The sequence below is a fragment of the Cupressus sempervirens genome, chromosome 7 (assembly GCF_028749045.1).
Source record: "Cupressus sempervirens isolate cs-2001-9-10 chromosome 7, ASM2874904v1, whole genome shotgun sequence".
Classification (NCBI taxonomy): Eukaryota; Viridiplantae; Streptophyta; class Pinopsida; order Cupressales; family Cupressaceae; genus Cupressus; species Cupressus sempervirens.
This window is the reverse complement of record NC_143124.1, coordinates 629566159-629638247: the sequence shown is the minus strand read 5'-3', so window position 1 is coordinate 629638247 and position 72089 is coordinate 629566159. Positions and strand designations below refer to the sequence as shown.

Sequence of the window (72089 nt, the reverse complement as noted above, 5' to 3'; positions counted from 1 at the left end):
CAAATCAACTTGGTGTTTGAAGGTAGGGATTTTCAAATCTCTTTGCAATTTATGTTGGAAATATTGTATTCTCTATATTTTCTTGATTATGAATAAATGTGTTTGCAATTACTTATGCGTCAGTTTGAGGGTTTGAAACATGTGATTTTGCTATAGCTTTTACTTGATATATTTTATAAAAAATGAAAAGATACTTTTAGACACCCATTTGGATTTTATTTAACACATAAAAATCATATATGATTGTTTTGTACAAATGTGGTCAAAATTTGACTATCATGCTAAAACTAGGCCTATTTGAGCTTGATTTTTCAAATAGAGACACACGAACAGTCACCTATAAATTTTGAAAAATATATAGTTAGGAAAATATATTATTTTTGATTGTAAATAAGTCTATTATGAATACCTTTCTTAATTTTCATGAAGATCCAACAATTCAAACAAAAGTTATGCTCTTTCCTCTAAACTAGTAACCTTCAAATTTGAATAGTGTTGCTAGGAAGATTCATATTTTACTCCATTCAAATTAACTTTTCTCTATGACTAGTAATAATGATAAATGTGTAAAATTAAATTATCTTTCCATCGATATAGGTTGCAGATTTGTATCATTCCATATGAGACTATAACATTTAAATTACCAGTTGATTTACGTAGAGAAAATGCATAAAAACTCAATGTTATGAACTTTAGAAATATTTTATCTTTATTTTAAATATAATTGATTTAACATATAATAATTAATTCTAAACTTATTAGATAATTAAGATACTAAATTTATCTACACTTTTATAACCTTTATATAATCAAACAAAACTTCTGAAAACAATGTAATCCAAATCATTTGATGGAACCTTATATTATTTGATGTGTGTTTATTTGAGGTTTTGCGGTATTTGATTTGTGGTGGGTTTTAAAAAATTTAATGTGATGTTTTATTTTGTGATGGCTTTTATGTGAACCATTTAGCTAGTCAAACTAGGATGTGCGTCGGAGGTGTCTTTTAATATTTCTTTTATGATGGTTATTTGACTAGATGTCAAGATTGTTAAAATTGATGTTTATATTGATGCGGTTTATTTGGTGAGCATATATGATGAATTGGGGTTTGATAACCAAATTATTTTTGGGTTTCCTATTAAGGAACCGATTTCTATCTTTATGGGTGTTGTGGTATGGGATACAATTGTGGCTTATGTGCTTAGGGGAGGTTGTCTAGGTACATGTCTTTGGGAGTGGCTTGCAATAGGGGTTTGGGACCCAAATTGATCAGTACTAGGGTAACCTATTGTTAAGTGATAACATATTAATTAAGATATCTTGCCTAACCTTTTTCTTGAGATACATTAAAATGATAAGTTAGAAATGTGCCTCGCCCATGTCTTGAGTGCTTGTACAAGCTAAGGATGGGAATAGGATGATACCTAGTGAGAGGTATGACTAGTTTTCCTCATTTTTGTGAGAGGTTATTCTAGTTCCGCATGTGTCACATTGAGGGTCCGAGGTCCAGAGTGACCAATCCAAGGCAACTCAACACTTGAGGGTTTGGGGTCTAATGAGATACTAGTCCAGGGTAACTCAAGTAGGTTGACCATGTGATGACACTCCCTAGTATGTAGCCTGATTCTCCTCTGTAGAATTTATATTTGACTCTAGTGGTGCAGTTATTGGTGTTGTAATTATTGTTGGATGTATTTATTGTTGGTGTTTACTATCATTAATGGTGATTGTACTTTTGACATGTATCTTTTGACTTGAGGTAGATATCTTTTGTGGACTTTATCTCATGATTTTGGTACTCAATATATACTTGGTATATGTACGTTGACTTGGTATGTGATGTTGGTATTATATGAGTGTTCTTTCAACTTTGGTTATCTTTTCTTCTTGAGTAGTTTGTGTTACCCTTGAGGTAGATTTGGCTATTAAGATTCCTTGCCTAGGAATGTTTTATGGTTTGATTTTTTCATATGTGGATCATTCATTATCTTCCCTACATGGTGGGAGTGGAAGCCTGACTAAGTAATCACACGGTCGAGAGGTAGTGAATTCTTACCATTTGGGTCCCCCTCATATCTACAAATGTTGGAAGGTCGATGATGTAGTTGTACCTTTATCATTCTTATACCTGTCTTAGAGATGTCTATTTAATTGATGTATTTATATGTTATCATGTATCTTATATTTTGATGTAATTGTATCTATTCTCACATACCCTGTGACGTGTGCAATGGATGCTATTTATTAGATATATTTTATTGTATCAATTGTATTCGTGCATTTACTTATGAGATTAATATGTTATATTTTTATGATCATGAGACATTGTACTTTAAACTTAAACTAATTAATATAACTTCTTAATGTAACTCGATGTGAAGGGACCCTTGAGGAATTTAAATTGTATTTGTGATTGCTTATGTGTATTTGATGTGTATGTTTATATTGCTTCTGCATTAATGCTATCTTAATGTTGTTTAAACTTATAAAAAAATAGTTCAGTAAATATTATAACATAATAGGTTTATTTCTCTTGGGTTCCTAAGCATGGCCGTTACACAAATTAGAGACAAAGTTGACAAGGAAGACTTATCAAGGAATTAACACATGAACCAAAAATAGATCTAAAATTGTAGAGCGATTCATAATCATACAAATCAAACCCTATTGTTTTCTCTCTAATCATTGTAAACAAATTGTATTGAAATCATTTTAATCAAAGGTTGAACTAACAATCATTGAAGGACTTAACAATCTGTGTAAATCCTTTAGAAAGGTGACATTCTAAATGGAATGATCAAAGTCCTCTGACAAAGCCACTCCTAACAGGGTGATTAAATCCTCTAATTAGGTCACATTTAACAGTATGTATTGTAGCCTTTAACAGGTTTGGTTCCTAACAGAGCTCACATCAAAAGAGTGAATAAGTGGTGACACATTGGTGGTGGTTTCCACGGTAAATCCTAGTGTCAGACTTTTGTTGAATGTTTTATGGTGTTTTTTATTTACATGTTTATATTCAAAAAAGTCTATTATAATAGGATAGCAAACAACTAGTAATTTTATTTATCATTACACAGTAGAGACCAAGCTACAACAAGATTAATAGAGCATATGATGTTTAATGGTTTGATTTTTCAAATGGTACTTATGGACCTTGAGTAACTGATTCACCCCCCAGTTATTCTAAACATTCTAAAAGACCTCCTAGGAGATTTTATCATCCACCTACTGAACATAGTGTCCCAAACTATAAACCTTTGTTTTAGTGGTCAAAATCCTTCTATCCACTAGCTCAAGGGGTCACCCATGCCTATGAAGACATCTCACACTTCCACAACCCTTAGTAGAGACAACACTCCCTTGGGAAGTGGATCTTGGTATACCCGAGAAGTGAGTGCACTGTAAGGGAGAGCATGTGTTACCAAGATTCTAGGTTGTCCGTTTTGGATATGCACGACTGAACTTTGGTTCAAGTGAGAATTAGTGGATATTGTCTGTTTAGCTAGATTGTGGTGTGTTTTTTCACTTTAACAACAACCATTATGTTTATTGTGTCTTGTGTGAGTTCTTCACATTAATCAAGATAATTTCCAACTTGTTAAACTTGCAAATAGTTGTCAAAATACTTTCAAAATATTTTACAAACACACAATTGTCAAACTTGTCCAAAACATTGCAAAAACATGGAAACTTGTTGCCTTAGGATATTATGGCATGTCCCTTAGAAATCATTTTTCATATCATATCCTTATCATAGTCCTTGCATAATTGTTATTTTTCATTTAGGATCCTTTTTGCATATTGCCTAATCCTCATTTTGATAGATTCTAACAGCTAGAATACAATTTCTCAAGTTGTTTCTTAGAATAAGTGAACTCTCTTTTCACAATGGCATTTCACTTCTCAAGTTCTACATACTGCAACTTAGTAGACTCAAGCTCATATGTCACTTTAGTAAGATTATATCTTAGATCTACATTCTCAAATTTTAAATTTGATTTAATTTTACTATCATCATCCTCCAGGATCAATTTTGGATTAGTAATCTTCAAGTCATGCTTTAGGATCTCATTTTCTTTCTTCCATCTTGAAACTTCATCACTTTCCTTGATCTAATCTTTAGGCTCTTTCTTGGACTTGAGATGATCTATCTTATCTTTCAACTTCCAAAGTAATATTTTGCATCTTCATATCTTTCTTTCAAAGTATCTCTTTCTTCAGTAAGGATATCAATTTTCTCAACAGTTTCTTCTAGGTTCTTTTGTAGCTATTCCATATCTATGGGAATATTACTCAAGTTATTAAGCCTCCTCTAAGTAATTATGCTCTAATGCCAATTGTTAGAAATAGGAAATACTAAGAGGGTCATATAATAAAGTAACTCATAACACCATATTTTGTTAACTAGGTAAACCATGGCCAAGGGAAAACCCCAGTGGGGGTGGTACCCACAAAATGATCCACTAATCAAAAGTATCCAATGAAAGATATTAATCTTGTTAGGAGTATATTACATCTATATAGTGTCTTAGTCCTTATTAGAGGACTAGATCTTGTTAGAAGCCTCAACCCTATTAGGAGTTGTTATATACAAATTACAAATGTGTACAATATGAGCCCACTACCCAAACATGCAACGTACAATAAAGTTCTTCAATACAAAAAGATATATACACAATATTGCTAATATCTTCAATATTTGATGGTGCCTTTGTTGCTCATCACAAATTATCAAAATCACATTCCTTTGATCATACATAAGAATTTGCATCACATACAAAACTTTCATATCACATTCTATCACATAATGCTTCACATAACTTCACATTTACAATTTTTCCTTTATACCTTTCTATATAACAAATATCTTCTCAGTGGGTCTTCATACCTTTATACACTTTACCAATATGCAAAATCAACTCTTTCCCTCTTAGGTTTAACATCTAGGATGTCATCCCTAATTAGTTAACTAATTATTCTAGTAAACAAAATAATTCCTTAGCCCAAAATAATTATTTCCCTATCATGCTTAGTTATGTCTGTACAATATCGTAATTGGTAAAATCAATAACTTTTTCTATATTGACCATACTATCCAAGGAACTTGTACACATCATTTTCATAATCTTTGGTAGCCATACCTAACTCTATATGTCCAAAATATTCCTATGAAGCTCACCAATAAAAACTCTAATTGTTATGCCAGATAAACTGCATAACACTTAGACAATTTTCTAACTATCATAACTTCCTCTTCATGCTTTGCTCACTTCACATGGATAATATGTTGCCATGAATGATAAAATACAAAAGTATGACCTAGCCAAGTTTTCAACACATAACTACCAATAATAACAAGGTCATCAACATAGACATCAACAATTAGAATATCATCACTATTATTTCTGGCATACAAATTAGAATCAATTGGACCCTTTTGAAAATCATTATCCAAAAGGTACATGTCAAATATTATGTACCAAGCTCGAGGAGCCTATTTCAATCCATATACTACTTTAATTAATCTACACACTTGATGTTCTTCTCTAGCAATATTGAAACTAGGAGATTAAATTACGTAAACTTCTTCTGGCAACTCACTGTTAAGGAAAGCACTCTTAACATCCATCTGATAGAATTTCCATCCAAATTGAGTTGATAATGTAAGGATGAGTCATATGGTACTCATTTTGGTTGAAGGAGAAAAATTATTATCATAATCCATGCCTACTTTATGTGACAGGCCCCTAGCAATGATATGAGTTTTGTAGTACTTGTCAAGAGTTTTGTCAACTTTTTACTTAGCTTTAGAGACTTCTTATAGCTAATGGGATTCTTCCCTTGAAGAAGATTTGAAAGGACCCAAGTATAATCCAGTACTCAAATTCCATAGTTGTTTTCCACTCAAGAATCCCTTTAGCTTTATTAAATGTTTAATACTCAAAAATATTATGAATGCAAGAGACCAAAGTCAACATATCACACCACTTGATCTTATCTCTAGATGATATACTCTCGATGAGCTCATTTGGACATAGATTATTGATAGCATTGTCCCACCATTTTGGACAAGGATTAGAGTAATCAACATCAAAGGAAAGGTGTATAACTGGAATAGGTTTAATAGGAGGAACAACATCTGGAAAAAATTCAAATAGTGAATTGTCAAAGTTGGAGTTTACATCATCTCTCCCATTAGGTGAGCTAAATAGAAGTCAATCATCCAAATCAAAAGCCTTTAAAAGCTAATACTCATAATTTTGTGTGGATTAAGAGATTTGAAAATACACTTTTTCTTCACCAAAGACAAAATCACAAATGAAGATAAGACAATTAGTGTTTATATCAATTGGTCGACAAGCCTTATGGTTGCCACTATACCATGTGAACATAAGTTTCTAGCTATTGGAATCCAACTTCAAGCATTGGGAATTTTGAATCAATACATATGCTAAAAAGTCAAAGACTTTCAAATGACTGATCCTAGGCTTCTGACCAATCCAAGCTTCCTCAAGAGTATTCCCCTTAACCACCTAGGTGTTGAGATTATGTGTGTTGCACACATTGCATAATATTATTATATTGTATTATTTTATTAACCTAGGATCACCTAGATGGACATGCAATATGCAAAGATTCCCATGGGATAGACTTGATGAGTTATATTGTAACAATATGATATTATTGGATGTAATTATTAAATATTAGGGAAAATAATTAAATGTCCAATATTAAATGTTGGGTCAATGGGCTAGGCAACACATGATATGTAATACCACTTGGTGGTTTTGCAAGACTTGCTACTATATAAGCAACTACATGGGTAGTTGTAGATACAAGACAAGAAAGGCAAAGGCAAAAAGGCAAGAGTTGAGCAGGACAAGGCTTGACAAGTTAGCCAAGGGAGCATTTGCAAAGGTTGGAAGGATGACATGGGATGCGTAGGTTCATGTTTGTTCAGATGGACTACTTGGTTATGGCTATGGCTTTGAAGGCTTCCATGGTTGCATTGTAATAGTGTTTTTGTTGAATAATACATGGTGATGGATGATTTTGGAGGTTGGGTTTTTCCCTCAACGAGGGTTTCCCAACATCTTGTGTCACATTTTTTGTGGGTTTGTTGTCTATTCTCTTGCATGTGGATTTCAATTGCATATTTATTTCAGATCTAATATGGGTTATGTGGAAACAATTATAATTTTTGGTTGCAAGTTTCCTTACAAGTGGTATCAGAGCTATGGCTTTATTGTTGTAACCCTAGATTGACTCTATAGGAATGCATGAGAGGATAAAAGAAAGTACAAGATGTATGGGTTTTGTAGGTTGTTTATTGCAAATCTAAGGGTTTTGGATTTGTTTTTATGATGGCTGATGTTTGTAGATTTTGGGCATGTGAATATGTTGGTCAAATGGATTTTTTAGATTTTTCATTTAAATGAGGGTTTTAGGGGGGAGCTTGCAAAAATGACCTCTTGGGAAAAAAGACCTTGCCATTGGATCTAGGTTGACATTTTCGTAAATTTTGATATGTAATATGTCCTAGTTTGGTCATGTTAATAAAAAAATGCAAAAGGTTTTTAGTTTCAACTCATGATGACTGTCAAATTTAATCCTCTCAATATTTTTGTCAAAAACAAAATTTGCAACAAAAATGGTAAAAAGGTTATCTTGGTAAAACATACATAGCTTTCTCTCAGGATATTAGATTTTGGACTTCTTATAGTCGTTGGAAAGAAAATTTAGAGACCTACAACTTGGTTTAGGTTTGATTATGTGAATTTTTTCCATTCTATCAAATTTTAAGAGCCCAAAAGTTAAATTTTTTTAATTTTGAGCATAGATTAGGGCATAACTTGGGCATGCGAAGTTAGATTTTGGACTTTAAATAGTCAACAAAAAGCTCTTGGAGAGCTCTAAACATTAATTCATATTTGGTGTAGGTTTGACATGATTTATTTAGTGATACATTAATCTGAATTATTTATGATATATATTAACAATGGTAACATCATGAGTTTATGACGTTGTATATTTTGGAGATTTAAGATTTGATGTCATTGTATACTCGACTTATATTTTAGATTGGTCTTGTGATGATATGGTTATTGGTGTTTGATTTAGATATATATGACAACTTGTTGGGTCTACAAACATTGTAGTACTGTAAGTAGTCTATACTTATAGGTTGCATTTATAGCTTGGATATGGGTTGTCTTTGCCCATTGATCTTTCACTTTCGATGCATATTCAGATTGATGGTTTAGATTTGGGTTGCCTATACCCTTAGTCACATGATTTTATAATTTGTCTTCATGTAGAAAGGATGGGATGTTGTTACTAGGTACAATCATGGTGGAGGATTGTAGTTGACTATTTTATGCTAATAGGTTGGACACATTGAGAGTTAGTTGCTCAGTTCATAGATGTGATCACGATGCCATGGATTTTGGCATGACATGATTGTATATACAAGTACATTCTTGATGTTCATTAGTTTTCATTTCTTATTTGGTTATGGTGGTATATATCTTCTTTAGTTAAAGGATCATGGTTATTTGATTTCTTTTGAGAAGCTTATGATGTGCACTTTGAGTTATTTGATAGTTTGGTGCCTTGACTAATTCTCATGGTGAAAAGATGGTTTTTCATCATGATGTCATGGATAGCTTGTATGCACGGTTTAGTAGAAGATTGTGATAGTGATGAGGTGGTTGTGCAGGGTTAGTTCCTAGTTTGATTTGTATCTTCTTGGTTTCACTTGGTACTGACACCTTGGTTGTGCATGTGTAGACCTGGAGGATCTTCATGTAGGAGATGGATTTTGTGATGTCATGGGTGACTTGGTGTCACAATTGAGTGGGAGTTGTCAGCATTGATATATTTATTGAGTGTTTGCATATGTTGGAGGTTTGTCTTAGATCCTATTGCTACAGAAGCATCTTTGACATTTGCATGGTACACTTGTTATCTTCATGGTGTGTGGATATAGCTATGCATGGTGTATGGAGATGGTTCTTTTTGGTATGTGGAGATGGTTTAGTTAGAGTGTGGTTATTTTTGCACCAAAAGACTAATCTATCAATACCTGATACAACCACTCAACTTATAGTATACAGGAGGTGGTTAATCCCTTGACACAAATCTCAAGGGAGCGCTGAATAAATTTTCAACGATCTCTACCTCAGCATTACCCAAGGGTCTTAGGATTTGAACCTATGAAAAAGCTCCCATATCACTTGTTGGAGTGGAGTTATTGGTGCACCAAAATACTGATCTATCAATGCCTGATACAACCACTCAACTTATGGTACACAAGGGGTGGTTAATCCCTTATCACGAATCTTGAGGGGAGGGCTGAACAAATTTCCAATAGGTTTTCTTCACAGTGTGTGGAGATGGTTGCATCTCTAGGACTTATGGGGTTCTTGGTAAAGCTGTGGGTTATGCTTTCATTTTACATGTTATCCTTGGTGTTAGGATGGTTTCATTATTAAGTCATGGTATAGTCTTGATACATGTTTAGATTTTTGACATGTTATGGTGTGTTCATATGGAGCATGTTATCTCTTTGGTTGAGATGGTTTAGATCATGTTGTCATTTTTTTCTTTCCTAAGGCCATGGTTGGAACTTTGACATTGATCTTCATTTAGTTTCTTGGTATTGGGTATATTGATCATTTGTTGGATACTTCATGATATTTTCATGTTGCATTTGGATTTGGCATGGATTGATCATTTACAGGTGCTCATGGATAGTTAGAGATGGTGGTGATGCTAATTTCTCTTATGATTAGAGCAGTATTTGTTAGGATGATTGATGGTTTTAACATGAAGTCTGAGGGACATTCACCTAATATGACTTGAGAGGAGATTGTTCTTAGATGAGTCTTGGTTGGAGACTTGGATATCTTGATGAGCATTCTCATTCCCCATGCTTAGTCTAGTCGGTGGTTTACTACTTGAGAGGCATAGCCTATTGTTTCTCTCGTGTGCATAAATATTTATGCTTATCTTTTATGGACATGAACCTTCAGCTATGCTACACGAGTTAGTTTTGGAGGGTTCATTTGATAGATGGTTTAACATTACTTATCTCCATGTGCTTGTGTTTTTTGTTATGTTGGTTGAGCTTGGGAGATGGTTTTATATAAGGGATATTCCTTGGATTAGGAATGATTATTCCTTGATTTAGGAATGGTTTACAAGTTTGATCTTTTGGTGAGAGGCTTGCATCTATGATTAGTTATGTGGTATGGTTTGGGTGTTCTTGGGGCTTCTTGGTTGGGGCTATATCAAGGAGATCATACTTGCACAATTTACATCTAAAGGTGTATGTAGAAGGACATGATACAAGTTATGATTTGCATGGTTTCTCTTTGGACTTGATTATCTTCCTGGATGTTCAATTTCACTTATATTGGATTTGATTGGTTGGAGATTGTGATCACTGGTTTGTATTCATGTATGTCATGTGAGATATGACATGGTTATTAATTTATCTCTTTCCTTTGTTGGTTGTGGAGAACATGGGAGAGCATTGGAGACTTGTTTTGAGAGTTAATCTTGCAAGTTATTAGATTATGCACTGTGGATGTCCTTGATACTATATAGATTCACTTCTATGAGATGTTGTGAGTGGATTGGTTATAGATTTGATATTATCCTTTGTAGTGGGAGCTTCTTGGTATATATGTGGTAGGTATTGCTCTTGAGTCTTGTGATTGCAAGTTTTAGATTAGATTTGTTGATGATGTGAGATTCACTTGGTATACCATTTTTTTAGGTATAGATAGTTGGATGGTTTGGTATTTTTTGTGGGTGTTATTTTAGCTATGGATATTTGACAACTATGGATACATGTGAATGCCTTTGGATCAAGTGTTTGCGCTTAACATTTTAGTTGGTACGTGATTTTATGATCTTGTAATGTGACAAATTTGGTGGCTTTCTCTTTTGATGATTTGTATGTATGTCCAGTGGCAATGGCATAATAAGAGGTGGGATCATTCATGTTTGAGATCCTGGATACTTTGATTTTGTTACGGGTGTATGCACCCAAAAATGGTCGCCTAGACTATGGGCCCCATTATTCAATTTATCAATTTATCAAATTTTCTGAATCAATAGTTTGTAATATTTTATTAAATCAATTCAAATCAATTTCCTTGATCAAATTCGATTTATTTCATTTCTAAGATTGATCATCTTATTCCAAGTCTTATTTAATTAAAAGAAAATCTTCTCTTTTAATTAAATAAAATAAAATCCCCATTTAATTAAAAGAAAACCTCTCTTTTAATTAAACAGTTCATCCACATTTAATTAATTAAGAGAAAAACCTCTCTTTTAATTTAATTAAATATCTTCTATTTAATTAAAAAGAACTTGCTCCCTTTTAATTAAATAAAAATCCCACTTAAATATCTCTTTTGATGAAAAAAGGAAATAAAATAAATTCTTTTTATTTAATTTCTCTACACTTAAAAATGTGATCTAAGTGAGATTTATCTTTTCACTTTCTCCTCAACCACTCCTCTTTTCTAATTGGTGGAATCTTGTCTCACATGGATCACCACTTTCTTCTCAACTACTCCTCTTTTCTCATTGGTGGAATTTTGTCTCACATGGATCAAGCTCTATTATCCCATATTGGTTGTGAGAAGCCTCTCACCTCCATAATTTTCTTTATAAGGGAGAGCCCTCTCCTCATGTTAGAGACTGATGATTATGCTATTGTTATGCTGCAGGTTTGAAGACACCCATGATTATGCTATCGTTATGCTGCAGGTTTGAAGACCAATTTTTGAAGGAGTTTGAATACAAAAGCTTTTTGTGGAGAACTTCTATTTTCTTGTCTTTTTCTCTCTTGCACCCATCATGGGCTTTTAGCTTAGATCTTGCATTTATAGAATAAATTTTGATTTCATAGATTGGATCTTATTTTCATGCATATTTGAAGATCATGGAGACTAGCATTCTTGCTTTTCCTCTTTGAATCTCTCATCTCATGGTGTACTTGCATGGGCACAAAAATAGGTCAAACTGAGGGCCTTCATTGCAAACCCTTGCACTCTATGAGTAGAGAGCTATGGATCGATTTGTGAGGGCTCATTCTTGAGTTTTCTTACATGTAATGATTCATAGAAGTGTGACAACATTTTAGCACACAACGGGCACCAAGATGGATCACTTGGTGTACTTTGATCCATGATGGTGGACATGCTAGGAGGAATTATTTCCTTGTTCATTTATGTAGCTATGATTTGACCTTATGCAATGTATACAACAACTGGGAGATTGTTGAGATTATGTGTGTTGCACACATTGCATAATATTGTTATATTGTATTGTATTATTTTATTATATAATATTTCACCTAGGATCACCTAGATGGACATGAAACATGTAAATATTCCCATGGGATAGACTTGATGAATTGTACTATAACATCGTGATAATATTTGATGTAATTATTTAATATTGGGGAAAATAACTAAATGTCCAATATTAAATGCGTGGTCAATGGGTTAGGCAGCGCATGGTTAATGTAATATCACTTGGTGGTTTTGTGGGACTTTCTTCTATATAAGCATCCGCAAGGGTAGTTGTAGATCCAAGACAAGAAGGGCAAAGGCAAAAAGGCAAGAGTTGAGCAAGACAAGGCTTGACAGGTTAGCCAAGGGAGCATTTGCAAAGGTTGGAACCATGGTATGGGATGTGTGGATTCATGTTTGTTCACATAGATTGCTTGGTTGTGGCTATGGATTGAAGGCTTCCATGGTTGTATTGCAATGTTGTGTTTGTTGAATAATACATGGTAATGGATGCTTTTGAAGGTTAGGTTTTTCCCTCAATGAGGGTTTCCTAGGGTATATCTTGTGTCACATTTTTTGTGGGTATGTTTCTATTCTATTGCATGTAGATTTCAATTGTATATTTATTTCAGATCTAATTAGGGTTATGTGCAACCGATAGTATTTTTCTTACAAGTTTCCTTACACTAAGTGGGAGACCAATTAAGAAGATAGACTAAAATGAAAATAGTCGTTACCCAAAAATATTTAGGAAGACTCTTATGTTCTTTCATATACCTGGTAATTTTAGTGATAGGACAATTTTGGCATTCAACAATGTCATCTTGTTGTAGAGTGTGCAAGGTTTGTTAAATGATATTTGATGTCATGTGTATCACCGAAGGTGGATAATGAAATAAAACAAAACTCCCCTATTATTTTACCTAAGGGTGATAATAGGATAATAAACACTCTTTTACAACTAAGGAATAAAATTAATGGAATACAATAAATACATTTGATGTCTACCTAAGAGAGTGCACCTATTTTTATGGGTAAAATTGTTGATAAAATAAAGAGATACCTAGCACCAATAATATAAGAACTATTCATTGGACCACATACATCATCATGAACCAACTATAATATCTTTGAGGCTCCCCATGAGTCACAATTATTGAATTTTGTCTTGTGCAACTTCTAAGTCCAACAAGCTCCTCGAGCATAGTGATTCTAAGTCTATGTTTCAGGCAAAAAAAGAACAAGATCCTCCTAAAGAAGCAAAGAAAGATAGTGGATGTTTAGGTGACCATATTGTTAATGGAAAATAATATTGATGAATTATGATTTAGCTATAGAGGAATGCTCAAGAGATTCGTCTGAGTCCATAAGTGTGTATATATTACATGATCCTTGATGCCAAAAGCCACAATAGTGTGTTATCACATAATCAACAATCAAACACTTGTGTAGAGTGGAAACCAAATCAAGCTAAGGAGAATATAACATGATTTGGCTCCCTGATAGAAGATTGACTTCCATACTAGGAACTTAGTACACATTAAGGAAAATGAGATTTCTCCCACTAGATTGTATATGAATGTTTCTATTTTAGACAATTGTATCTTCTTCTTCTCCACACAAAATGACTAGGTCTATAAAAGGTGAAAAGTTTATGAACCAATCACACCAATGAGTAGGTTACCAAGAAGCACTAGAGTGTATACATTAAGCATAAGATTGCATGTGATTTGAAAGTTACTTTTTAATGAAAGCATAAAATGCAAATTCTACTCTAAGTGCTTTGCGATATTGACCTTAAGTTAAGATCCTTCCTACTTTCATTGTTGAGAAGCAATATGACTCTAATAATCTCATTTCAAGTGATTATATTTGTGGCATTTGTTATACCAAAATTTCTATAAGATCTAGGTTAATAAAACTAGGAGCCTAAAACCCATTACCTTTCAACTTATGTAAAATGAAAACCTTTGTGTAGGATGTTAGTGGTTACATGAGCTAGCCGAGCTAGTAGAGGTGGTCGATGGGGTAGGGCTCCTAGAGCTCCCCATGTGACCAATGTTGAAGTAGAGAAGGAGGTTGAGGTTTCCATAGGGGGTTGTGTATCCCCACTTGAACCACCTCCAAATCTCAACCAAGAGATTTTAGATGATATTCATAATCTGATTATAGTAGTTCGGTAGAGACTGCCACATGTACCTCCATAGTCAGAGAAAAGGATTTTAGGTAGTTGTAGGACAATGATCATGGAAAGGAGTAGGATTCCTCAACCTTGTCATGTTGAGGGATTGGATGATCATTAGGTTGAGTCAGTTCATCAAATATTGCCATGTCTTGACCCAATTGCATGTATAGTGGAGATAGCTCCTAGAGACACAAGAGATGAGATTGGGAGGTCAACTAAACTCTAGCCTCCCATATTTAAGGGATATATAGATGGTGTAGGAGCATAGGCACAGTTACAAAGTTTATAGTGATGTTTTGCATTATGCCCTTATAGGAGCATTATGAAGGCATGACTTGCAATCCATCTTCTTCGAGACTCAACCTCTATTTGGTGGAAATAGGAGAAGGATTTAGGTGAGGTTAATGTTGACACACTCATGTGGGAATCATTTATGAGCACATTTAGGGACATGTACATCTTAGAGTATTTTAGGCAAGGACAGTTAGAGACTTTCCATGATCTTCACCAGAGAGGTCTTATAGTAGCATAGTATGAGTGTAGGTTTCTCAACCTCCTTCCCTATGATGGGTACATAATGGATGAGAAGTTGTGTATTCATAATTTTTATAAAGGTCTTAATGAACCTCTTCAAGATTTAGTCTGTTCAGCTTGCCCTAAGTTACTTTCAAAGAGGCAATTAAGACAACCCTATTTGCAGAGGATATCCATAAGAGAGTACATAATCGGTTTTAGAACTGGAACACCTCAAGTCAGTCTTCAAGACAATAGAAGCCCCCTTGGAAATGAAATAAGAATATGTCAGGAGGATCCTTTAGAGGCCCACAACCTCCATCAATATACTAGAAAGAGGCCATCGTAGGATTATAATGGCACTAAGCCCAAGCAACAATGACAATCATAGGGTCCTAGATAGGATCAGAGGACACATACCCCTTATACAGAGCTAGGTAGGACTCAACAGTCCAACAGGGGTGGTTTTAGTGGATCCAATAGGGCTAGAGGTACTTGTTAAACTAGATTTCAGGGTGTACAGATTCAAGCTAGAGGACCATGCTATACTTGTGGTGGCATGGGTCGCATTATGAGAGATTTTTTGTAGGGTCTAGCACCAAGTTTTCAGAGACAGTTTGCTTCTAAGACCACAATAGGTGACATAGGTAGATCTCATACAATATTTATAGTGGTTGACAACCACCAAGCCACAGCCATTGAGGTTGTAGGTATGATATGAGGTGGTATAGTTTCTATTTTGTTTAATTTTGGAGCTATTGACTCTTTTATATCTCCTTTTGCGGTGGAGCGTTGTAGGCTAGTGATTGTTAGACAGGATGTCAGTTGGGAGGTAGAGTTAGCCTTAGGAGCTAGAGTGTTGGTTAATTCCTTGGTCCACAGTTGTGAGATTCAAATTGGAGACATGAATACCATGATTGATTTACCTTACCTCTTTAGATACATATGGTGTAGTTTTTGGCATGGATTGACTATATGCCCACAACACAAAGATGGATTGCTGACAAAAGAGGGTAGAGAGTGTGGATAGTCATGACACTCCCATAGTAATTTAAGGAGTACATAGACCTATATCTCTTTGTGTGCTATCCACTATGTAGCTTAAATGGTGCATACAAAAGGGATGTCAGTTATTTGTCATCACTATTAATGATAAAGATGAGGATTCTAAGAAAGACACTTCTCTAGATGATTTTCCTGTATTGAAGGAGTTTGTGGATATGTTTCCCTCTGAGCTTCCTAGTATGCCACAACCTAGGGCAGTTAATTTTTGCATAGATATTGTGCTAAGAGTTGACCCTATATCTATAACACCATATAAAATGACCACACATGAGCCTAATGAGCTCAAGATTTGGTTGAAGAGCTCTTGGAGAAAGGACATATTCATCTTAAAGTGTCACCTTGGGGTGCACCAGTCACTTTTGTGAAGAAGAAGGATATATCACTTAGGTTCTGTATTGATTATCAACATCTTAACAAAGTAACTATTAATAATTGATACCCAATTCCTAGGATTGATATCCTATTTGATTAGCTAAAGGGTGCCCATGTTTTCTCAAAGATTGATATTAAGTCAGGTTATCATTAGTTGAGGATTATGGAGAGTGATATCCACAAGATCATTTTTTGCACGAGGTATGGTCACTACAAGTTCATTGTAGTACCATTTGGACTCACGAATGCTCCTACTTTATTTGTGAGTCTTATTAATGGGGTGTTCCATGCATTTCTAGATAAGTTTGTCACGATGTTCCTAGATGATATTTTGCCTTTATTCTTGTGATGAGAAGAAGCATGAGGAGAACTTGAAGCGGGTGTTACAGTTGTTGAGGGAGAACTAGTTGTATGGTAGTTTGAAGAAGTGTGATTTCTACAAATTTGAGATTCACTATTGAGGTCACATTATCATAGATGATGGAATCTTAGTGGAACCATCAAAGATTAGAGACATTATGGGTAGGCCTTCACCTACTAATTTCATTGAGGTGAGGAGTTTTATGGGATTAGCAAGTTACTACAAAAGCTTTGTTGCAGGATTTTCTAGATTGGCTCATCCCATCACATCTGTCCAGAGGAAGGGAAAGAAGTTTAAGTGGATAGAAAAATGTGAGACAGTTTTTTAAGAGCTCAAGAGAGAACTTACTAGTGCACCAATTCTAGTAGTGTTTGATCCATTTGGAGATTCTTTTGTGTGGACAGATGCTTCTTGGGATGGCATACAAGCAGTTCTTATGTAGAATGGTTGAGTTATTGCATATGAGTCTAGGAAACTTAAGACTCACGAGCATAGTTATCCTACTCGTGACCTAAAGCTCACAACAATGGTTCATTCTTTGGTGAGAAAAAGAAATTTCCTTTTAGGTCACCATTTTGAGCCTCATTCAGACCATTAGATTTTACATTATATCTTCTCCTAGCCAAACCCTTATGATAGATAGAGAAGATGGATGTAGTTCTTATGCGAGTATGATTTTGATGTTCATTACATCAAGGAGAAAGAGAATGTAGTTGTAGATGCTTCAAGTAGAAGATGACATGAGATATCATCCATGACTACTAACACATATTTGAGAGAGTGTATTTTGCACCATTTGCATGAGGATGAGTTATATGCAGAGGTTTGTAGATAGTTCGTTCTTGTAGATCCCTAGAAGGGAACTATGGAGATTATTCTTTGGAGTTTGATGGACTGTTACGTCATAGAAGACACATCTATGCACCTTATACCAATGGTTTGTGCAAGTCCATTATTTTGGATGCTCATCAAGAACCTTATGCAACACATCCTAGTGTTAAGAAGATGCATGCGAATTTGAGGCAGTTGTACCATTGGCCAGGCATGAGATCACAAATTGCTAGTATTATAACTAAATGCCTAGAGTGCCAAAGAGTGAAGGCAAAACATAGTCATTTAGGTGGACTCTTGTAGTCACATGAGATACTTGAGTGGAAGTGGGATGTGATTTATATGGATTTTGTTGTTGGTTTTTTGATGTCTTCTCATAATCATGATGCTATCTTGGTGACAATTGATGCATTGACCAAAGTTTCCCACTTTTCACCAATTTGTACTACTTTTATAGCACCAACAATTGCATAGGTGTTCTTATGAGATATTGTAAAACTTCATAGCATTCCTTATAAGATCATTTATGATAGAAACTCCTTGTTCACATCTTAATTTTGAAGTGAGTTTTAGACAACTTTGGGTACTAGTCTTAATTTTAGTACAACATATCACCCTTAGACAGATGGACATATAAAGAGGGTTAATCAGGTGTTAGAGGATATGTTGTAACTGTATATTATGGATCACTAGGTTAAGTTGGAAGAGTATGTTCATCTTGTGGAGTTTTCCTATAATAATGAGCATCATTCATCCATAAGTATGCCATCCTATCAAATATTATATGGTAGACCTTGCAAGACTCCGTTGATTTGGGATAGGATTGAGGAAAGAGTGTATATTAGACCATAGTTGGTCAGGGATATGGAGCATTAGTTAGATTTGATTAGACATCATCTTAAAGTGGCTCATGATGGGCATAAGAAGTATACTAATACAAAAAGGGTTGACATGAAGTACATGGTCAGAGATAAATTTTTCTTAAGAGTGCGTTTGCACAAGAGTTTGATCCATTTTGGAAAGGGTTTTAAGTTGGCACCTCGATTTATTAGACCATTTGAGATATTGAAGAGGATATGACCAGTTGCCTACCATTTAGCCTATCACGCATCCATGAAGTGTTTCATGTTTCAGTATTGAGGAAGTATGTTTATGATGAGTCTCATATTATAGATTGGAATGCTTTGTAGGTGGAGTTAGATGGGCAACTAGCACTGGAGCCCATTCACATTTTGGGTTGACAAACCCTTGCACTCTGAGGTAGAGAGTTGGACCAAGTTAGAGTCTAGTGAGATTGTTATGATGAGGTCATGGCTTCATAGGAGGATGTAGCTCATATGAGATCACAATACTCGCACCTCTTTGATGAACTCCATGAGGATGTTCATGCCTAGGGGGAGGATGTGAGGCCTCACCTTGACCCATCATAGCATAGGTGTTTATTGCATTATGGATACCTTTTGTTTTAAGACCTAGTTATACTTTAGACATGTTTGAAGAGTTATTCAAACTATTGGATGATTACTTTTTGATACTTATTTATGATGATTAGGACTTATTATGATGATTGATGATTATTTATATTCATGCACTTGTTTTCTTATTCTATTTATGGGTACGAAATCATGATTTAAATACAGATGTTAAATGGATTATATCATGTATGGTTTAATTATGCACATTATTTTAGACATAGAAAATGTTATTCGAAAATTAAAGTTGAGAAATGGTTAATATTGTGATTCAGTTATGAATATATGCATGTGATTTTATCTTGGACTACTGATATGTGATTTGAGTGTGCAAGAAAATAACTACGGTAAATTTAGAGAACCAAGACTAAACCTTTGTGTCAACTAAGAATGCCAAGGCTAGATGTAATGAAGAGATCTTAACCTCATTGTTTAGTATTTTACTTTGCGATGTAAATGAGTGATAGAATACATGTTGTTTAAAGTTTAGTAAACGGTAGATTCACATAAGCATATAAAGTAGATTGTGTAAGAATGAAAATAGGGTGTTTAAAAGATAGAATTTATCTTATTTCAATATGTTTCTTTTTAAGTTAAAAATCATTTTTTACATCATTTTCAAATCAAATATTTAAATACAATAAATATGTTGAAAATTAAATTAAGTGGTGCATTAGAAAATTTCTTGTCTTAGTTTCAAAACCCACTAAATAGAATTTTAAATAATTTAGAAACTTAGACTCTATCCATATGAAAAAGACAAAAAAAATCTATGCATGTGGAAACTTTCTTTAGAGACCTACAGGTCTCTATTTTTTGTATGCAAAAAAGAAGTAACCCACTATCAAAGAAAATTAAAGAGTAATTAAATAATTTCATAATTTAACTCCTAGATTTATCCAAATAAAAAGGTTGAGTTATATAGTCCAAATTCAAATACTAGTTTTGAATTGGAGTTCTAAGTTAGAATTTCAAATAAAATTCTTGTGCATATTAAAAGAACTATATTTAGAAAGAATTTGTAGCTTTTAATTTATCCCTACTTGCATGTCTAAGAATGTGGTATAATTAATCTATTAATTGAAACAAAATCCAAAAGAGCTATCTTAAAACCTATTATTAAGAAACTACAATTTAAATATATTTTATCTTAAAGAATGTTCTAGGGGAGGGGGTACCCAAGTGGGCTCCACCACCCCCAATTACCTTTCCTTTGAAGCGCTCATGCACAAGTTTCTTGGAGGAAGCATATATATATATATATATATATATATATATATATATATATATATATATATATATATATATATATATTTTGGAGGGGTGGGGGGACCTGATTGGGCCCCACCTCAACCCATTTTCCTTAAAACCCTCAAGTGTGTTTTTGAACAAAAGTAAGTAATTGATTTTAATCAAATAAAGGGGGGAAGGGGGGTGTTGTGGGCAATCGTGCACCCCTCTCTCCTTGTGAAATACTCTTCCCTAATTTAACAGGCCATTCAACACATGGTGGTAGCACCACCCTCCCGATTATGTGTAGGGTGAAATAATTAGGCGTTGAATGAGACAATACTGCAGGGGATAAGACAAGTGTCCCTGGCCACGACATCATCGTACGCCTTCTTTGTTTATGGGAGTGCGCGTGACCTAAGGTAAGGACATAGGTTAGTAGGTTTTAAATTAGTTTGTTTAGTTTTGTTATTTATTTTAGTTTATATGTAACTTGTTAAATATTTATTGTATGTATATATCATTTTATATATACATAAAATGATATATAAATATACTCTAATGGGCACAAGTTTTCTTGATATATATATATAAATATATATAGATTTTGAATTTTATGTATTTGAAATATATATATATATATATATATATATATATATATATATAACTATTTCAAATACATAAAATTTAAAATCTAAAGGGTAATAATCATATCAATAAATTTGATTTTAATCTTATATATAAAAATATTATTTTGTATGAGTTGTTAGTTAATAATAATTTAATTTAACTATTAAATGTGAAGCTCATATAATATGGATATTATGTACAATATGAACGTAAATTGAAGTCACTCTAAGCAATGTTTAAATACATGAGCTATATGACAAAATATTTTATCATGTAATTATAAGTTCAATTGAGATCTTGTTAAAATTTGAAAACTATGGTTGAACTAATAAATATAGATTTTGCAAAAGCATTTAAATATGGATACGATTTGAGTTAACTATAATTTGAAAGCAAAATTGGGAACTTAGATTGACAAATGAAACAAATGATCTATAGAACTTCTATAGTAACTTTTGATGAAACAAACTTTAAACATGATATTTGACACTTAAGAAACAATTTGATAGCCTTGAGTATAACTAAAAAAATTAGATGGTGAACTTAGAAAAAGGAAAATTGAAACCTAAGGTAGTATCTTTTATACATTCAACTTGAACACTCATCTTGCATGATGCAACATACAAATCATTTTTCAATATAGTTACATTTCAACTTAGCTATGAAATTGTTTAACCTAGTAGTTTAACCTTGTTTAAAAATAAATAAATAAAATGTCGGTGTGTTTTGTCCATAAGTTTTGGGCATGACAAGCTCATCTTCTTTGAGCTATCATGTGGTTTAGTAGAGCCTTTATGTTGAGAGAATTGAGATTTATCTTTATCATTGTGAAAACATTTGGTTGCGAAGGCTTGTTTAGAAGGATGAAGTTGCATTGAAACCAAACTATTGTTTCTAATGATATTGCTACAAAATTTTGGTGGATAAGTAAAAAAAGTTTAAGTCAGAATTAGTTGTAGTAATGTTGAGTGTTTCTATGAAATGCTCATAGAATTTTGGTAAACTTTCTAACATTATGATCACCCTATCCTCTTCTTCCATTTTTTGACCAATGGACTCAAGTTGTTATTTGATGTCCTTAATCTTTATCAAATGCTCTTACAAGGACATACAATCATCCATAATGATAGAAAATAATTATTTCTTCAAGAAGAACACATGACTCTTATTTTATGTCTCATGGAAACCTTTCAACGAATTCTAGATCTTTACAACAATCTTGTTGGATGACACTTGTGGCAAGTGATATTTGGTAATTAATAGTTTGATAATCATGACTAATTCTTAGTTGCACTTGTTTAACTTATTGTAATATTGTCTGGGGATGGTAAGACAAGGATCTTTACCCAAAAGAAGTCCATCAACATGACGATATTCAAAGTTTTTCATCAACCTCTACTTCTATGTATCATAAATTTTTTTCATAATTGATTTCTTTCCAACATTATGTTGGTTAAAGATGTCATCTACATGCTTTTTGAGGCAGACAAATAGAACTTCTAAAAGAAAAAAATTTATTACAAAACATAATCCATGAATCCCAATGTAGGAACATAAGAAATATCATGTAAAAAATTCAAAAATATTAAGTACAATTGCACCAAATCCAAATGTGAAAAATTTGATAGACCCAATTTTTTTTTATGAAGACCTAAAAACCTCCTTCAAAACCCCTCAAAGAAATGTCTAGATGAAATGTGAATCCAACCGAAACAAATAGAGGTTTTTGCAAAAACCTAACTATTAGTGAGAGAAAAAATTAGCAAACACCTTTGATAAGAAAAATGACTAGAAAAAATTGTGCCCTGGACAAAATACAAGAAGCACAACCCATTAAGAAGGTTTCTTGTAGAAAATAACCCAAGTAGAAATAGAGACAAAGTAGACATGATGTAGGTCACATAGGTTTCATAGATCACAAGTCAAAAAAACCTTAGAGCAAGGGTCATGCAAAAAAATATGAGTCGTAGTGTTTGAAAAGAGAGAGAAAAATGAATAGAAATCACATTTGCAGAGAAACTCGTGTGTTTGTAAAAAATACAAAAATGTAGTAATATTCATGCAAACCAAACATGAGCTTCAATCAACCATAAACATACACAAAAAAAGTGAAAACACATCTACAGGTGATCACTTTTTCAGATAGAATGACCTTCAAGCAAAGAAAAAAATTACCATGAAAATTGAATAAAAACATAAACTTGTGTTTATTTTCCAAGGTCAAAATTTCCTAGAGAAAATTATGGATTGCAAAGGAACGAGAAAAATATTTTTGTCGAGGAAAAGAAAAATGAAAAAAAAAAAAAGTTTTTTTCCAAGATTTTTTTTTTGAAAATTCTTAGAAAAACAAATTTGAATTTCAGCTATGATACCATATTATGAAGGTAATTGGTAAAATATTTAATGTATTAATGAATGAACAAACATTCATTTATAGTTGTACAAAGATACTGTTTCTATTATGAAACAATTGCAGAATTAAAAACTATCTAATAATTATAGAAACTAAAATATTGAACATTAAATAAGGAACAACATGGAATAATAAATATATGGTTCTAATAAAATTTTATGCATGATCACCAACCAAATTAATTGCTCCTCGTAGATATGCCCAACCCAAAGCGATGTTGAAGTAGGAAGAGATTCCTCAACCATAGAATAATGACTAAGAGATGGGTAGTATCCTTTTAATAACTTGCATGTGTTAGTGTAGATGAAGAATAATCCTTAAAATTATATGTGTGCCTCATAAGGGGAGAATTTCAATAAGTTTAAATTTTATGACTACGAATAAGGGAATACAATGTGAATGAAAGACTATTATTTAATGAAAGACTAGGAGATGCGCCTTAAGTTTAAATTATACTTTATGAGTACACTATAAGTGTTAGTATGTGTGAGCTGACAATTATTGACACCATCCAAGTAACCCATGAATGTGCAAGGCTTAATTTTTAGTTTCAAGGCTAGACATTCTTGTGATAGAATGTGGTCCCAAAACCTTTGAAATAGTTTTCTATAGGTTTTTCATTGCAATTTAAATATGTTCTTTTTTTCAAATAAAACTTCATAAAATGTTGGTTCAAGGGCTCTCGAGTGCATCATACCTTTTAATGTGTTATTCTTACATAATATTGGAAATTGCTCATTTACCAATTCTAACTTTTATTTTTGTACCAATTCTTGTGAAACACCATCTAGACCTACTTTAAGAGACATACTCATATTTTAAGCCTAAATTAATCATTGGTATATTTTATGTTAGATTTTAAATATATTTATATGTCTATAATAATTTGTAGTCTTCATGAAAATTAAATATATAGTTGAAATGCATTTGGATGCCAGAGAGAACAAAATGCACCAAGATGTACGAGGGAATCAAATGTCGCTAGTTGCTAAAACTAAGATTAGTTATAACAAATTCTAACTTTTGAGTCCTAATAACAACAATCTAGTGTTCTCATAATTTTATCTCAAATGACCATTTTGAATTGAGAGTAAGATACAAATATAATATTCCTAATTTTGAATCATTAATAAACATCCTTGCATAATAACTTTTTATTTCCAAGCACTCCAATATTTTTTTAACATTTCCTTTGTTGACACATTGTCCTCCATTGTTGAATTGAATCACTAATTATTAGGAGATATCAACTAATATTCCTTTTAATAAACAAGTTATGTTGTTTTGTTTATGTACATTTTTATATAAAAATTATAATCTCATTTCTTTAGCACAAGTGATTTCATATTTTTTTTGCTCTATATATCTATTTTTGAAGGTTAGATCCATATTTTATTCATTGGGTATATTACATTGTTCATCTTCTATGAAATATTTCATTATTTATATGCTAATGTATCATATTGCCTACAATCATCTTCTTGATAAGTAATCCTTTAAACATCTAGTCTTTCTCCTTTATGTGCCTATACACTTATCTATGTTGATTGATTATTCATATATGTTTAATGCACTTTTTATGATGTTATTGTGGTTGTGTCATTGATGTCATCAACAATGCTTATCTAGCATTTGTGGTTTTCTTAACTTCACCATTTGTACATATTAGGGAAACCTTTCATAAATGCCTTGATGCCTATCTCTAATTTGTGGGCTTACATCCTTGTCATATGATGATGACCTTTCCCTATATTACAAACTATCACGTTTATTTTATTTTCCCCTTTTCCTCAATTCCTTGAAACTTATTCACATGCAACCAATTGGAGGTGCACTTATTATCGCTGACATTCCTTATGAGTTTGATGGAAGTGACATTCATTTTAAATTGGCACCCTATGGAGCTTCAATAATGTAGACAAATGGACACCTTTTATAATGTGTTACTTGTAGAGTTAGATATCTTCCATGTACATAAGAAACTATTTTTTACATTTGTTTGCTTCTAAACATGGTCTTTCTATTGAGTAATTACTAGAGTTAGATGTTGATTTACATAGTCGTAGTTTTTTCTCTTTCCATAATAGGTGGAATCTCTCACCCTACTTTTTAGTATTTTTTTCCTCATAAAATTTAGTAAGTTACAATTGTGTTCATTTTAATGTTTGATAGATGATACAATTTTGATAGATGCTAAACTAATCATTGGTATATTTTATGTTAGATTGTAAATATATTTATATGCCTATAATCATTTGTAGTCTTTGTGAAAATTAAATATATAGTTGAAATGCATTTGGATGCTAGAGAGAACAAAATGCACCAAGATGTACGCGGGAATCAAATGTCGTTAGATGCAAAAACTAAGATCAGTTATAACCAATTCTAACTTTTGAGTCCTAATAACTACAATCTAGTGTTCTCATAATTTCATCTCAAATGACCATTTTGAACTGAGAGTAAGATACAAATATAATATTCCTAATTTTGAATCATTAATAAACATCCTTGCATAATAATTTTTTATTTCCAAGCACTCCAATGTTTTTTTAACATTTCCCTTGTTGACGCACTGTCCTCCATTGCTGAATTGAATCACTAATTATTAGGAGATATCAACTAATATTCGTATTAATAAACAAGTTATGTTGTTTTGGTTATGTACATTTTTATATAAAAATTATGATCTCATTTCTTTAGCACAAGGGATTTCTTTTTTTTTGCTCTATATCTCTATTTTTAAAGGCTAGATCCATATTTTATTCACCGAGTATATTACATTGTTCATCTTCTATGAAATATTTCATTATTTATATGCCAATGTATCGTTATTGCCTATAATCATCTTCTTGCTAGGTAATCCTTTAAACATTTAGTCTTTCTCATTTATGTGCCTATACATTTATCTACGTTAATTGATTATTCATACATGTTTAATGCACTTTTTATGTTGTTATTGTGGTTGTGTTATTGATGTTATCGACAATGCTTATCTAGCATTTGTGATTTTCTTAATTTCACCATTTGTACATATTAGGGCAACCTTTCATAAATACCTTGATGCATGTCTCTAATTTGTGGGCTTACATCCTTGTCAAATGATGATGACCTTTTCCTATATTACAAACTATCGTGTTTATTTTATTTTTCCCTTTTCCTCAATTCCTTGAAACTCATTCACATGCAACCAATTGGAGGTGCACTTATTATCGCTAACATTCCTTATGAGTTTGATGGAAGTGACATACATTTTAAATTGGCACCCCATGGAGCTTCAATAATGTAGACAAATGGACACTTTTTATAATGTGTTACTTGTAGAGTTAGATATCTTCCATGTACATAAGAAACTATTTTTTACATTTGTTTGCTTCTAAACATGGTCCTTCTATTGAGTAATTGCTAGAGTTAGATGTTGATTTACATAGTCATAGTTTTTTTCTCTTTCTGTAATAGGTGGAATCTCTCACCCTACTTTTTAGTATTTTTTTTTCCACATAAAATTTAGTAAGTTACAATTTTGTTCATTTTAATGTTTGATGGGTGATACAGTTTTGATAGATGCTAAACTAATCATTGGTATATTTGATGTTAGATTGTAAACATATTTATATGCCTATAATCATTTGTAGTCTTCGTGAAAATTAAATATATAGTTGAAATGCATTTGGATGCTAGAGAGAACAAAATGCAACAATATGTATGAGGGAATCAAATGTTGTTAGACGCGAAAACTAAGATTAGTTATAACCAATTATAACTTTTGAGTCCTAATAACTACAATCTAGTGTTCTCATAATTTCATCTCAAATGACCATTTTGAATTGGGAGTAAGATACAAATATAATATTCCTAATTTTGAATCATTAATAAACATCCTTGCATAATAACTTTTTATTTCCAAGCACTCCAATATTTTTTTAACATTTCCTTTGTTGATGCATTGTCCTCCATTGTTGAATTGAATCACTAATTATTAGGAGATATTAACTAATATTCTCATTAATAAACAAGTTATGTTGTTTTGGTTATGTACATTTTTATATAAAAATTATGATCTCATTTATTTGGCACAAGGGATTTCATATATTTTTTGCTCTATATCTCTATTTTTTAAGGTTAGATCCATATTTTATTCATTGGGTATATTACATTGTTCATCTTCTATGGAATATTTCATTATTTATATGCCAATGTATCATTATTGCCTACAATCATCTTCTTGCTAGGTAATCCTTTAAACATTTAGTCTTTCTCCTTTATGTGCCTATACATTTATCTACATTTATTGATTATTTATATATGTTTAATGTACTTTTTATGATGTTATTGTGGTTGTGTCATTGATGTTATCGACAATGCTTATCTAGCATTTGTGGTTTTCTTAATTTCACCATTTGCACATATTAGGGTGACCCTTCATAATGCCTTGATACCTATCTCTAATTTGTGGGCTTACATCCTTGTCATATGATGATGACCTTTTCTCATATTACAAACTATCGCGTTTATTTTATTTTCCCCTTTTCCTCAATTTCTTGAAACTTATTCACGTGCAACCAATTGGAGGTGCACTTATTATCACTAATATTCCTTATGAGTTTGATGGAAGTGACATTCATTTTAAATTGGCACCCTATGGAGCTTCAATAATGTAGACAAATGGAAACCTTTTATAATGTGTTACTTGTAGAGTTAGATATTTTCCATGTACACAAGATACCATTTTTAACATTTGTTTGCTTCTAAACATGGTCATTCTATTGAGTTATTGCTAGAGTTAGATGTTGATTTATATAGTCATATTTTTTGCTCTTTCCATAATAGGTGGAATCTCTCACCCTACTTTTTAGTATTTTTTTTCTGCATAAAATTTAGTAAGTTACAATTTTGTTCATTTTAATGTTTGATAAATGCTATAGTTTTAAAGTGCATCTTTTGTTCTTGTAGGTGCATATTACATTTCATCCCATAAACATTATGTTTTTTCTTTCTTTGGGTTAGATAAACAAGTGTGGACATAATTGGGATGAAGTCCACAACTATGGATTTGATTGTCATGGTAACAATTTTTTTAATTAAAAAATGTCAAAATATTCTCACTTTATTCACTAGTTAATATGAATTGACTTAAGTCTACATTACACTAAATCACTCACTTGGGTGGAGTACTAAGTGTTAGAGTTATAATGTTCTGGAAAATAATTATATATTTAATTATTAGTCTATTATACTATACACTTATGCTAAACTTAGGCATCTTATAATTCTTTACATTTTCTCCTTTGGGGTTTCTAGCATCCTTTTATAAGGTTTCTCTCTTCGTATTTCAAGACAAAATTGTGTAATTTTATTAGATGCTTTATTTTGCATAATCAATATGACTCCTCTTTTTTTTATCACTAACTTTTGGCCTCCATAGCTTTTTCCCTTTTCTCTTTTGTGATAGAGCTACATGCGAGTGATTCTTGGAGTCATGGAGTTGATTTTTTCTAAACTGTTACATGGTATCAGAGCTCCAGATTTGTATGCCCCTACTCTCTTCGTGAGAGATTTTGAGCTATTTTTCTTCAAATTTGTTGAAGAATTTTTAAAAGTTTTGAGGGTTTTAGATTTCAAAGATTTTTGTTGGATTTGGTAGTGGAATTTCTTTTTTTGGGTAGTTTAAGTTTAAATTGTCCTCGTGGTTGTACTTAGAACACCCCAAAACCCCTATTTTCATATAAAGTTCATCCATTTTGGCCATAGTTGATTTTAATGTTTGATAAAAGCTATAGATTTAAAGTGCATATTTTGTTCTTGTAGGTGCATATTACATTTCATCCCATAAAAATTATGTTTTTTTCTCTCTCTTTGGGTTAGATAAACAAGTGTGGACCTAATTGGGATGAAGTCCACAAATATGGATTTGATTGTCTAAGGTAACATTTTTTTTTTCAAAACTGTCAAAATATTCTCACTTTATTCACTAGTTAATATGAATTGATTTAAGTCTACATTACAGTAAATCATTCACTTGGGTGGAGTACTAAGTGTTAGAGTTATAATGTTTTGGCAAATAATTATATATTTAATTATTAGTCTATTATACTATGCACTTAAGCCAAACTTAGACATCTTATAATTCTTTAGCATTTTCTCCTTTGGGGTTTCTAACATCCTTTTACAAGGATTCTCTCTTTGTATTTTCAAGACAAAATTGTTTAATTGTATTAGATGCTTTATTTTGCACGATCAATATGACACTTTTTCTTCTTCTTATTTTATCATTAACTTTTGGCCTCCATAGCTTTTTTCCTTTTCTCATTTTGTAACATAGCTACATGCAGGTGATTCTTGGAGTTGTGGAATTGATTTTTTTTGAACTCTTACATGGTATCAGAGCTCCATATTTGTATGCCACAGTTGATTTTTTTTGCCTCTAGATGGTACGACCTTCAACAAGGAGTTTGAGGCAAAAAAGTAATAAAAATCATTTTAAATAATTTTTTTAAAGAATTTTTGTTTTTAAAAAACTTCCTCTTTAAAAACTTCACTCCACCTAAGGGCCACCTAACAACCACTGTCACCACCATCGCTGCAATGCCACCATCACTCTTTAGCCTCGTCCAGTGCTAATCTGCAATCACATGGTGGTCTAGGGACTCTACCCACAACCCTTCCACCACCAACCATTGGGATTATGAAAAACTTAACTCAAGCATCCAGACTTATTTTTTCAAAAAATATATATCATTGAAAAACTAGTTATATGTACTTTCTAGTGATATAGGTAATTTTTTTCTCGAATTCTAGTATATATATATATATATATATATATATATATATATATATAGGCATTTCTGTGCTCTACAGGTGAATTTCTTGGATATTTCAAGTCTAAGAATCTGTTTCTTTCAGTGGAATGGCTCATCTTTGGATGTTATTCTTTATTTCTAGCCTCTTGTCTCTTGTAATCGTTGTAGACACCTTTTTGTAAGCATGTTCATTATGCAAATGTATAGAGATAAAGTGCCACTATGCATTATATGCTTGAGATCTTGCACATCTTGTGCCTTATTATACATGCACTAAATTGTAAAGTGCCATGGGAGGTTGATGCTCACCTTTATTTGTCAACTTACTTTTTCAAGTGAGTGTTTCTTCCCCAACATTACTCTCATGATACGTGTCAAGAGAGTGATCCTTCCACGTCACTATTATGTACTTTCTTTGCACCTTCGATGTTCTTGGTCCTTCATCATGCAATTCTTATTGGTCATCCTTTCAAAAGTGTACCTGTCACCTCTCCTTATCCACTTTATGGGTGGGGGGGGAGGGGGGGTTTCCTGTTGGCTTTAATGCTTCCCTGGTTCAATTAATCTTCTCTTTAGGCTTTTTGTATTTTATGTCATCTATATCTTTGAGCTTAGTTGTTTGCCTTTGTTTTCCTCCTGATACGAGTGGTGTCATTTGAGGGCACTCATACAAATTATAGTCTTCTCTACCTATTCATGTTCTATTTTAGTGGAGGTTCTTCAAATCAACAATTACTCTTTGATAGTGTTTGCAACTTCTTCATGCTTCAGTGGTGTTCTTCACGGTCATTCTTTTGTTCCTATTTTTTGGGACAATCTCTAGTTTGGAGCCTTCTTCTAGTCTTCATCTTCTTTTGTACTTGGTTACCTCATCATCCCCAGTTGCCAAGACCCATTATTACTTTCACACATTTTGTCTACATGCATTCTTAGTCCTTAGTTGTTTTAGCTTCTCTCCGAGTTTATCTTAAGTGGGGGGTGTTAGAGTTATCATGTTGTGGCTAATAATTACTTAGTCTATTATACTCTACACTTAAGCTAAACTTAAGCTTCTTATAATTCTTTAGGATTTTCTCCTTCAAGGTTTCTAGTATCCTTTTATAAGAATTCTCTCCTCATATTTTCAAGACAACATTATATAATTGTATTGTATTTTTTTGTTTTGTACAATTAATATGACTCATCTTTTTTGGATCATTAACTTTTACGCTCCACAACATTTTTCCTTCTCTCGTTTTGTGACAAGTTTGCATGCAGGTGATTCTTGAGTATTGTGGAGCTGATTTTTCTTCAATTCTTACACTAAGTTGGAAATGAATCATCCAACATATATCTAGAGTCTAATAACTACCTTAAAATTATGAGTTCTCTTTAATTTTGAGTTGCTAATTTTTTTATATTACCATCACATCATCATCCTAGGAGCATATTGTGCACTTGTTTGCACAAATTTTCATCAAGAGACCCAATTTAGGAAACACAAATATCACAATTTGACAAATTCCTCAAAAATGGTTATAAACACCACTATCCTTATGTATACTTAGTTTTTTGAAAATTGAAGTGAATAAAGTTTAATGGTTTGCAAATTACGATATAAAAGTACATGATCACTTATATGCATAAACCACCTCCATAATTATAGATCTAAATTTTGACAATATATTGAATTTGTAAATCAACAAGATAAAAATAATTTTTTACAACATTGAAAATAATCTTATTACTCTACAATCTTCTATATCAAAAACATAATTACATACTTACACATTTAATTACATATTTATTCAATCTTCATAATATTTAACATTCCTTTTTTCAATAAATCTATTCTAACTTGTACATATTTATAGCATTAGGACTAAGTTTATTTGTAGCATATTAAATTTCATTATTTATATATTTTCAATATATTTTAGAAACATCAATTAAATAATTTTTTATTTGTTTAGAAGGTATTCGGATCACTTAAGTGACATCCTCTAGCCCAACGGTACAGACAATAGAAAACTAGGTACCCATAACCTCACGCTACGATTATCCTGTCATCAAAATTAACTGTCCGTGTGGGCTAATCCCATTTCCCGCCAAAATACTCATCCTCCATTGCCCCCGATTTGGGCGACTTCTATGTCATTTAGTCATAGATGGGGAACTTTCAGTCCACATTTGTGACGGAGAGAAAGAGATAGCTTCTGCTGGAAACCCGTTTTTATTAATCAACTTTTCGGATCTCTGCTTTCCAGAAGCCATGGGAGATGAACATCTTGGTATGAAAATCTTCTTCTCATCAGAACGTTTGGTGGTATTACGCTTGTTATGATATATCTGTAGATTATATAAGTCACAGCGTTTGTCGTAGCTTTTTCAGGCAGTGCATTTTAGTGATTGTAGTTAGGCATTTGGAATTTGAATGGTAGTGGGGATGAAGGACTAGTTAAAATCTGCAGGTGGAAAGGAAGATAAATCCGGAGAGGGGCAAGATGATATGCAGATTGATTATGATCCCCAAGTAACACATATCCCTCAAGGATTCAACGCCGACTATCTCAGGGTATACTATGGTACGTTCCTCCCTTTGTGGCTTGAATTTCTATAGCAATACATACTGTAGGAATCTTGCTGTAATTTGACTTAGCCCTAATATCCTGCTACTATTTTTTGCACATTCTTTCGCCAAGTCTGTTCTCAATCAAGTTTGGATGCAGACTTTGGAGTAAGTACCCATGCTTATGTGTTATCATCCCGACATTGTTTAGAGGTGCTTGTCTGATTTGTAATTCCCCTTCAGGATGCCTGCGTAACCAAAGAAATTGCTACGATTTTCGAGTTGTTCAACTATAATAGATTTGCATTGACACTAAGGTTCTTAACCCAACATTATGCGATTCTCTCTTGGGATATGGATTGATGTCTTCAATTAACTTTCATTACTGATTGATGTCTTCAATTCCCAAATTAAGTTATAGTCCAGTTGAGGTGCTAGCTATTCCCTAAAGTAACCTTCGACGATGGTGCTGAACTACTTGTGCTTACATGGGTTTGATTTCCCTTGAGGCGTAGATTGATATGTTCAATTCCATGTCAAGTTATAGTCTATCCGAGGTCATGGCATTTCTCTAAAGTTTAAACTAATCTTCAATGCTAACTTCGAGCATTAGGCTTTTCCCCAAATTAACCTTCGATGACGGTGCTGAACTACTTGCCCTTATATGGGTTTAATTTCTCTGGGGGCGTAGATTGATATGTTCAATTCCAAGTCAAGTTACAGTCTATTTGAGGTCAGGGCTTTTCTCTAAACTACTCATCCCTTGATGGTTTTGTTTTTCCTGGGGATAATTATCAATGCCATTGGTTCCCACCGTGAGGTATACTGTAGTTGAGGTTGAACTTTTCGTTAAATTAATATTTCATGCTGACTCTGAACTGCTTGTCCGCACAAGGTTACATTTTCTCATTGGAGATAGATTGCACCTCCAATAGCTGTTGCATTGTGTACTTAAGCTCCTTATCTCCAGGCATTTATGTGCTATCCTTTTAAATTATATCAACATACATTGTATTATACGTTAGGATATGACTAAATGCCCATGGACATGTAGTTTTTGTGTTTTGCTGTGCTACTTTATGCATATTCGTTATTTTTAATGTAGAATTGGATATCTTGGATTGCATAGACGTGCCTTACAAGTGAAAGGTGTAGTGGTGTATGTTTCATATTGTGTTTTATCATTATGTTGTGAAAATATTTAATATAAGGATCTGTTTTGGTAAGCATCCAGCTTTGCTAAAACAGTCTGAACTTCAGATTAGTTTGAAGTATGACTTCTACAACTGTGCAGGAAAATTGTTTCCATATGCCGAAATGTTCAAGTGGCTGTCGTGTGGACATGGTAAGTTTAATTTCCTTTAATAACTCAACTAAATTTTGATACAACTCCCTTCTCCCCAAATAAAGCAAACAGCTGCATCAATTACTGGATGTTATGCTTAAATGTTCTGGCATTAAATTTACGAATTTATGTGCAGATGGGAAGCATCCAGCCTGTGATTCATCTTATTTTGGTCGAAGGGAGTTCTCTTTTACTCTAGAGCATGATATATATATTCGGTTTCAGTCTTTTCATGATGCAGCAGATATGGAGAATTCTATCAAAGAGAAGTGTCCACATAAGATAGATATTGGAGCTGTGTACAATGTTGACGTATGAGATACACTGTTACAACCTTTCCTCTTTTTCATTTTGAATTCCGAAGAAATGGTATGATCTTTATCATGTATGGCTCCACTGTTTCTATTTTTCTCTCAGCCTGCAAAGAGACACGCATATGCTCAAGTAGGAGACAAGGTTTTCAGTCCTGTTGAAAGAGAGCTGGTTTTTGATATTGTGAGTTTGAGTTTAAAAAGGCATTCAATAGATTAGATTGCATGTTACATTGACGTTGTCTTTTGTGATCATAGCTGACATTTTAAAGCATTTTTAACCAGGATATGACTGACTATGATGATGTACGATATTGTTGTTCTGGAGCCGATGTTTGCGTAGACTGCTGGCATTTGATGACTATTGCTATTAAAGTCATAGATACTTGTCTCCGAGGTTTGGTTATATTGAATGTTAAATGGTCATGAGTTGAAATTGGATCTTGGTACACGGAAATATTGTGTAATAGCCATGTCAGTACTATCATCTGTATTGTTGTCAATAACTTGTAATTTACTGCCATACCTATTTGCAGAGGATTTTGGTTTTGAGCACATCCTCTGGGTTTATAGCGGCCGCCGTGGGGTTCATTGCTGGGTCTGTGATGGAAGAGCAAGAAGGTGAGAGATTTCTTCCTTTTTTAAAACACTCAAAATGTATCAACATCAGCATGCATATTTTTCTGTAATGAAGAACTAAGAGTAGCACTATGAACAGGCTTACCAATGAGCAAAGAGCTGCAATTGCTTCCTATTTTCGTGTATACAAGGTTGGTCTCCTTGGTATCTGTATTGACTTACACGAAGCATCGTGATATAGTTTGATAGTCTCTGAAGTTAGTATTCTTTATATTCTCCACACAGACCAACATTAACTGTAGCTATAATTTCATTCGTGCAGGGGGGTGAAAACAGTAACAAAATGGTCTCTCTGAGTGGGCCCGTGCTGCATCCTTCCTTGACGTATGTTCCTTCTGTGGTAGTTTTTCAATCAGTTCTAGTTGTAATTTAATTTTTATTTTCATTATTAGTGGATTCAATTATCATGTGTAAGGACATCAAGAAATTCTTTCTGCAGAAGAGCTTATGCAGATGTCTTAAGGGTTTACTTTGAAGAGAAAATACTTCCAAGCCAAAAGTTATTTTCATTGGAAGACAGATATCAGAAGATACTGAATTTGATACCAGATGATTGTAGGGTTTGTCTAAACCAATTTCATTGTCTTATTATGCAATAGACTCAATCATGCTCTAGCTGATTATAGCTTTATTGAATCTGGGTCATTAGTAATATGCCGTTTCTCTTTCTTTAAGTATATTCATTCTGATTTACTGACTATCTAAAATTTTGGTTCCTGCAATATATTTTTAAATTGATGACGTCATTGTGTTTTTCTTCTTTATGTTGTGTAATATGAAATTGGCAGCAATTGCATCCCAATTTCGAGAGAAATGGCGAGAAAACAGGCGATCATCTATTTCAAAAGAAGATAATAACATTGGTCGCTGGAAACAATTGAGACAGCTACTTGAGTCAGGCAAACATAGGGTAAGGTTTTGATTCATCTGAATTCCATGAAAATTATTTAGATTTATAGTGCATCTTATGCAGTCTAATGTTTTGATCTTGTGTATTTTGTTTGTCTGGAACTTATGTTACAGGCTCCAGGATTACGGCATTGCATTGAGGAAATTGTTTTCTCTTACACCTACCCTCGGTTAGACATGGAGGTATATAATATTGGTTATCACGAAGCCTTCTGGGTTTTTATGTAAGTAGTCAATTTCACATAAGAATAAAATCTTCTTAATATCCTGCCAGGTGTCAAAGCATATGAATCACTTGCTAAAGGCACCATTTTGTATTCATCCAAAGACTGGTTTGTTATTTTCTCTTGTTTCTTACGTTTGTTTTTTCTAGATTCTGGAGATGTAGCTTGGCTCTTTCCTTTGCATGTTTTGTCTGCTTTGATGATTACAGTAGCTTGTTCTCATAATTTATTTGTCAATCTGATTCTGCATGTGGCCTTATTTTCTATCAATCAATTTGTAAATCAATCACATATTAAGGTCTGTTTTGCTAACTTGTAGTCATCCATTCCTTCATATGTTGCAGGTTGTGTCTGCGTGCCAATAAATCCCGATGATTGTGAGAACTTTGATCCTACAAGCGTACCCACTCTTTCTCAAGTAAGAGCCTTACCTTATTTTGTAGTATTTTAAGTGGTTAACTGGAGGCACTTCTTTAGGTCTGAGACAGGATAATCATATGGTATTAGATGTGGTGTAATAATTAAACCGAGGTCCATTGAACGGAAATTGAGAAACTAGTTTGTGAATGGTGTTACAATTATATGTATTTTTTTTACCTACCTCTTCATTAATGAAGGAAATGTGCAGTTATTGGAAGTTCATTACGTTGTCTCATGTATGTGTAGTGTTTTAATTTTGTTTAAGTTGTTCAAGAGCTTGACTAGGTCAAGAATATGTTCTATGAGCTCTGTACGCTTGACATTGCTCAGCACTTAGCTTACAAATTATCTCCCCCATCCAGATGTTCCTTGTTTATCATTCCCTGATAGCCCTGGTTGTGAAGTATAATACTTTTCTTATACATCCTGTGGTTTTAGGTTATGAGCAGTTATCAATTGTGCTGCTAAGGGATTTTTCCTTTGATTCCATGTGCATCCATGGTTAGTGTCTTTGACGCGGAGCACCATGCTTCCATGTTTTGTCACTCCTATAATGATGTAGATGTTTATATGCTGCACCCTTAGTTGATTCTTTTGCCGACATAAATCCTTGTTCAAGAAATTTGAATCTTCAACCTTTTTTCTCATTTGTTTCTTTGGATCTTGAATAGAAGTACTCTTTTCTTGTAGTTACTTTTATTCATTTTTCTCCTTTTAAAAAAGATTCTTTTGATTCCTACTTTCGTTTAGATTCATTTGCTTGCTTTGCCTTGACTTTGCTTTGTTCCACATTATCTCTAACACCCTTGAAAGTTACGTTTTTCTTCTCATACCAAAGTTTCATGTACGTTTGGCACAATAATGTTGATTACTCCCACAATGTCTAACTGAGAATATTCAAGAACAATATCCAATTCTAGAGGTGAAAAATGCATACTTTCCCTCTTGTTTTGTGTTTGGTTTAGTGCATTGCATTTTATTAACATGACTGATGATTGTCTTGTTACTTCTGGTCATTTTTCCATCACAGGTAGTGGCCCTACAATATTTTTCAACAAACTTGCAAACTTGCATATTTTTCAGCTTTTTACTGAGACACTTCATCTAGCACTTCATAAGATAGCAAATTGGTTACTGAACAATATATGAGTTTTACAGTGTAGAAAAGCTGCCACTTTCATTGATGATCGTAGACATTCTCCCAAATAATTTGTTATCATGGAACAATTCATAGACATTTAACTGGTTACTGAACAATATTTATGAGTTTTACAGTGTAGAAAAGCTGCAACTTTCATTGATGATCGTAGACATCCTCCCAAATAATTTGTAATCATGGAACAATTCATAGACATTTAAACAAGCAGTTGTGATACAATAGCTGAAACGAACATTCAAACATCCGAGATTGAAATTATTAAATTCTGCCCTCCTAGCTGATACAGAAAATGCTGAAATGTTTTTTCTGAGTATAGTGGTCAGAAGGCACAAGAAAATGGAGCAGTGACTGCGACCAAACTTAATACATTAACAGCTGAAACTAATTTTCACTCAGATTAGTGATAACGGTTGACTGATTTGCAACCTTTTTTTACCTCCTTATTCCTTCCCAAAGATAGCAGCACAGTGATAGCCATTAGCAATTGCCTTGGATTGTCCTGCAAGCTAGTATGGCCAGGAAAAAGCAAGATTGCACTCCACAAATTTATTATTTGAAACACAAATCTTCAATAAATTTGTAATTTCCAGGACTTATATACCAAATTGGAAGAATAATTATCTTTTCAACACATCTTCAGACTTGAACATTCAGCTCTAGTGTGAACAATCTATCACTTCCGAAACCAATCTTTGCTTGATGTTTTTAATCCTATGGTGGTAGAAATATACTCAACTCCACAAGTTGAAGTTTCAATAAGGGTCTATTTGGTTCGTGGAATTTAAAAAACCGGGATTTCTACAAACCTTGGTTTAGCCAAATCAAGGTTTTGCAAATCTTCATTCTGATTTTTGGGATTTTACTTGAACTGTTTGTTTCACTCGGAAGATGCGTGTAAAGACACATTTTAATGCATAAGCTTGGAGTTGAAGGCAAATTTCACAAATTAGTCCAATATATTGTGTTTACACTCCTTGAAAAACATAACCAGGTTTTGATTTTCAATTCCTACTTGCTAGTAGGAAGTTGGAAAATCTAGTTTTGAGGCAAAATTGGAAGTCTGCTATGCTAATTTCATTTTGCCAATTTTGAAACAAATGCAAAAAATTTCAAATCCGGATTTTGAAAAAGCCAATTCCCGTCATCTTCCAGGAACCAAACAGACCCTAAAATATCAAATGCCAGTAATGAGCTGTTTTCCTCTTTAATCCCTTTTATAAGTATTTTTCTGATTAATAAAAAGATTATTCTTTGTGTAATAACAAATAAAATATTATTCTGTGTCCTCTTAATTTCCCTCCAAAAAGTGGTTTTAGATTGCTTTATATAATTAAATGTAAGTAGTAGTTTTTTATTTTTACTTTTTCAATTAACTACTTAACTTTTTTGCACTTTCAGCCAAAGTTATGGAAAATATCAAAATGAATCAAATATGAAATCCAACCATGCCAAACATATTCTTAGTCCTTAGGATATCAAACCTTTTGAAAATTGGTGCTTTCCAAAAATAGCGATCTTCTCCAAAAAGTTGAAAATGCCTTTCAGAAAATACCATTGGAGTCAACTTGAATTTTTGACCACACTGTCATAGCCAAAATCTGTGTCTAATAAAGCTTGCATTCTTCAAGAATCTTGGAACTTTCTAATAATGTTTGAATGGACCAAAAAGGGACATCACACTCTAGCTTATGCCCTTTAATTATTCTTAGGCTTGCTTCACTCTTGCATTGCTACATACCTTAACTTTGATGTCCAGTTGTCCAAGAGGACATCAATGCTTGTGCTTGTCTTCCCAAACTTTAGGGCATGTGCATGAACTAGTTTTCCTTGTGTTCAAATTTGACTTTCCTTTTAAACACTCACTCTCTCATCTAACTCTAATCGTAGCTTTTCTCCAACAACTAGAAATGGTTAGTAAACAATCACATGTAAAAGAAAGTGGAGATATATCTATAACCAAAAGACTAGTAGAGAAATTTTTTAAAGCCCTATATTAGACTAGACAACCCAAAAAATGTAAAAGAAAGATGAAATTGAAAAAAGAAAACATCAACAAAATAAAATCAATGGCAGAGTTGATACACATCAATTGCACAAGCCACCACAACCATTAGGAAATGAACCCAATTGAAGGTTGAAGCCACCACCCAATGCTTTTTTCTCTTCAAATTTGGAGAGCCGAAATCAAACAAATGGAGAAAATCAACTCCATAATTCACCTCCTTACAAGAAAACACCATCCACCATTCATGGGGAGTATTAATGTGCTGGTAACATCTAGGATGGCATTTGAGTGGGTAAAAAGAAGATAATATAGAATAGAACACAATTAGTAAGTTAGAAGGCTAGACAATGGATATTTTAATATTCTAGGCCCCAAAATCCCTAGAACTCGGCTCCCACAAGGTAGCACATTTGAAAGAAGAGGGCATTTTGGCCACAAAAAGAGATCCATTAGGGAGCAAGTAACAACATACCCAACTCTACACTTCCCCATGTGAGACCTTCTAATCCAAGCAATTTGGGAACTCTTTCATGAGGATACAAAAAAGAGTACTAGAATCACTAGCTCCATCTAGGCCTGTAATGCATTTTACCACTTGAGGATCTTAGAGTGGAGTAGTTGGATATTACTTCGAACCTATGATCCAAAAGAATAGTGCAAAGGAAGGGCCCACAAAGTTGTGAAAATCTCATATCTTCGGCCATAACAACTAGGGCATAAGGACCAACAAAAACCACCATAGACAATGGCAAGGTCCACACTTAGCATCAAACAAGACACCAAAAATGATGTATACAAGTACTAAGAGGAAACCATAATAAGCTTACACAACGGCAAATAGAAGGCAAGGTTGGCTATAAAACAAGATCCTGTGCATAACATCATATCACAAGGCAATTTGCCATGTTATTATGAATGAACAACATTTGGCTGATGGAGAAGTTGTAACAATGGCTAAACACAAGTGATGTGCTCCCCATGAGAAATAAAAAAGGCCAAAAAAACCTATTGATGGATATGGGGATGGAAATTTGCCAAGTCCTTAAAAAGAAGAATTAAGGAGGCACGTTCAAGACAAAAATATTTTCCAAACCATTCCAAACCTCAACTCTATTCACTATCAAACAAGAAAAGGGAGTCAAGTCTACACCATAATTAGCAAGTCAATCTTTCAATTTGTTACATTCTTGGAAGCAGTGAGTGAAGAAACGTCCCCAAAGCCATTACAAATAACAACACTCATCCAAAAATTTTGCCTTCTTGCTACAACAATCTCATTTAGTCAAATCTTGATAACAACTAAAGAGTCCCCTTTCACAATTATCTTTTGAATCCAATCTCCCAAGTAAGGTCGAGAATCTCTACTATAGCTAGCCATTTTGCTTCATTGTTGGAATAAACAGCTAGAAAAATCGAGAATCTTTCATATGTGTACTGGTCATTCCTTATAAACACACCAACTTCTGTTGAGATATAATTTCGCTTTGATGCACCATTGAAGTTCAAGTTTAAAGGAAATCATTGCAAGGCTTAAACCATCATATATTCTCTTGAACTACTACTTCACGCTTAAGTCTTTAATGTTAAAAAGATAAATATATGTTGCATATTTTGTTCATTGCTTTATTAAGTGCTATCAAAGTGGCTTTCAATTGAATAATTGGTAAAGATTAGACCAAAACAAGGTTTATTGTGTGTTGTATAGAATTAAGAACTTTGCCTTTGAGTGTGATTGGTAGTATCTAACACTCAGTCTTAGTTCATCATGAGTAGAAGATTAAGACTTGTTTGAGATCATCAATTGATGTAGGAGCATCTTGGGTTCTTGGTGATCTTGCATGATCTTGTAGGAATTTTCTTTTGGTTTGGTGAAGTTCCTTGTTTTGGGCAATTTTTTGAGATTTGTTGTGCGGTCAATTTGTAGAGATTCCTAGCAGGTGCTATGAAAAGGGTCAGTTCCTTGCTGTTCATAGAGGCTATGTTTGTGATCACATCTCTTTTGGAGTTTTTCTTGGTGACCGGTTGTTGTTGATTGTTTCGGCTGATTGGCGTGGATTTTGAGGTGGATTTATGTGTGTCGACTTGGTATTAATTCATTATTGTAATTAATTGAAATTTAGGCTAATCGGTCTAATATGTTTGTCGAAGGGTATGTTATATTTTAAATGTCCACTTATGGTGGCCTATGTATAAATTTAGGGCTTGCGATTGTGAGAGAGCAAGCAAGGGGTAGCGAGGTATGAGTAGATGAGTAGTAGAGGGCTAGGGGCATCCTGTGGGATGATAGCCTTGAGTTTAAGGGTCGAATCTAAGAATTGAGTCTTTGTTCTTATTGTATTGGATGTAATCGAGAAGGCCTTATGGCCCGACATGTTGGATGTAACTTCATGATTCTGAAAATAAAACTTGTTGCAATTGATCTAGATCTTGTGTTCTTGTCTTGTTTTTGTTGTGTGATTGTTAGCTAGGGTTTGGTCATCTCCTTTGGAAATACACCAGGCTTGCATTGCATCGTCAACAAATCTTTAGAACTATTGTTCTGCTAATGCCTAATGGGGACATATGATTGTTTGGAGATATACAAGGATTTTTTGTCCATTAGTTGAATCTGAGCAGTTTTGGTGGTGCTTGGCTTGGTTTGTTCTTTGCATGTTGCATTGTTTGTGTTGGATTTAGCCCAAAAATCAATGATAAACAAAAGAGCCAAAACTGAAACAATAAGCACTAGAAATACCTTGGGAAAACCCTTCTAGAATGAAGGGAAAAACCCGGCCACACAACAAAATATCATTTTAATGATCATAAAATGTTCAAGTGTACAATGTCCTTCGCTTGATGCAATATATATATATATATATATATATATATATATAGAAGAGACTCTTCACATTACAACCAAAGGTTTCTTGAGTTTCACAAAATATGACTCATAATTTTCAAATACATCTCTTTGTGTTTCCATGCCTCAATGCATGTTGAATGACACTTCATAATATTTAATATTATAGCTTATCATAAATGTCTTTTTCAGTTGAAGGTGGCCATAATGATACTACCGTCCATTCTTCTAGAGATAAAGATCTCTATCGCAACTACAATCTCCAACACTCATTAGCCAGAGAGAGATCTTTAGTTGAATAGTCACACAAGGCTGCAACCAAAATGTCAATGATAAAATCTAGTCATATAGATCTTATAAAATTTGTACAATTACTCGACATGAAAACAGTGCAAGAAACACAACCAGCTTTTATCATGGAATCCCTCAACATGACACTAAGAGAACAACATACTCATTGTTAATAATCATGGAATCAATGAGCATGATAGATGTGTAAGAATCACAGCTAAGCCTTTAATCAAAAAATCTCTCAACGTGAACTATCATGGAATCTCTCAACATGACATCTAACTCCCATCATGAAATCTTTCAACATGATGTCATCATAGACTCTCTTATCATGATGTTCACTTCCCAGAGTGAAAGAGTTATCATAGCTGATTCTTACAATCTTATCTATTTACAAAAGAATAGAAATAGGCATGACAAAAACAATACTTGGTTCCAATTAAGTCTCAAATTTCATAAATACCACATGCATTACAAGCATATATGAGAATGACGGGGATTCCATAAGCGCTTCCTCTTAATTATGAAGCCTCACTGTGAAGCCAAAACATCTCCCTTTTAATCATTGTTTTTCTTGTTGCATCTTGCAACAAAGAGAGATTATTAAAAATCAACTATCAATGCTAAAAGCAATCACTTTCAAGCAATATAACCATAAATACTTCTCTCTTTGTGATCTAATCTCATTAAGCACACATACACAAAGAGATTCAGAATAGGGCCTCTACAACTAATGTAAAGCTCATAGCATCAATAAATAAAAATATGATATTAACATCTCAATAATACTAATCTCTTTCATATGCAATCATTATAATTGAGCTCGAACCGCTTATGATTTAAATATTACTCCAAAAACATACGCAGTCTCCTAAAGATTAATTTAAACAATAGTAAAATACTTAATGTTGCAAGGCGTGTTTCACCTTGTCTTGCTTTGTTTCTCATATTATATTGCTTCAGCTGAGCAGTGTTAACTCCATCAGTTGCAGACAAGGAAGGTAAATCCACGCAGTTCCAAGCGAACAAGCAGGACTTTACTTCTTCCGTACTACTTAACAATAAGCTCAGACGTCTTTACTGAACAACCAAAATACAATACTTCCAAAAAATCAAGGCCATTATAGACTTTGCTATTAGGTCTAGGTAATGAACTTGTTCAGGGTTATGTTGATTACTATTCTGATCGGATTTCAATCATTGCTTTGTAGTTTAGGAGATGCACACAACCAATAGATTCTCACCAAATGTTTTCCTTTTGCCACACAATACATGCCAAGAGTATCTGAAGACGATTCCTCTTCATCTCCTGCGAAGTCAAGGACACGAGCAAGGCAATGCTTGCTTTGAATGCCAATGAGCTGTTTCAAACATAACGTCTCTGACCTGGCAAGGATAACTTATCCAATGCATGATCCTTTCTGCGAAGCAAGCTATAATCATTATTTACAAAGAAATAAAGGATGATCGTCACACAGATCCATCGCATGAGAATACACAAGACAATAAAAAAGGAACCAATGACAATGAAGGCACTTAATAATGTGAACCAAAAAAATTGATTATGTTGAAGGATGCCAAACCAATGCAAATACGGTGAATTGCCGGAGGAGCTTTGAGTCGGCTATGAAGAGCACTTTTCAAAATCAATCAAACAGAGAGATATTCAGCCGATCATAAGACCAAACATCAAACTTGCCAATCTTTAACTTAGAAGATATTGTTATCATTGAAATAAGAAATTCAAAGTCTCCAAAATTGTCGACAACGCCTATTTTTGACGGTATTTTCCCTTCTTGACTGACAACATATTGACCAATGATGAGATGCTGCTGCTTTGATGATCAAGACAGTTCCTGAGATCTTCATCAACTTCGAAAACAAGCATATCAATAACCTTCGGATTGGTCAGACCAGCGTGCTTGCGGGACTGGTTTGAGATAGCTGAGTGTAATGCAGAAGTGTTGATGATCTCAGAAATGTTACATATTTCCATTATGTGAGGAAGGGCATGACACGACTGCTTATAAAGATCTAAGTCCTGCTTCTTGGCCTCTTCTAGCATCTGTGAGCTTCCCACTGTTGCCATTGATTTCATTGGGGCTGCCGTTGCCCTTAGCAAGTTACAATGCTCTCCACTCTTCCTTTCGGTCCGCTGCTTCTGTTCCATTTGTTTGCCCTGAACATATACATATAAAAAAATTGACTGATACTGGACTTGCTACAGTATTCTCCTTACAGTAAATGTTCTAAAAAATTGTCATTTGGCATATATGCCAAGAGAATAAACCATACAAGATTTTAACTTGAACTGACAAAAACAGTTCCAGAACATGAATCGATGAAGTTAACTCAGGTGAAAACAAGATGAGCATAAACAAAATTGTAATAATAGAAATGAATAAGTTCTCTCACAGCTACTATAATGATCACATTTTTGCTTTATCAATTTCCTTATTGAAGTTATATCAGGTGAAAACAAGATGAGCATGAAAGAAATTGTAACAATGGAAATGAATAAGTTCTCTCACAGCTACTATAATGATCTCTCTCACAGCTACTATAACGATCATTTTTTTCCTTTAACAATTTCCTTATTGATATTATTAACCTGGCTCTGATACTATGCTGGATTTAACCCAGAAATCAATGATAAACAACAATAAGAAAATAGCCAAAACTGAAATAATAAGCTCCAGAAAAACCCTGGGAAAACCCTTCTAGAATGAAGGGAAAAACCCAGCCACAAACAAAATATCATTTTATTGATCATAAAATGTTCAAGTGTACAATGTCCTTTGCTTGATGCGATATATATAACAATAGAAGTTAAAGATAATAACATCCATACTTCTAGAGATAAAGATCTCTATCACAGCTGCAATCTCCAACAGTTTGGATTATATTTATTCGAATTTAATTCATTTTTCATTATGGGATCTAGATAATGTGCTAATGGAATCTTACCTCTCTACATAATGATAGAAGTACAATTCCACATGAAGCAAACTTGATCAGCAAGTGTTGGTGATTCTGAAGCCCTTGTTTATGCAATGTTGTATGCTTTTTTGAGAATATAGATTGATCTAAAACTTGAATATCAAATTTAATCTAGTAAAGAATGTCTAAATTTGAATTTGATCTCTTGTACAGCTGATTTCATATAAATATCTATTTACACACGCATATAGATATAGGCACACACATGCACACACAAACATACACACATACAGATGCACAGACAAACACACACCCATGCAAACACTTCATTCTATAGAAATATACCCATGACTATATTTTTTTAATCCAATCATCCATTTCAGTTGAATCCGTTCAGTGTGATATAGGGGTCTTGACAATTAGTAATTCAAGTCAAGCTTCAGTTCCCCATTGCTTCAAAAGAATTATATGTTAAAGTACCATTGATATAACCAAGAAGGACGATATACTATCTTTCATGTTATTGTTAACAATTTTGTACCTTGTAATGTCTATGATAAGATACGCATCTCATGTAATGCTCACCATAATATCTCAAGTACACATCTCAACAATAGCAACAAGGAATGCATTTAAGTCAAATAAAACATTCACATTTTTTTTCTAGGTAGTGATGACCTATTGCATTGATATGTAATTTTGAGTTCTCGTATACATTCAATCTTGCTTGACTGCAAGTTTATCATTCTAAGATTCCATGTTGGAGATCTTTTGCAACTATCAAGGCACAATTCCACTGACAACATTAGCCTTCATTAAAAACTTTGAACAACCAATTTATTCAAAGTGCAAGATAGACCATTCAGACAGGCTTTTGGGCATTCTTAATAGGGATACAACTATTGTTTTCTCAGTCTGCTCAACAAGTATGATTATTAGCTATCCTTTCGATTTCAAACTACACTATTAATGAGCTTCAAAGGAAAAATAGTAATAATAAAGACTGGGTTGATATATTTTGTTAAAAGGACAAATGTCAAATTCTCTATGACTCTCCAACCCATATTAGGACACATGGAAGCACTACTTCATGATCACTCAAACATAATGCTAGTTTGTAGGGGTATGTAACTGATCTAACAAAGAGTTGACAAACCCTGTCCATGAAAATTAGAACCTTCAGTCTTAGTGCAAGCGTCTCAGTGCTAAAGAACAAGTCACATTCCATATGACTGTGGTGTCCTGAATGTACTCAATATATTAAGAGCAACTGGTCAATTAGCTTACAGCATTTGGGCACAAATAATGAGCAGAAAAAAAGGTGGATCTGTCACCAATTTACTTGAAAAATAATAGAAAAGACAAACTAAAAAAATAATAGAAAAGACAAATAAACTAATTAAAAAATTAGTATTTTTTATTCGAATTATCCAAAAAAAGGTGTCAAAATCACTCAACTCTAAGTTTTGACAATACTATTCTCTATGGGGGAGAGAGAAGGTTAGGATGCGAAGGCTGTAAGGTGAAGAGAGCAAGAAGGTGACTTTGTTACAAATTTCTCTTTAAGATTAAGAAGTGATTAAACTAGTCAAATTTGTACTTCAATAGTAGTAAAAAACTAAAAATGGATTCAAATTGAGCACTTTCAAAATTTTGAGTTCTAAATTTGAATGGTAATTATAGATTTTATTTCTTGATGGACCATGTTTTATATAGATTGTACCAAATAAAAAACACTAAGCAATTCTATTGCATTTTTGCTTTCTTTCTGCTTCCTGTACATTTTACCTCTGTAGGCTATTTGCATTTTGTGTTTCACACAGAAACATATATCCTAAAAAAAATCCCAATTTTTGTGTTTCCCAAAAAATCCTCAACTGAAACGATTTTTTTCCCCCAAAAATCTTAACTTAATCATTAGCAATTTTGAACTATGACCAGCAATTTTAAGGGTTTAAATCACAAACAAATCCCTTGAGAAGTGCATTTATTGTCCATCAACATGTTGCATAATCATTGTCGTGCAAAATCTCTATTTAATTGGGCTTTTTCATTGATTTTTGGCACATAACTGAGTATTGGCTACCAGGACGTGGTTCACCATCAAAGATTCGTCAGATTTCATCAGGTTGTTGAGGCCCGGGCAGGCAACCTTAAATGGAAATATATTTCAATAGACATTAAAGACAATAAAATATAGACATATTCTTTGATATGGTTTCACCATTAATGTTAAGGACATTAACATGGAGCGATTAAGAGATGTACTGTTTTTTTACTTAGTATTCCACACCACTATCAATTGCTCTAGGCTCGTAGTAATGCTTTTCACACACATATATATCCAAAGTTAATTTAGTGGGAAGTAATAGAAATATCATAAATACCAAGGCTTCTATATGATTTTTCTAATGTATCTGAACCTTATAAGAGTACTTGCCAAAAGCAAATATGGAAAGCCAGACTAAACTGAAATGAAACACTATTGGCTGGATATCAACCAAAAGAGGTTTGTTTCTTGGAGTCCTTGTGATCTTGACTATTTAAAAGCATTTTAACATTTATATTGTTAACCATGATTCCAAGGTGGCTTTGATAGGAACATTTTATATCAAAATGAACGATTGTTTTGGTTATAGTTAAATTTTCTGTATATTTTGGAAGCTTAATGCTTTTTTAATTGATGAACTCGCTACTTATATGCATGCCCTACACTTGTCTGGAAACTACATTTGCTCTAGCCTTTAGGTAAAAGGTTTACAAGGAGTACAATAGCAGTACAAGAATATTTTGGACATATAGTGTAGCATTCCATGAATGATAAATAGGTTTCAGGCAATCTAATACATGCCCCAAGAGAAGTCATGCCTTAGTTTTGTGGGTTTATCATAATATCTTCCAAAGCAGGCCTGATAAGATATATCTTTTCTCTTTAACAATCTGGATAGATTTTAGAAGCAACTGTCCCATTGAAAAGGAATGTCCCTCGTGCTTTGATTTTTCTTTGAAATTTGTACCTATACTCTCCCAAATTCTCAACTTAAAGTCCATTTATGTTTTTAAATTTTAGCTCAATACTCCTATATGCAACATTAAGGAAAAAATTACTTTAATAATAATAGATGCAGTTATGGCTCAAACAGTTGCTCTCTTCCTTTGTATTAGTAGGTCTTTATTATCTAATGGAAAATTTTTACCCTCCTTTTACTTTTTTAGAAATCTAGTAAAATACTTATTAATGAGAATGTTTCAAATTTCAATAGCATTTGTCTTCTTTTGAGATGTGAGGTTCCAGTTCTTCTTCTTTTGTATTAGGAGGTCTTAATTATCCAATGGAAAAAAATTACCCTTCCTATACTGTTTTAGAAATCTGCTAAAATATTTATTAATGAGAACATTTAATATCATTTGTGCTGTTTTAAGATGTAAGGTTGATAAGCACTTTCTATTGCTCTATTCTGAGCTATATGATTCAACACCTATTAAGTTGAACTTTGCAATTGCTTCCCATTTTCATATTATTTCCATTTCACACTTAGTATAGGTTTCTTTCACACTGTTATAGAAATTGTAAGTATTGTTAAATCCCAAGTATGAAAGATTCTCATTTTCTAATTTATGATGTCTTCTCAGCAAAGGATAACTCTTTGTAGTGACTTTCTTGGCACAATGATTTTAAGATCACGGAGGCCAACTTGGTTAGTCATGAGGTTGATTGACTTATGAGAGGCTTTGTCATAACTAAGAAGCCTGTAGTGTAGTTCTCTTCGTAGTAGCAAGAGTTATTGGCTTTGATTTTTGGAGTTTTATACTTAAATGGAGATTGTTTTTGGTTTTGATTGTGTATTTTGCATCAACATTTTTGATCATAGTCTATGATCCATCATCAAGACGAAAAAGCACATGAAAGAAAAAAAAAAAATGAATACAAGACCCAACTGACATAAAAAGAAGGGGCTAGGGGGTAGGCTATTGCACAAAATACAAGAAACCTCGGGTAGAAAGAAAAATGAGCAAAAGAATCAAAAAATATAAATAAGAAATCTCAATGATAAATGAGAAAATTAAAAATAGAATAATAATATAAAGGGAACCAAAGTAGTAAACAAACAAAGGAAGAAACAACCAAGAAAACCCAAAGGAAAAATGAAGAAAGGAGGCACATAACCAAACAAAACGAAGAGAATAGAGTTCAAATCAAAAAAACACAAAAGCCATCAAAAAAACACAAAAGCCGTAACTAAGGAGAAGAAAATAAAAAAGAAGAAATTAACCAATCCAAACAAACCAAAGGAAAAGCAAAGAAAGGAGCACACAACCAAACAAAAAGAAGAGGAGAGTTAAAATAAAAAGCACAAAAGTTAAAATTAAGAAAAACAGAACAAAAAAGAAGAAAATAGCCAATTCAAATGCAAGATGTTTGTGTCTGGGTGTATGATGCAGAGCTATTAGGCCTTTCCAACTATTGACCTAACAATTCTGATCAACGCCCAATGGCCCACAAGGCTAACCAACTTCTACTTATGGATATTTCCTCTTTTACACCAAAGGGCTCAGCCTCAAACTGATTCCCAATGATCCAAAACTATTCCAAGGCCTTCTAGGGTTAATCCTATCTCCGTTCAACTGATTTCAAACACCCACAACTAACTGGACAACTCAAATCATTCAAACTGGTCTTAAACTAGGCTAATTCCCTTTTAGCCCTCCAAAACCCGTTTTCTTCAATTTTTACAAACTTTTCCTAAAACATCTGCAAGACAAATGACATATCTAGATATCCTTTTGGAATTTACATATGTAAAACTCATATGCAACTCTTTTGGACCAACTGTATGGAACAAAGCAATTTAGTGCTGTTTAAGGCCTGTTTAAGGCCTAATTAGGCCAAATTAACAAAGCAAGTACCCTCAAATCTCAGAACCAAGACCTCAAACTTTTCAGCGTCTCAACTTGTTGCCAAACTAAGGAATTTGGCACTCATTTGATTAGCCGCCCTCATTCAATAGGCTATCTAACAAACCCTCACTAAAAACAAAGCAAGTACCCTCAAATCTCACAACCAAGACCTTGAAATTTCCAGTGTCTTAACTTGTTGCCAAACTAAGGATTTTGGTGCTCATTGATCAGTCACCCTCATTCAATAGGCTATCTAACAAACCCTCACTAAATGCCCTCTTAAACTAGGGCCTCCTCAAAATCCAATCTCCAAACTCTTCCAAACTCCAAACAAAGTTCCTACTCCATGTATAGGATATGTCCAAACAATATCTAACACAAAATGATGCCCTTGTTAAGGCAGTTCTTCAGATTCAATACTGGACCCACACATTCATGCCCTGTCTCCAAGGCAAGACAGTCATATGCTTGGTGATCACCCTTCTATCTTAACTTTCTCTGGAAATCTGTTAGTAATTCATGTTATGATACACATTAGGACTCCATCCGTCAAGAAACAGTAAACATAAAAACAGGAAGGAAGTCTATTCCTTCATGGATTCACAAAATCAAAGCAAAAGTAATCACTTACAGCCCTGTCAAATAACAGTCAGTTTAAGCAGTCATGAAATTGTTTAAAGATCCTTCAAAAGGGATTAAAATACTCACAAGTACATCAAACTTCAATGAAATGGATAATATGATTTGCCAGATCAAGGTTTAAGGAACCACTACACATACCAAACCAATGCTTTGGATCTTATACCCCAAAAGTTGCAGAACCGTGCTTTTCATGCATGAATCTGATTGCTTTAAATAATCTCTGTGGTCTTTTTGCCTTCATTGCCCACTAATAGGTGAGTACAAACTGTTTCAAGGTCCAAAAAGCCTGTCCAAACAACCAAACTACTCAAAGTAACACTTCCTGCCTAAAACCGACTATCTATTATAGTTAAAAAATTCAAATTTGTAAATACTAACAAATGCACTCCCAAGATCCTCAAACTGGCACGAAGGCCCTCTTTTTGACCTTATTATGTTGTCCATGATTCTTCAAAACTCTAGTAGATTCCATTATTACATATTTTTGTCCTATGGTCCTTAGTCTTACCAAGATCATTAGAACTTGCTTTCAATTTAATGACTTCATTACATCCCAATGCCATGATTGCCCTTAACAATTCATAATTGAATCTTATAAACCTATCACTGCTTCTTCCATGCCTTGGAATCTTCATAGTCTTCCTTTCCCTGTCAGGTGCTCCTGCACCATATTCCCCCTAGAAAAATCCTCTTGCCCCAAGAGAATAGGGGCTTTGTCGTCATGCCTCCCATCTTCTTAGATGGTTCTTTGCCTTTGATCCCCTTACTAGGTATCTATTGCAATAAAAATTCATTAAGTATTGGTCTCCTTAGTCTTCTACCCACTTTATCTCGCACAAAACACCAGTACAAAAAACACTTTTGTCTTCCTTTTTCCACTGTCATGTCTTGACTGTTGCTGCTTCATTTTATCTGCATTGGAGAGATTCTCCTGACCCCTTATCACTTCTCCTTTCAAGGGCTCCTTTCCTCAACCTTGTCAACCAGAGGGCAAACAATGCTCCCCACAACAATATTGTCATTAGCCATGTTCAGTGACAACCCTGTTGCGGTAATCTCTCTACCATCTGTCACTTCTTTCAACTGTACACCAGACCTCTTTCTAACTTATTCATTCTGCAAATTCACACACACCTTGTCTCCAAAACATATAATACTTTTATCATTCATCGTATCATCACAGAGAGGGGTTAACACAAACTTTTTACCATCCTTGTGTACAACATAAGAGTCATCATATCCATCATGCAAAATTCTTCTCAAAACTTGCCAAGGTCTATCTTAAATTCTACGTCTACAAGTCATAGGAACAAGATCACATAGAATTCTGTCATGAATTCTACATCTATTCCTTCTGAGAACACATCCTGTTAGGAATGTCGGTAACTTGTTAGGATTACAATCAGTTTGTCAAGACTACCTCACTAGAGGGTTTAGATCTCTTTCTGAGAGATACCCTGCTAGAGGATTTAGATGACTTATTACAAGTCTGCCCTGTAAAGGCTTACAATAGATGCAGTGGTTAGAAACCATACTAGAGTAATTGATATGAGTGTTTGGCACACCTTGCCTAGTAGATCCTTTGCTTTGGCTCCTTGAAGATGCTTTGATCTTCCATTGCTATTCTGGCTTAAGTCTGGGTTCCCCTGTACTTTGCGTCTCTTCCTTTCGTGCACTCTGCCTTGCTCGCTTGTTGCTCTCTATTCACAATTGACTACCTCTATTGAATTCTTGTTCACCCAAGTGCAGCAACAATAGCTTCCTTGTCTCTTTAAAATACTATTCTTCTTCTTTCTTTCTTTCCAGATCTCTTTTTCTCGCACTCAACACTTTTTGTGTTAGATTTCTCCTTATAAATCACGATCTCTGATTGCGAATGAAAACCCTAATAGTTATCTTGCTCAAATTGTAGTTTGAATTTCGAAATGATCAGTGAGCATAATCACAACACACCCTTAAATACCTCTTCGTAGATGCCTATGTTTATAGGCCAGCTTGATCGTTTACATACCTACAACTAGATTTGTGACTGTGCAAGCTTTAGCCTCATTCCACCACACAACTCTAGCACTTGTCTTGTTGTGTTCAAACCCTTCTCTTGTATTGTCACGTCGATGGTGATTGGACTACATCAATTTCTTGTTTTCTTGCTTCTCCACTCTACTATTTTGACCGGTAAGTCAGTCTGCTGGTAGTCGCACTTGTAATGTTTTGTAGCTTCTTGTTAACCGGTTGCCAATCAATGACAAGACATGCTTCTAACTCATTGCTTGACCTCATTACTCATTATTTTGTTGGTTGATGTAACTTATTGTAACAATCTCTCCCGTTGGAATTGATGGCAAAACCTTTTATCCTTTATAGGTTAACAAGACTTATAAGCTTAGACATGACCGGTTCTTGCTGCCTATCTGTTGTGTTAGACTTTTTACGGTACCTTTTGTCGGATTGGTTTCTTCTTCTTCTTTCCTTCTCTCTTTCATTTTTGTGTGCTTCTCTCGTGTAATCATCTCCTCCGTTGTTCTTCTTACTCCCCCTTTTGTAACTTGGTTAATTGCAATACCTTTTGTTGGATTTCTTTCTTCTTCTTTTCTTCTCTCTTTCGGTTTTGTGTGCCCCCCCCACCCATGTAATCATCTCCTTCTTTGTTTGACTTACTCCCTCTTTTTGTCATCAATGACAATGGGAAGACTAGAGATAGGATGAGAGTATGAACTTTGCTGATTTCTCCCCCTATGATGGCAACCCCTTTGTGCCATACTCATTGCAACTTTTCAAATATGTCTTTGTACTTGCCATAGCTGAGTTAAGAAAGGTCTCCCATGACTCTTTGAAATCTTTGAGTGCTAACACTACACTTTGTAGTTCTGCAAGCAACTTGTAGATTGCCTCTTCTGGTGACAAGTTAAGTAGCTCATCGGCTCCTTTGAGCGTGACATTGATGAACCCAATGGTTGGAGTCAGAAAGATTGAAGCTCCATCAGTTTAATAGTTCTCTTCTCTTCTTCAGCTCGCAGCTGGTGTGATAGGTACATTGTGTCTTGTATCTTAGTTATGTGTTCAGCTGCTGATTTGGATAGTGGATCAAATGCTTGTGTTGCAATGTCAAGTTCTTGTTGAGCCTTTGCCTTTGATTGCTCAATATCACTCGTTAGAGTGCGTAACGTGCTTTGTTTTTGGATTACTGGGGTTATCTATCTCAAAGCTCTTGACATCTCAATCCTAAGTGTTGTAAGTTCCCCTTTCTTTTTTGCAATAAGTGTCTTCTCTACGTCAAGTGGTTTCACTGGAACCTATTGTTCCGCTATCCTTGGAAGCTGACTTGCCTTGTCATGAAGTTGTCTTATTACATCTCTAATTTGAGTAATCAAATCATCATCTTCGTCTTAAGTTTCTTCAGCTGTAAATCCTTTGAGAATGTTACGAGCATCATCAAGTATAGCTGCTCGCTCATATCTTTTGTTGTTTTTCTTCATTCTCTTATATCTCTCAGTGAGCTTGGTATATTTTCTTAGCTCCTTTGATCTCATATCTTTGGTCCTCTTGCACATCTCATTTACTCATTCTTCGAGTTTTAACATTTTTTTCGCTTTGGCTACATAGGAGTCATATAGCACTCCTTCATCTTTAGATATATCAAATTCTTCTTGTTCTTGGACTTCTTCCAATCCTCCTTTTGCTTTCGGATTCCTCAAAATCTCACTTCCTCTTTTTAGGCTTCTTGACATTTCATTGTCCCTTGGATGGTGTTGAGGATGGCTCAACTATTGGCATCTCCTCGAGTTGAGTGGATTGCAGGGCTTCTCGTCTTTATTCATCTTTTGCCAATTGTTCACCTGCATTAGTTTGAGTTTCCATTGGAGGTACCTGAGTATCCTCCATTTACTACCCCGGTTCCTTTTTTTTGATAGCTTCTCCCTTTCCTTCTCGACCTGTGCCCTCATCTTGACCAATTGTAACTTGCACATTTTCTAGTAATTCTCTTTTGGTTATGTCAATGATTTGGGGCTATACATTCCTTTTCTCTTCTGTAGTAGATGGTCTTGTAGAGACCTGATGCATTTCTCCGCTTTCTTTTGGTTTTTGATTCAAATTTTGGCTGATCTGGGTCCTTTGTTTGACTTGTTCAACATGCTTCTTTGCTGGCTTCTTCTTGGTGGTCTAGGACTTGTAGTTTTAGGATTTTCTTTGTCTTTCCTCCTTTCTCAAGCATTTCTTTCTCTTGCTCAGAGTTGTGACCAAAATTTGTTTGTATTGGCATATGCATATGTCTTTAACCCTATGGTGATCAAAGCTACATTCTCAAGTGGGTTAGTGCTTGATTCACATGAGTTTACTAGTTCTATGACCTCTTGTTTGTTTAGGTCTGAGCTTATGTTTGTGAGAGCTTCTTCCAACATGCCTTTCCGTTCGATGATGGCCTTAGACCACTTCTCTTTGATTATTTCAAACAACTCTTCTGGTAGTATAGATTCTACATCTTGTGGCGTTTTGCTAAACGGTCTTAAACTTACTAGTACAGAGTGCACTATCTTATGTCTATTTAATTTGTTAAACTTCAAGAAGCTCTCTCTAATGGTATTGTAGTTGCCATTATTTTCAATATCCTCTGAGATACTTTGCAGTGAAAGCTTCTTACCTCCTTTTGCAGATTTTAAGCTTCCATGATTTGATTCTTCTTCTTGTTCCTCTTCCTCCAGTTGAGTGGAGGGTTTCTTCTTTCCTTTTGTGCCTTTCCTCTTGTAAGTCTCCACTGAGGAAGGCTTTGAGGTTGCTTGTTTCCTCTTTTTCTTAAGTTCTTCCTCTTCTTCTGACTCAAGTTCTGGAGTGAAGCTTTTCTCCATTTCAAACTATGGATTCTCTCCTTTTTGTGTTGTCCCTTCCTTTGCTTCCCCTCCAACTTGTTTCATTCCTTGCTTCTTTGGCTCTTTTTGCTTTGAAGCTTTCGCTTCTTGCATAGTGAGCTTTTTCTTTATCTCATCTACAATTCCAAATCTTTGTTTTTGCTTGTCAATTGGTTTCTCCAGTAGTTTTTTGGTGAGGCTTCTCGTGGATTCTTCCTTAATCTCATAGGGAAGTTTAGTTAACCGATGAGTTCTTGGTTCAACCTCTTGTATCATGTAGTTATTTGTGTCTACCAAGAAGCAAATGCTGCTCTTATAATCATTTATTAGATTAATCGACATTCTTCTTCTTTTCTGCATGTCTCCTTGAAGCTTCTTGAAGTAGATATGAAGTTTCTTTGTGCATTTGTCTCCTACTCAGGTCTACATGTTTGTTATATGTGCAATGATACTGCTTTTCAACTTCCACATGAATTCTTTGTACCCAAGATATTCAACCTTAAAATAGAAAAAGATGCATACCTGTATAGCTCTGAATTTTGAAAGTGTGAGCTGCACTGTCTATCTTAGTCTTCCTAAGCCTTTCCATCATTTGGCCATGCAACCAGCCATTGAGATCTAGCTTGGTTTGTTTTATTATTATTTGATGTGCTCCATACACTACTCCTGCAGGTGCACTCTTAGTATGACTTGACTGATAAAGTTTATGTGCTATTGCTCTTGCTGCAAATTGCACCTTGTCATTTGGAATGTCTTTTACGTTGCACATTTTGCCATTTGCGCCGCATCCTATCAAGTCTAGCCACTTCTGTTGTTGTATGTACCCTGGTGGTTAATTTTTCTCTGGTTTTGCTGAACCTTGTTACCCTCTTTATCACTTCTTTTGTAAGTTTGTATTGCTTGTCCAGCCACATGTACTCGGTTGAACATGAGTCTCACCCATTCCACTTTGAAGAAATTTGGAATATTTGGGGTACGAGTTAGGGTTGTTGCTTCCGGCACTTCAACGTCCTTTTCACCTGTTTCCTTTGCTTGGATCTCCTCATATAATTTTTTGATCATTTCATCTCTCATCTCTACTATCTTTGTCTTCAGATATTCTCCAACATCCTCTAACAGTAGAGCACTGTTTGGGAGTGAGGATAGGGCTTCGTTCATATCCCTTTTTTTAGTGTCTAACAGTATTGGCTTATAGACATGCAGTTCCTCATCCTATCCGTCAGCCAATTTAACTTCTAATAGATCATTGTATTGTGTCATTGAAGCTATTTGACTTTGACTCTCTCTTGATCTCTTGCACTGAGTGGAACCTAAGGTTTTAAAGTTACTGTTAACTTCTTGCACACACTTGCCTCACAGAATAGCCTTCTTGATGGTTAGGGTTTCACAAGTAAGAGCTTTATTGATCTCAAGATTGCAAAAGTGATCTTTGTTCGACAACATACCTATTTATAGATTTGTCAAAAAATGTGATGTTACACTACAAACAGTAACCTTGTTTCTCACCTACCTCTGCTCTTGTGCAATAAATCTTTTCTGACGATCAGTCCAACAATTAGATTTTGAAGATAACCTGTCTTCCATTTTTTAGGTGTGGCATAACTGCTACCTTTTCAATCACTTAGTCATGACCTACTAGTTTGCATGAGGGGATTGGTGCAAGACTCACCTTTCTTGCCTGACCCCTATTAAGCTTAATTTGATTGGGAGGACTCACCACTTACCGGTGAACATGATCCCTCTATAATCTTTATTTTGATGTTTTCTAATTGTTTCTTGATCCACACCTTGGCAAAGTCCTTGTTGACTTGCTTGGTATCAATGGCTTTCCCTTTTTCTTTGTCGCCATTGTTGTACTGTTTGGGTCTTTGCTTTACCCAACAGTTCTTGACTACATGACCTGCCTTATGACATATGTAGCATGTCTTCCACCACTTGCATTGTGATGCGATGTGCCAGTCATTTCCACAGGTGAAGCAAACTTGTCTTCTGTTCAGAGCAGATAATTGGTGTGATCTAGTGGTTGATCTACAGTTCCTTTCATTGTGACCACGTATGTCACAGTAGTACCAGTTTTTCTCTCCTCACTTCATTTGCAAGATCCCTGCATTCATGTGTGTTGTGCCCATACCGGTGACAACTATAACATGGTTTTCTATCTGTATTGGCCCTACCGGTTGTCACTTGTCTATGCTAGCATTTATCTATCGTATGTCCAATTTTACCACAGTGAAGACAAATGGGTTTGTTTGGTGACATACTCTTTTCGCTTTCCTTTTGTTCTTTGGGGTTTTTGAGTCATAAATCTCTGAGGATTCTCCTCTCTCAAATGTATGGATTCCTTGGAATCCTGGACCGGCTGAATTAGCTACTTGTCCTTGAGTGTCCAGTGTCTTTTCCTCATTTGAGCTATTCTCCCTTGTCTTGGCAAGTCTGTAGCACTCTTCTTTCACTTCTCCTACTTGCTCATCAACTATTTAATTTGCTCCTCTATTTGTTTGGCTTCTTCGGTCATAATACTCAATCGTTCTGTCTTTTCATGATCGTACTCCTATAGTATGTTGTTTTCTTGCTCTACATACTTGTGTTCTTCAATCATGAGAGCTATTTGATTTTATTTTCCTTTTACTAGATCTTCAACTCGTTGTCTAGCTTCCTGAGCTAGTCTTAGTTCTTCGTAGGCGTCTTCTCTGGCTTGGATGGCGCTTCCTTCCTCATCCATAGCTTCGCTAAATCTTATTGTCGAGTGTTCTTGTTCATTCTTTAGGACCTTAATCCTTTTGTTTAGCTTGTCATTCTCGGCCATGAAATCTGATATAGCTTCTTTTGACTCTTCAGAACAACTTTGTTCCTCAAGCTTCTTTGTTCTTGACTTTCTCCTAGCTTTTGCATCAGCTTCTTTCACTTGGCTAGGGATTCTTTCAACTCTTCAATTGTGTCTAATGCTTCTTCGAGTTGTCTCTTGAGTGATGCTATTGGATCTTCCCCTAAGTTGTTAGACTTGTCACTATCAGGGTCTGGGCTCTAATACCACTTGTTGGTCCCAACAAGTACTAAGATGGAGGAGGGGGGGGGTGAATCAATACCTTTACTTTTTGAAATTCTATCGGTTAGTCTAATGACTCTTATCACACACTTAGTAACTGCTTCTTTAACTACTAAGCAAATAATGAAAGCTAAGCAATAAATCATACAATATCCCACACAAAGGCATAAATCAATGATGCATATATTTATACATAGAAACCCTCAATGAGAGGATGAAAGCCACTGTGGGAATAATCCACCCACTAGCCTTTCCTTGCAAGTAAAAGGGTGCCTGGTTAAGAGCTTATTTATGTTCCTTCTGAGAATGCATCTTGTTAGGAATGCTGGTAACTTGTTAGGATTACAATCGGTCTGTTAAGACTACCTCGCTAGAGGATTTAGTTTCCTTTTTGAGAGATACCTTGTTAAAGGATTTAGATGACTTATTACAAGTCTGCCCTATTAAAGGCTTATAGTAGATGGAATGGTTAGAAAGCATACTAGAGTAATAGATCTGAGTGTTTGGCACACCTTGTCTAGTAGATCCTCTACTTTGGCTCCTTGAAGATGCGTTGATCTTCCACTACTATTTTGGCTTAAGTCTGGCTTCCCCTATACTCTGCCTCTCTTCCTCACGTGTACTCTACACTGCTTGCTTGTTGCTTTCTATTTACAATTGACCACCTCTGTTGGGTTCTCTTGTTCGCCTCACTACAACAACAGTAGCTTCCTTGGCTCTTTCACATTCTATTCTTCTTTCTTTCTTTCCAGATCTCTTTTTTTCACACTCTACACATTTGTGTTTGATTTCTCCTTATAAATCACGATCTTAGATTGCGAATGAAAACCCTAATAGTTATCCCGCTCAAATTATAGTTTGAAATTCAAAATGCACAATGAGCATAATCACAAGACACCTATGACTACCTATCTGTAGATGCCTATGTTTAGAGGCCAGCTTGACTGTTTGCGGACCTACAACTAGACTTGTGACTGTTTGAGCTTTAGCCACATTTTGCCGCACAATTCTGATACTTGTCTTGTTGTGTTCAGACCCTTCTCTTGTATTGTCACATTGATGGTGATTGGACTACATCCATTTCTTGTTTTCTTGCTTCTCCTTCACTCTATTGTTTTGACTTGTAAGCCAGTCTTGTGGTAGTTGCACTTACAACATTTTGCAACTTTGTTGATCGGTTGCCAATTTAATGGCAACACATGCGTCTAACTCATTGCTCGAGTTCATTACTCATCATTTGGCCGGTTGATGTAAATTATTGCAACAAACTCTCCATCAAGTTCTGGACCTGCCTACAGACACTCATCCTCTTCTTCCTTCTTTTCTTCATGTACCATTTGCACTCTTCTTTGTGTCCTCTTGTAGTCTTGTGCATTCAATGGGCACTTAGGGGATGTGAGTCCTTCATTGCATGCTAAGTCACAGGATTCACTGAATTTCATTCCAGCAAATTTTTACCCTTTCCAAACTTAATCCGAATTTTATGATATTTAATATAATACTGTTATTTTATTTTGATATAATATTGAGTTATTTAGTTTAGTTATTTAGCAATGTCAAACTATTTTGATAATTTTGTGGATATATTACTTATATTTAAAAATGAATAAATTTCTATAAGTTAAATTTAATGTCAATTTTTTTCTGAATTTTTACCCTTGCTGAATGTCATCTGAATTTTATGATCGACGAACTCGAATTTGAATTTGAACCTTGTGACTTAGATTGCACGTATAGTATCTACCAGTGAATCCTCTACCAGAGAAATCCAAATGTTCCTCCTCCTCTCTAACCTCCTCTTTGTTCAAACATTGACTCTTTCCCTTTATCACTGCTTTGTCCCTGTTCATTGTTATTAGGCCTGCTACCTCTTTCTTTGCTTCTACAATCTCTGCTACTGCTGCTGCCGCCTTGTCTCTCATGTCTTCTTGTTATCTTTTCTTCACCCTTTATGGCCAACTTGTAGCATTCTTCCAGTCCTTGGCGCTGACGAACTCAATTCATCTTGGATGTTGTATTTTGGATGTCCAAGGTATCTTGCCACCTTCTCTTCTTCATTCTCTTGATGAGCAGCCCTTATGTCCAACTTGTAAAACTCTTCTGTATACTTCTGCACATCCATTTCCTCAATCCCTGAAGTTTCTTGTACAACTGAACTTTGTAATTTTTAGGAAGGAACTTCACTTTCATCTTCTCCACCATCCTTGGCTAAGATGTAGTTCTGGGGACACCATTCCTCCATCTTTCTACCTGCAAACAATCCCACCATAGCAAAGCATGTCCCTTCAACCTAGACTTAGCAATCTTTACTTTCACATTATCCTCAATATCTTCACAGTCAAAATAATTATTAGGAGCACCAAACCAATCTATTAACTCTTCCTCATCCATTTTTCCACTATACAATGGCTTTTAGTAACTTTACCATCTTGGCATCTTCTAGATCAATTTGCTCTGGAGGGGTCTCTGCTTCTTCCCCTCTTGCTTGTACTTCCTCAGGATCTGTATTCCTTCTCCTTCTTTCTCTCGCTTCAATTACTTCCATCCTTTCTCTAAGGATTCTTAATTCCCATGCAATTGTTGTACTCATCCTTGGAGGCATCTTGCCTATTCTCTTCCTTCAAAGTTTTCTTTTCAACAACAAGGATCTTTTGCCTTGCTCTAAATACCAATATGCTGCAGAGATATTAGGCCTTTCTATTGATCAAACAACTGTGATCAATGCCCAATGACCCACAGGGATATTTCCTCTTTTACACCAAAGGGCTCAAACTGATTCCCAACAATCCAAATTATTCCAAGTCCTTCTAGAGTTTCTCCTATCTCCTTTCAACTAATTTCAAACACTCAAGCACCCACAGCAAACTGGACAACTCAAACCATTCAAATTGGTTATAAACTAGACTATTTCCCTTGTAGTCCTCCAAAACTTGTTTTCTTCATTTTTTACAAACTTTTCCGAAAACATCTGGAAAACAAATTACATATCCAGATGACATTTTGGCAGTTGCATAAAATTTGTGAAACTCAGATACAACATTTTTGGACCAACTATACGTAATAGAGCAATTTAGTGCTGCTCAAGGCCTAATAGATCAAATTAACAAAGCAAGTACCATAAAATCTCACAACCAAGACCTCAAACTTTCCAGTGTCTCAATTTGTGCCAAACTAAGGATTTTGGCACTCATTTGATCAGCCACCCTCATTCAATAGACTATCTAACAAACTCTCACTAAATGGCCTTCAAAACTAGGGCCTCCTCAAAATCTAATCTCCAAACACTTCAAAACTCCAAACAAAGTTCCTACACCACGTATAGGACATGTCCAAGCAACATCTAACACAAAATGATGTCCTTGTTAAGGCACTTCTTCAGATTTAATACTGTACCTACACATTCCTGCCCTTTCTCCAAGGCAAGAGACTAATAATCTTGGATTCTTGGTAATCACCCTTCTATCTTCACTTTCTCTGCAAATTTGTTAACAATTCATGTTATGATACACATTAGGACTCCATCCCTCAAGAAACAGTAAACACAAAAAGAGGAATGAAAGCCAATTCCTTCATGGATTCACAAAATCAAAGCAAAAAATAACCTATTACAACCCTGTCAAATAACAGTCAGTATAAACAGTTTTTAAATTGTTTGAAGATCCTTCAAAAATGGATAATATGGTTTGCCGAATCAAGGCTAAGGGAACCACTACAAATACCAAACCAATGCTTTGGATCCTATGCCCGAAAAGTTGCAGAACCATGCTTTTCATTCATGAATCTGATTGCTTTGCATCATCTCTGTGGTCTTTTTGTCTTCATTGGCCTCTAATAGATGAGTACAAACTATTCCAAGGCCCAAAATAGTTTAAAAATTCAACTAATAGTTTAAAAATAGTGGTTATAGTTAAAAATTTTTAATTTGTAAATACTAACAAATGCACTCCTAAGCTCCCCAAACTGACACAAAGGCCCTCTTTGTGACCTTATCACATTGTGTATGACTCTTCAAACTCCATTACTCTTTTGCAACAATTATGTCATTATTACATTTTTTTTTGTCCTATGGTCTTTATTCACACCTTTAGGATTTACATTTAAATCCCAATGCCATGATTGGCTTTAACAATTCATAATTGAGTCTTATAGATCCATCACTGCTTCCTCCATCCCCTGGAGTCTTCATAGTCTTCCTTTCGCTCTCAGGTGCTCCTGCACCAGTGTATGCCTATACACACACCCACCAACATACACCTATACACCAACAAAGTATATATCAAAAAAATTATAATAATATAAACAATCTTTATAAATGCTTATACATAAATGGAAGGCAACAAAATTAAAGTGAAGAAAGAACAAAAAGAAAGGACAAAAATGCAGAGTTGTGTGTAGGTGTGTGAATATTAACATAAACATTCAACTCTGTAAATAAGCATGCATGCATATCTATCAATGTATGATGTACAAGAGAGTGTGTGTGTATATATATAAATACCAAAGCGCTAAGAACCAAAAACAAATGAAAAGGAAAAGCAAAAGAATAACCCCAAATGCAAAGTTTTTTGTGTGATTTGAGTGTCTATAACTGAAAACCAACAGAAAAAAGCTTAGTTTACAGGTTGGCTTTGTACCAACTATACTGTAATTGAAAATTTGTCAAAATTTAATTATCTAGTTATTAAATATGCTCTATGAAGAATGCTTTATGCCATGCAATCAGCCATATTATTATAAACAACAAAACCCTAAATTCTACAATTCATGGGTTAATTTCTCTATTTTATTTGTTCTTTATATCTCAATGCTATGGAAATGTTCTTGATTAATTTTATTTTTCTACAATTGTTTTATTCCATTTTTCTCAAAAATTCTTGTACTTCTGGTTTTCTAGTTTTTTCAAAACATCTTTATGCTTTTGGTTTGCCACTATAGTTCGACATACATCAGAGTTTCATTTGTTATTAACTGAAATATATCATAGTTGCATGGGTACTTGTACCCATACCCCTGGGTGTGTACTGTCTATTCAATATGTAATCATAATCGTTTGAAACTTTGGTACATGATTGTATGATTTTTCAATTTGTGAACTTATTCTTCAAAGTTAATGTTTGACAGTAACCTTTACTATCACTGTTATTATTTTTTTAAACTCATCAGTTTGAAACTTTGATACAATAATTATATGACATTTCAATTTGTGAACTTAATCTTCAAAGTTAATGTTTGACAGTAAACTTTATACTGAAGTACCCTGTCTCTGAGCAATCTGCGGATGGCAGAAGACTGCTCTATTTTGCTTTCTGACTGGGATATGCAGCATGGATAATAATGAAGCATTCACAGGAATAAAAATTGTTATATTTTTTGAACTGCTTAGAGTCAGGCACTAGAGTTCAGCAATGGTCAAGTTATAGTGGATCAGGCTCTTATTGATGAGCTTGATATTGTTAAATATACATTTTGCTTTTCTTCCATTGGATCGGTAATCCTGCAAGTGATATTTTATATCCCTGTTAAGATTTTACTTTCCTCTCTCTTTATTCCAGCAATTTTTAATAGTACGGGAAATGCTTTACTGTATGCTTGGTTCCTGTAGTCAAGCAATAATTCACAATGCATGTAATTCTGCAGTTGCTTCAAGAACTGAACAGGGGAGGGGTTCTTGCTTCCGGAGGTAGTATTAATACGGATGGAAAAGGTATGTGATTCTTAGTGCTCCAATGTCAACTGAAGCTATATCATTAGCATTTTGCAAATGGAATCAGATGCTTCCAAATGCTCTGTTACAGATTGGGAGAAAACATCACTTGCGAACTCAGTTTATCTTTTCAGATCAGTATTTCTACAGCCATTTCTGAAATATTGCAGGGTAAGTAAGCGTTCCATTACTAGGAGTAGAAATTTGAGTGTCTTTACCATATGCAGTCTGCTTGAAAAAAACCCAAGGGAGCTTTCACATCTTCAATATTTGGGGATATAGTAGGCCGACTTGAAATATATCTGATAAGTGCTGCATGCATTACTTGTGTGGTTGATGTCCGTGATCTTTCTCATATTCACTTCTAAGGGCCATCTTTTCTACTCAAGGTCATTTTGCATTGTAATCAGTCTTCTACTTTCTTAATACAGTATCTCATGCAATACGAGTTTGAATTTTTTTACACTTCAAATTCACAGGTTCCTCTCAGATATTTTAGGGGATGTATTTTGCATCGAATGCTGTTTTATGAAGCTTCTCTTGAATGTAAATGTTCTTTATCACTATATTTTAGGATTCAGAAATGTAATTTTATTCATCTGGATATCCTCCTCTTCGTTTTTGGTGAATTTTCACTGTACATATTTGAGTCCAGACCCTGGTTTGATTGCGTGCTCTTTGTTTACTGATAATAAAATTCATATCTCCTAAATTGCCAAACTAGTTGCTGAGCTGCAATTTGCATGCTCAAGGTTTTGCACTAAGCAGCAACAAAAATTCATTGTGCATTTCATTTTTCATTTTTTTCGACAGCATTCTACAGATTGTGCGTTTCCTATGTGGACTTGCGAATCTATATACAATTTAAGTTGTCAACATAAGAAATTACATCAGTTACTAATTTATGCTTGACAGGCTGAGCTTGAAAGCGCATACAACTCCAGGTTGCATGAATCTGGAGCGAGGCATTCTTTGCACTGGTAAATCCTTTCCGGTGGAAGGATAGAGAAGAAGAAACTGCCGTTCATCATCAGGGTTATATGTTGTAGGCCAGTGCTAATGTGGGTGGCCCTGCAATTGAACAGTATCATCTTCTGAGACGGTTTGCAATGTAAATGCTTCCGGTGGAACAATCTTTGCTAGAAATAATATACTTACTATAGCAGCTTACAGACATTTTCTGCAACGCCATGTAAAACATTTTTGCATTTGTTACTTACGGCAATATGAGTTGAAATAGTGAAAAAATGAAACCTGTACAAACCTTTTTTTGGTTCTTTTTGTTGGTTAATCTATATGCTCCGTATGGGTTTATGGATGTTTATACATTGCGACTGGCTCTTCAACTAGCATTACACTTCATGGCAATGTATCTTAATAAACTTTCCAAGCAGTGCTTGGTTAGACTGCTGTTTCTATTTGCTAATAGTAGAACATTATGCCTTGAATTCGTCTTGACCAAAGTAAGAACCTTTGGTTTACATTTAATTTTTGTTAGGCATCAATTCTATTTTGATTAAATAGTTTGTATAAAAATAAAAGATGACGATTTTGTTGTATTCTTATGGGAATAATTTTGAAGTTGTGAAATTCATTCGTCATTGTTCTAAAACTAGTATTCTGGATGTTAGGAAATTCTTCATCAGATTCAATAATTTAATCCATTTCTTGCATATCTTATTACAAGTTTATAAGATAATCCCAATGCATAGATCAAAAGACAAAATCATAAGATAAAAGGCATAGCTTGGGAAAGCTCTCAAGAGGAAAAAAATTAACCTCCAAAAATAATTATGTTTCATCTTTTATTCAATAGATAATCAATACATGCATTTTAGCGTTATAATGAATACTTTTGAAACATCAAATTTCTCCAATGCATCTTATGTGTTCTAGTGTTTTTTATTAAGAAAAATAGGTTTTGAAAGGGGCCTGAAACCCTTTACGGATCAAATAATTTTCAACGAAGCCTGAACAAAAATACAACATTCTAAAGGTGAAATAGGTTGCCCACCAAAAACAAGGTGACTAGGGTGGCCCCACAAATAACATAGTGCACTTCTATCACCATAAAAGGTTTTGAACAGGGTCTTGAAACCCCAAGGTTCTAAATCCTTAACCCTGTCAAACTACAAAGAAGCAACAAGCCAAAAAGGCCAAGAGAGCCAAACATAAAGAGACAACCTTAAATAGAACAGTTGAGCAACAGGTTTAAGAAAACCTAGCTTCAAGATTTACATTTTTGTCTCGTCTTTTGAGAGCGTAAAGACATCAAATGGTAGATTGGAGGGCTTTACCTTTTTTCGTTCACTATCATCCATCCATCCTCCACCAACCTAGTAGCCTTTTGTCACATAAAGTTGTCCACACCACAAACCACCTCCGAAACCCTCGTCCAGGAGATGAAATACCACCACCACTCAAAATCTGGACCACAACAATAGAAGGGACAACTCCGAACTGAGACAGAGCCACAAGCGAGGCAACAATTGTATCAATAGTTGTAGCATCCAAAGGAGGGACAATTGTATTGGTCACTGGTGTAGGGGTAACATTTAAATCATCAGAAGCAGCAACAGAATCCTCCACCAAAGAATCACCTAGCCCCTCCTCAATAGAGGGAGCTTTTTGAACTGCGTAGTGCCTTGTCCACCAAGAAGGTGACTTCTTCAATCTAATCTTTTTAGAGGAGTAACATGCCAGGAGGTGGCTGGTCTTATGGCATTTCTTGCATCTGAAGGGAATTCTTTTATAATCAAGAAGTTGAATTCAAGAGCCATTAGAAGAGGCTAGCTTAATCATTTCTGGGAGCCTTTTGGAGATGTCAATCTCCACATGGATACGAGCATACATCGTCTGACACACATTGGAAGATGCCGTATCAACTAACAAAAAATCTCTAAGGGCCTTCTCCATAGCCTCCAAGACAGAATCCAACCATAAGTGAAGGGGGAGATTAGGCAACCTTACCCACAAAAGAATCTTGTTAATCACTATGTGTTCTAGTGTTAATTTGCACATCCCATCCCATTGCTAGGACAATTTGAGATCACATATACAATCGAGTGGTAAGATGAAACTTTGTGTCCAATAATCATGAAAAAAAAACTCACCCCTCATTTAATATTTGAGTACTAAGTTTGTACATTATTAAATATCTCCCTACTTATTAGGTAATTATCTTGTGTATTCATACTAAATAATTAACTCAATGTTACAAATGCCATTTACAAGTAACCCCAAATAATTACTCAGTATGACCAAATACATCTTAAATCTACCATTGTTAAATAACTATTTAACTACAACTCTAATAAAACATTTTGTGTAATGGTGTGCAATGTCAAATCCTAACATTTTCTCATCTGCATACTAAATAATCAACTCAATGTTACAAATGCCATTTACAAGTGACCCCAAATAATTACTCAGTATGACCAAATACATCTTAAATCTACCATTGTTAAATAACTATTTAACTACAACTCTAATAAAACATTTTGTGTAATGGTGTGCAATGTCAAATCCTAACATTTTCTCATTTGCATTAAGGGTCGATCAATGAAATATATCATCAATTGTATATGAAACCACAAATCTCTAGCACATGCTCTCATGCTCCATGAAGATACTTGTAACAAAACTGAAGTGACCACTATCTCAAACAACAGCGCTCATCCTCCAACATGCCATGTGTGAAGTAATTGAACAAATCAAGGTGAAAAGTGATAACAAAGGCTTAGAGTTGTCAAAGACAAAAACCCACACGAGCATAAATGCACAACACATGTTAATACATCACTTAAGAGACATTAATAACTTCAATAAACTCATGAATATATCAACCCATAAATCATTCTCTCTCTCTCTCTCTCTCTCTCTCTCTCTCTCTCTCTCTCTCTCTCTCTCTCTCTCTATATATATATATATATATATATATATATATATATATATATATATAAGAAATTGCTACATTGATAATGTCAAATGTGAAATAGATAAAGGCATATGAAGGCTACTAATCAAAACACATACCAATGTGGCAAATGATTAAATCCATATAAAGTCATGAACAAATGCATTAATCCACACATGCAACCTAATAGTCGCATACTCTAATATCGTGACAATGTAATCCTTTGAGTTATATAATCATGAACCTCCAAGAAAAAACCAAAGAAGAGGAAACTTGTAAACCATAACATGTCCTTTTACCAACACTTTAAAGTGCAAATTTATGTCAAGTGCGACCTTCTTACAACCTCAAATGAAAAGTCTTAACAACACCCAATCATTCAATCTTAGATCAAATCTAACACATATATCATTTAATATTAACATGGATGTTAGCCTCTCAAACAAAGAAATAAAATTCGAAGTATCCATTCCCAAAACAAGGATAACAACCCAATAATCATCTCACATAATCCTTATGAACATTGTTAAATAACATAGATGCATAAAGAGACAACCATGCTAACCATCTCTCAAAATGAATCCCCCAAAAGCATCACTCCATAGCTTAAGATCCATATCTATAAAACAAATCATAACAACCATCACTTTGAATTATATAATCATGAACCTCCAAGAAGAAACCATAGAATGAATAGAGGAAACTTGTAACTTGTAACATGTCCTTTTACCAACACTATAAAGGAAAAATTTCTGTCAAGTGCGACCTCCTTACAACCCCAAATGAAAAGCCTTAACAACACCCAACCATTCAATCATAGATCAAATCTAACACATATATCATTTAATATTAACATGGATGTTAGCCTCTCAAACAAAGAAATAAGATTTGAAGTATCCATTACCAAAACAAGGATAATAACCCAATAACCATCTCAAATAATCCTTATGAACATTGTAAAATAACATAGATGCATAAAGAGACAACCATGCTAACCATTTCTCAAAATGAATCCCCCAAAAGCATCACTCCATAGCTTAAGATCCATATCTATAAAACAAATGATAACACAGAACCATCACTCTAAATTATATAATCATGAACCTCTAGGATGAAACCATAGAATGAAGAGAGGAAACTTGTAAATCGTAACATGTCCTTTTACCAACACTTTAAAGGGCAAATTTTTGTCAAGCGCAAACTCCTTACAACCCCCAATGAAAAGCCTTAACAACACCCAACCATTCAATGATAGATCAAACCTAATACATATATCATTTAATATTAACATGGATGTTAGCCTCTCAAAGAAATAAAATTCAAAGTATCCATTACCAAAACAAGGACAACCCAATAACCATCTCCTATAATCCTTATGAACATTGTAAAATAACATAGATGCATAAAGAGACAACCATGCTAACTATCTCTCGAAATGAATACCCTAGAAACATCACTTCATAGCTTAAGATCCATATTTATAAAACAAATCATAACACATAACCATCACTTTGACTTATATAATCATGAACCTCCAAGAACAAACCATGCAATTAAGAGTAAACTTGTAAATCGTAACATGTCCTTTTACCAACACTTTAAAGGGCAAATTTCTATCAAGTGCGGCCTCCTTACAACCCCAAATGAAAAGCCTTAACAACACCCAACCATTCAACCATAGATCAAACCTAACACATATATCATTTAATATTAACATGGATGTTAGCCTCTCAAACAAAGAAATAAAATTCAAGTATCCATTCCCAAAACAAGGATCCATAGCTTAAGATCCCCAAAACCATCACTCCATAGCTTAAGATCCATATCTATTAAAAAACAAATCATATCACATAACACATCCATAACAAGGATGGGCAAAAACCTTTTAGATGACAAACATCTAAGTAGACCAAGAGCGAGGAAAGAGAATACTTCTCCAAGATAACATGATGAAGGAGCATATTGAGTGAATTTTAATCAACATCAATAAAAATGTATTTTTCAATTTATTTGCTTCAATTGAGAATTTGTGTGCAAACTCTTGGAATGTTGACTTGTACTTGATTTCTACATACAGTCCCATCAAAAGTGTCTGAGCTACATGTCAAATCCCTTGGTTGGAATTGACTCCAACGTAATATAATTGTGTAAACAAAGTGATGCATAATATTTACAAGATGGATATCAAAGGGTATTTTAAATACTAACCAACCTATGAAATTGACGATGCAAAGCCAAAATCCACAACCTTGATAGTGGTCACATGGTTGGAAGATTTTTACCAATGGCAACTTGGAATCCTTTCTTCCTGATAGCTAGTAATGCTAAATGAAGAAGTGGGAATGAAAGTGAAGGGGTGGGGACAAAGGAGGGTAACCAACATCTCTTTGTTTTGGGACGACTTTTATAGTACTTGTAGGAGGCAAAATACATGGCAGAGAGAATGTGAGAAGGCTCACATGTAGGGTAGTAATAAAAGGAGGAAAGATGAAGTGATGACACTATTGATATTTGTAGTTGTATGAGATATCCTAATTGCATGGTGCTCTTTCATATATATGTGTTTGGAAATATGAAAAGGCATGCAACATGTGATGAGACATGCATTTGGAAATATGAAGAGACTTTCAATTATGATATGAAGAAACTTGCATTTGGAAAATGAAGAGACTTTTAGTTATGATACGAAGAGCCTCTTAATTCAAGATATATATGATTGCTTTGTGTAATAAGTAATTATTTAGTTAGAAGCAATGTAGTTATACTTATATTCTTAATAAAAGAGATTCTTGGTTTTACTGAATTTTTTTCCCTCAAGTTAGAGGGTTTTCCCAAGATATATTGTTGCTTTTTGTGTTCATATTTTTTTAATTTTACTTTAGCATGATATCAAAGTGGATTAGATAATAACAAATAAGGGAGTTTCTCTTGTTCAATTTTTGTATCTATTACAAATTGAATTGAGTATTATATATGCAATTTGTATGTGTAGAATTTAGTGGTAGCAACAAGATGGCTCTTACTTTGTTGATAGTCTCTACAATATCTAGTTTCATTTAATGTATTTTGTGTCTTATTCAAGTTCCACATAATGTTGTTGAGTGAAGTTTGCTCTTCTATTAATTTTGTAAATAGTTTCATGTTCATATGAATTCTCGTTCGTCCTCTAATTTTGTTCAAACATCATATATTTATGGTCTTGTGTGTTATTGGCATTGG

At 34.3% G+C, this 72089-nt stretch overlaps 1 protein-coding gene across 1 annotated transcript; it reads left to right on the top strand.

The window, feature by feature from the left end:
• The first annotated feature begins 32187 nt into the window (after nucleotides 1–32187).
• Nucleotides 32188–66231, top strand: POLA3 (DNA primase POLA3). The gene is made up of 17 exons (XM_089792334.1): nucleotides 32188–32459; nucleotides 32640–32753; nucleotides 34032–34082; nucleotides 34219–34394; nucleotides 34500–34577; nucleotides 34679–34790; nucleotides 34930–35014; nucleotides 35112–35163; nucleotides 35295–35356; nucleotides 35472–35587; nucleotides 35821–35942; nucleotides 36056–36124; nucleotides 36216–36273; nucleotides 36510–36583; nucleotides 64888–64954; nucleotides 65046–65125; nucleotides 65870–66231. The coding sequence occupies exons 1-17, from the start codon at nucleotides 32441–32443 to the stop codon at nucleotides 65936–65938; spliced, it is 1404 nt and encodes a 467-aa protein (XP_089648460.1). The 5' UTR covers nucleotides 32188–32440; the 3' UTR covers nucleotides 65939–66231.
• The last annotated feature ends 5858 nt before the right edge of the window (nucleotides 66232–72089 follow it).

Bases quoted from the DNA above. Each gene is read 5' to 3' on its own strand.
- POLA3 (XM_089792334.1), top strand. The intron at 34,083-34,218 runs GTAAGTTTAATT...ATTTATGTGCAG, and splicing joins GTGGCTGTCGTGTGGACATG to ATGGGAAGCATCCAGCCTGT. The intron at 35,015-35,111 runs GTGAGAGATTTC...CACTATGAACAG, and splicing joins TGTGATGGAAGAGCAAGAAG to GCTTACCAATGAGCAAAGAG.